Source organism: Vipera berus (genome assembly GCF_964194415.1).
Source record: "Vipera berus genome assembly, chromosome: 15".
Taxonomy (NCBI): Eukaryota; Metazoa; Chordata; class Lepidosauria; order Squamata; family Viperidae; genus Vipera; species Vipera berus.
This window is the reverse complement of record NC_138218.1, coordinates 1,938,108-2,010,196: the sequence shown is the minus strand read 5'-3', so window position 1 is coordinate 2,010,196 and position 72,089 is coordinate 1,938,108.

Below are 72,089 nucleotides of genomic sequence, written 5' to 3'. Positions count from 1 at the left end.
TCAGAAGGTTGCAAAAGGGGATCGTGTGACACACACACACACACACACACCCCGGGATGCTGCAATGGTCACAAATATGAACCAGTTGTAAGCATCTGAATTTCGATTACGGGGCTGCTGCAAATGTGAAAAATGGTCATAAGTCACTATTTTCAATGCCGTTGTAGCTTTGAGCAGTCACTAAACAAACCGTTGTAAACTCAGGATTACCTGTACTCATTTTTTGTTCAGTGAAACCAAATGAAGAAGAGGGGTTTAAAAAGACTTCTTTGCAGATTAATTTTCAAATAGTCTTTGTTCTGCGAAAGAGAAGAAAGCTACTGCAGTGTTGCCCAATTTTGTGATTGTCTGTTTCAGATATAAACCCTTTGGAGTTATATTCCGTTCATTTCCTAAGTCTTATCTAGGACATCGACAGTGCCCTTAAAAATAGCAATCAGCAAGAAAAAGCAGACATAGATTTCGTATCTTCAAAATAGATCTTTTGCCTAAGAACACAGACTCATGTGGAGATGAGGTATTTCTCTATACCAAGAAAGTAATTTTTTATTGGTGTGGTAGGATGCTTTAATTTATTTCTTTATTATTTATATCCCACCTTCCTCCCCGGAGGCTGTGATGAAATTTGCAATTTCTGAAATCTTGTTTTGGTATGAAAGAGGCTTTACTGATGTATATAGAAAGGGCCTTTGGGAATTTATTTGGGATTTCATTTGGAGTGGTTCCTGAATTGTCTTTATGTTCAAAGGGGCATCAATGGTTGTGACATCTTTGCTGTAGAATGAGAAAATCTTTTTTTATATATACAGCACCAGTACAAAGTCCATGAACACCACCCAACGATTTCAAGGAGACTCCTGGTAGATTTCAAAAGCTTTATTTTTGTAATATAAGCATCTGATGCTCGTTCATTTATACGAGTGAAATGAAGCTCTATTGCCTTGTTGTCCTGATGACAAAAAGGTATCCAGAAGTCTCCGGAACACTCTTCAGATAAACTTTGGTGAAATAGAAGATAAGATTTCAAACTTGTACTTTTCTCCAGTTCTCTTTAAACGTAATGCTGGAATATCTTAATTCATCATCATTCTAACAACAGAATCAGTTATCCCGGTTGCATGGATGTTAACTTGGTTAAAATATTTTTTCCTCATGATTATAAGGATTACAAGAATCTTACCAGGGCTATGCTCAAGAATCTTCTGTCCCCTCTCCACCTTGTATTTTGATATAATCTTCCATATGATTTCTATTGCAGCACAACTTCTTAAATATTGGACTGGCCATTGATTGTGCCCTTGGAAGGAATCCTGTGATGACTCCCCTGGATGCTTCCCCAGATGCCTCTCCAGATGTCAGCTTGGAGGAGGTTGAACCCATTCTGGGCATGTCAGGAGGGGAGTTGCTCAATGGCTCCAAGCAGCCATCTATGAGGGATTTGGTTGAAGCACAGCTGCAGCAGGAGAACCCTGAGGCTTCAGGTGGGGAAAGCACACAGCGGCAGCCAGTCAGCAATGAGGAAGAGGAACTGCCTTCTGCACCTGATCCAAGAACACAGGGCAGAGAAAAGGCAGGAGCAGCAAAGGTCAGCCCGATTATTCATGAGGAGGCAGGCTCACCCATCTGTTCTGTTCCAGCCTACAACTGGCCCTGTTTGAATGTCAGGGACAACCCCTTTTTTCTTCTTATAGTCAACAGGCTGGAAAAACCCAACCAAATTTATTTACAAAGAAACCAAAAGTTCAAACAAGAGTTAAACAGGAATAACAGACCAGGACTCTAGCAGAAGATCTTCAAATGGTTGCCTTCAGCAACCAGCACCTCCCACACCTTCCCCTTTTATCAGCAGGCACAGCTTCTCATTGTCTTCTCCTTCTCTCACCGAGTTGCCTCATTGCCTTTCTCTGTTCTGCTCTGCTGGATTGCCTCCTGCTCCTAGCGTCCCTGAATAGATCCAGCTGTGGATCATCTACGTCCAATACCTCGTGCTCACACAGCTGAGTCTGATGAGGAACATGATGGGGGGGGCAGGCTGAGAGTCCTGCAGTGCATCAGAGCCTCCCTCTGACACCAAACCCCTTCTCCTCCTCCTCCTCCTCTTCAGAATCATCAGGCTGACGCTGAATCACAACACCATCATGATGAGCTGCACACAGACAGATGGAGATGATGCTGGGAATGTCTTCATTTCCTTGCTGTGGGCTCTTGCCTTGGACACACGTCTCTTCAGCTGTTGCCTTTGCCTGTGGATTTGCCTTTGTCTTAGCACTTGCCTTTGCATTGGGAATGTGCTTTTGCCTAATGGACTGGACTTGCCTTTACCTCAAGGACTAGTGTTGGTTTCATTTGAGTAGCCTGTGGAACTCATTGTGGTTGAGCTGATGCTGGCATAGGGAATTGCTGGGAAATACCAATTCAAGGTTGAAAATCTTAATAAAGACACCTTACATCCATGTATGTGTGTGTATGAGTGGGACAGCACAAACCGCCTTCCGGAGGCCTTCTTTTGGAGTGAATGGAAGTGTCAGAAAATAAGATTATTCCATGAATAGCCATGCAGCCCCTGATCTCTTCATCACCAAAGAGGACACCATTTAAAGAATCACAGTTAAATGGTTTTCTGCATTTGCAGAAAATAGAAAACAGATTCTCATGCAATATTTTCACACAGTAGTATATTTTCAGTGCAGTAAATAGGAATAATTGAGGAAAAGTTTGAATAGGTTCTTAACCTGACAAGCTAACCTGACTGCATACTAAACTGGATTAGACTTAACCTTGTTTATTTCAATATATCATAGGAATCAAGAAAGTGAGTCAGGAGCCAAAGCTTGTTGTGATTGCAGCCTGAATCCCTCCTGGGCTACTTGGCCACCAAGAAAGCAAGGAAGTTGGGAGATGTTTTTCTCCAGAGCTTTTGACTTGGAACTGTCTCGTAGAGGTTTCTCAATTTTGCTTGGGTTTGGAATGAATCCTTTGAACATCGCTATACAAGATGTGTTATTAAATTATCATTTTCTCAAACTTGGCAGCTTTAGCATGGATGGACTTCTAGAATCCTAGGGGTTGATGTCCAAACAATTTAAAGTTGCCACATTTGAGAAACATTCATCTAAAGGGTATCTAAATTTGTAAACATATTTTGTGCTACTGGTAAATCCCTGGTGAAATAGGAATGTATTTTTTTCCCCTAGAGAATAACAACTTTCCTCCTTTGCTTCTTCCCTGGCTGGGTTAGATCCCCTCGTTAGGTCATTTCCAAAATGATCCCAGATCTTCACCAACTAAATTGCAGCTCAGAGTTGTGGAAAAGTGAACCTGCCTGAGCCCTGTTTATGCCCACTGCCAAGGGCAAGCCTCGCAAAGATTTTGTTGGGTTTGTCTTGCTCTCTCGAGCTGTGCAATTGGCACATGAAGAAAATGTTGTTGATGGATTGCTTCATTCTGAACAGCCGGCATGCCAAGAAAGGACCTCCACAGAAATGGATTGCGGAAAAACAGACATCGGATCAAAATTTTCAGGCTGCTGGCTATTTTAACAGCTTCTTTAGGTAGACACTTGAGGAATAAATTCAGCTCCAAGGGTGTTGCAAAACAAAACAAGTTTTGTTGAAACATTTGCAAAGGCTGGTGGACCTTCTACCTGCAAGTAAAGGGTCACACTTCAATCATTTCAGCATAAACTTTTATATCCTGTCCCATAGAATATACCACACCTTCTTTTCCAGACCCAGTTGATAGGTCCGGTCTGGTCACATGCTTCCCAACCGCCTAGCAGCCAGACCCTCCAATTGTTAGATGAAAAGCCCCTTTTGTGTCTGTCTTATCTCCCCTTCCTTGTCTGTGGCATAATTTGTAACATCCTGCTAACTCAGGGTGTGCCAGTCTACTTAAACTGGATAATTGCAATTACAAAGGATTTATATCTTCCCCTTGTTTATCTATCTGCAAACAACTAGAAGCAAACAAAGTTATAACTAGTAGCCAGCACTGGTTTGTTAAGAACAGATCATGGGGCCTGGAGACTAAAACATCCGAAGAACGGCTGCAAAACATGGGTTTGGCTAGTCTAAAGAGGTTGCCATAAAGAAGAGGGGGGGTCAAACTATTCTCCAAAGCACCAGAGGGCAGGAGAAGAAACAATGGTTGGAAACTGATCAAAGAGAGAAGCAACCTGGAATTAAGGAGAAACTTCCTGACAGTGAGGACAATCAACCGGTGGAAGAGCTTGCCTCCAGAAATCGTGGGCGCTCCATCACTGGAGATTTTTAAGAGACTAGACAGCCACTTGTCTGAGATGGTATAGGTGGAGAAGCATGGGGCTAGACTAGAAGACCTCCAAGGTCCCTTCCAGCTGTATTCTATTCTATAAGAATGCCTGCTTTTCATCTGGAAGCTATTTATGTAACAGAGTTCATGCTTTGATTAAACATGGCTGTTCTTTGGGTAAAGGATTATAGTTTAAAATACTAACTTAGGTAGTTTGAATAAAGAATAAACCTTATAGAATTTGAATAATATATCATTTATAAACTATATGCTATTCTACAATAGTGTGCACTATTGTAAAAGTATGCTCTGAGTCAGTGTATATAGTCCCCCTCTGTTCCTGCAGCTTACTACATCTCCTTTCCTAAAAGTACCTTAGCTAAGTGTCGTTATATGCCTATACAGATGGAAAATTACAACATGTACATTTATTGTGTGTCTCACAGACACATAAGCAGGCATATACATAGAATGAAGGCTATTGCTAAGCACACTTGATTTGTGCTTAGATTGTAAGCCGCCCTGAGTCTTCGGAGAAGGGCAGGATATAAATGGGATTAAAATAAAAAATAAAAATAACATCCGTGTTATCTTAAAGAACTTCCTATAGAATCCTTTGTGCGCAGCTAAGCCTGAAAGTGGGTTTTGCTTCCAGTCAGGCTCACATGGAAAAAGCCTACACTCCCTGTCTTTTTTTCTAACACAATTGTCAAGCAAATGTACCAAAGAAGATTAAATGCATTCAATGGGCCCATATGCAAAATGTTAAACGTAGCAGCAGCAACATTGGTCCATATGCTAATGAAGTGAAATGCTGGATTTCTTTATTCTGGGCATTGCGTATGGTTCCTTCTCTCCCCAAATCCTGCACTATTATGTTATTACCCGATGGGTAATTAAAGAAATCAGTCTGTCAGAAATTAAGTGGCAGGCACAAAAAACATTGCTTTGGATTTTTAAATGATGTGCAATTGGTCAGATGCCCCAGGCTTGGTAGGAGGGTGCCCCAAAGACTGTAAGAGCCAACCCTCGCCTACCAATGCCACACCATCCCATAAACACCACCCTCCACCACCATGTCTCTAACTAAGGGGCAACTAACTTATTAGGCCCGAAAGCCCTAATAAGCAGGCATATACATAGAATGAAGGCTATTGCTAAGCACATTGGTTTGTGCTTAAATTGTAAGGCGCCCTGAGTCTTCGGAGAAGGGCGGGATATAAATGGGATTTTAAAAAAAAAGTAACATGTTCTCCCTCCAGGAAGAAATATACTTCTATAAATCATTTAAAGAAACAGATTCCTCTCCTGGTGGCAATTCACAAGGCTCCACATCGGAGGAACTTAAATAGTATTTTCAGTTTGGACAATCTGGGGTCTGCCAGCTGGATTTGCCATCATACCATGGCAAGAGAACAAATGTTAGCTTCTTTCATCCGTCTGGCTGTTGGACGGAGCCTGGACCAAATGTCCATTCTGGGCTCCACAGTAAATCAGCCTCTCATGCCAAAAAAATCTTTGGATGGACTTTCGTTTGTCAGAACGAGGCATTTTTTTTATTCTTTTACCACAGCAGAGCACCCAATTGTGAACAGCCTCTTGCAAGCAATCCAAAAACCTTGGATCTCACAAATGACCATTTTAACAGCCTCTGGCCCATTGCTTACTCAAAATAAAAAAATAAAAAAATAAAAAGCAGATTATTCAATCAGCTGTGTGTGGCTGCACAGTTAATACACTTTTCCTTTTGGGCTAGAGAGATCTGGCTTTTACTGAGCATAGATGACGGAAATATTTTATCAACCTTAGGGAATTACATGGGGGGCTTCCACGGGCAACTGGCCCAGCTTAAACCCTATTCAGACACACAGTAGCCAATTGGATGGTGAACACTTGAGATTGCTTTTTAAAACAAAACACTCTCAATGTTGCCTCCCTGGTTGGTCCTCATTATTCTGGGGGAGTCAGATGGATCTTTCTGATGGTATGGCAACACTCTTCTGCAGAAAAAACCAATTCTGAGCTTTTCCAAGCCCCCCCCAAAACAAAATAAAAAACCTTGGCCTTTTCGTTACACGCACATGCTGATTATGAACTCACTCCATGGAGTGTATGATGGGGTTTCACACATTTTAAAGGCTTTGTTTTTATCACACACACACACACACAGAGTGTATATGTGTATGTATGCCTACGGTGTTTATTTGGGTATGTGTATCTGCCCAGAATGCTATAAAGGAAGAACAGGAGCTAAATGCTTTAAATGGATAAAACTATGGTTTCTTTTTTTTATTAAAAAGTTTTGCAATACATTTTTAAATACAATAAACTCCCTCCTCCCCCTCCCCTCTCCCCAACCCTCCCCTCCCCTCCCCCCTCCCCGACTTCCCAGAGCTGAATACAGGGTATAGTAATACAAACATAAGCTAAAAAACTATGGTTTCTTAAATAAAGCAAGTAAAAATGCAGAGAAAAAATGAAATAAAAATAAAAAAGGTATATAAAGAAATTACTTCTCACTTCATCAGGGCAAGTGCAATTTCATTAACTTATCACCTTCTCTGATAGTTCAACAACCGATCACTTCTTCCCACCTCTTATCTATAAAGAAATTATATAGCCACAGCATTCAATACTAGTCAGCAAAAGTCCAGAAATATTGCTATTAAAATATTGTAATTTCTGGTAACGGAAAGTTCTGTTACCAGAAATAACAATATTTTGATAGCTATAAAGGTAAAGGTAAAGGTTCCCCCGCACATGCGTGCTAGTCGTTTCCGACTCTAGGGGCCAGTGCTCATCTCCGTTTCAAAGCCGAAGAGCCAGCGCTTGTCCGAGGACGTCTCCGTGGTCAGGTGGCCGGTATGACTAGACGCCAAAGGCGCATGGAACACTGTTACCTTCCCACCGTAGTGGTCCCTATTTTTCTACTTGCATTTTTACGTGCTTTCGAACTGCTAGGTTGGCAGAAGCTGGGACGAGTAACAGGCACTCACTCTGTTATGCGGCACTCGGGATTCGACCCGCCAAACTGCCGACCTTCTGATCGATTGATAGCTATATTTTAACCTTAATCAAAGGAATCAGTTTCATGTTCATTTACTTTTAACACAGTAACTTATCACTTTCCCTAAAAATACAACAAAAATCTCTTCTTTCCATAGATTATCTCTTATCTACAAACAAAGCTTTATAAAGACTTGTCAGTTGGACCTAGAGAAGAAAGAGCATGAACAACAGCACAGATACAGTATTTTAACCTTGCTCAAATAAATCCACTTTGTATTCCTTTTGTTTACTTTTAAGAATCTTGATCTTTAATTCCTTTAATTTCTTTAATTCCTTTAATTCCTTTAATTCCTTTAAATAGTGTCTCACCAGATGAAATCCCTTCAGAAGTTTAAAGCCCCAACTTCAGAGATTTTTGTCAGAGTTTTACAGCTCATCCAGCGCAAAAATAATCCCCCCAAATAAGCACACATTCAAAATGAGCAGGAGACCTAGTTTAGAAAAACTTTACCTATAAAATACATATAAACATGATACATACAGTTTTACTCAGCTCTGGGGGACATCAACAATTCATAACTTGGAGATCAGAAAAAACAATATAGAGAAGACTAAGACACACCCAGACCTAGGCTGGATCACATGCCTCACACAGGCAATACTGTGTCTTAATCAAAAACAGTTCTGGTTCGTTGCTGTGGCTATTCTAGTTCATAAAATTTCTTACACGGTGACACTTTTAGGGTAGGCTTTGGAAAGCTACCCCAGGACCACATGTTTTTCTTCTCTTCTTTAAAACCAGAAAGAAATTGGAAACACAGACTGCCAAATTTCATTGTTTTTCCACATTGGCCCAAACCTGCTTCATGGGCTGTTGGGTGTCCTACAGAGATTCAAGTGGTAAAGTAACCCAATGGTTTCTCCTTTGTCTTACCTGGCTGGGTTCACCTGAGTGAAAGCTTTTGCCAAAAGGTCATCTTAAGCCCCATGGAAGCTCTATCTTGATTCTAGAAGTAGAGTCATTGGAACAGGGTTCAGCATAACATTCTTTATTGATGAAGCACAGACTTGGCAAACAAAGGGGCAACTGCCCCTCTTATATACCTAGCCAGGTATACATGGAACCAATCCCATTGTCCGGATTTCCTGCCAAAGACTGCCCTGCCAATCCTGAGAAGGCACCCTGCCACCTGGTGGTGTCAGTGGCTATCTCTGTGTAACATCCCTTATATACATATATACATAACAGAAAGTGCAAGCTGTCTGTAGATGAGAAGGTAGAAGGTGAAGTATGGCAGCAGTCTACTGCTCTAAAGGGCCATGTATGAGAGAAGCTAGGCCTGGACTCTTGAAACCCAGGGCGAAATGAAGAAAGGCGTTCTGGCTGACTCTTTAGCAAAACTTTCCTGCAGGCAAAACTAGTCAAGCACAGAAGTTTGGTGAAACAGTCAGCCCAGAACAGAGGAGCTGTTGCCTCAAACATTTTCTCTTCTTTTTCTGCATTTGCTTTAATAATTTTTTTAAAAAAAGTTAAGGCTTTAAAAAGATTTGATTCTCTGGTTTCTACATGTTTCCACCCTTTTGTGAATGTTTAAACATTTTTTATTCTTGGCTTTACATTCAAAATCTTCCATCGCCCCCCTCATTTTAATGCCCTCACCAATCACTTTGAAATCATGGCTGCTGCAGGCATAATATTTCTAAATAATTCATGATCAGGGGTTTAATTCTCCTGAGACCCCACCAGCATTAGAAGCAGCTACTAATTCAGACCATGTTCCTTAATTAAAAAAAGGACAGTTTTTGTTCTTGAGAGTGAAGATTTGTTCTCCGAGCTGGTGGGTTGGTGCCAAACATTTCGTTACCAGGCTAAGTAACGTCTTCAGCGGTGTTTAGCGGATGTCACTGGGGGTGTCCTTCTGTTTGTAAGGGCTTCAGGTGTGGGTATGTTGAGTGAGGGTCTTGTGATGGGTCAGGTGTGAGTCATCAGTAAGAGGCTTGTGATGAGGAGGTTACTTCAGGTCAAGGGCATTGGGAGGTGAACTGCTGGTGGGGGGGGGCTTGTGTGGGTGGGGTGAGGGTCGGTGCCGTCTCAGGTTGGCTGTTCCGATTGATTTGGATTCCGAAGGGTTTGTAGGATGGTTGTAGGTCAGTGTGTCTGTTGTTGGAATTGCTTTTGGAGTGCCAGGCTTTGATGAACTCACGAGCGTGGCGGGTGGTAGCGTGGCTGATGATTTTCGTGTCGCTCCAATCAAACTGGTGCAATTTGGTGTGGGTGTGTGTAAGGATTTGGAATCATGGTGTTAATCATGGTAACGAAATGTTTGGAAAGCAACCCACCAGCTCATCCTACACCCGAGCTACAGATATTTGCCACTATTGCACACTTTTCTTGCTTGTGTGAACATTGGTCTGTGGGTGAGGAACTGTTGTGGGTAGACGTCTTTCAACATTTGAATTCTCCCTTCTTGAAATAGTAATTTTGCTTCTCTTCCAACCTGGATCTAACCAAAGTATAATTAATTGCTGTCAACTACCTGCCCCATATTGATACTTTCTGTATGTTAAAATGGGGCAGAATTAAAATGTTCATTATGCATTTCCTTGAGCCCTGTTTATCACCAGCATATTTCCTTTTCCTTCCAATTATTCTGGAGGAACAGCATTGGCATAAACCTCCACCAACAAAAAAATGAACCATTAGATTTTATGTGAAGCTATAAATACACTCATATTTATTTCTGGGCTACACTGTTGCAGTTATATTCCTCTTCTATTGCAAGCGAGCACTTAGTTCAGTTCTCCCCTCTACCCCTTGCTTAAGGTTTGGGGAGCCTCACTTTGCAACCTGTCTCTAACCTGCCCTAATAAGCAGGCATATACATAGAATGAAGGCTACTGCTAAGCTTGTAAGCCGTCCTGAGTCTTCGGAGAAGGGCGGGATATAAATGGAATTAAAATAAAAATAAATAATTTTTCAAATCTCAAGTGGGTTTTTTATTGTTTATGTGGTCCTTTCTCCTTTTCTCCTTTTATTTAGAGCCAAGCTCAGCAAAGCAGCCCTTTAAAGCCTCTTGGAAGGCCCTTGATCTTAAACCCAGAGAACGGCACGTGAAGCAATGTGAACATGATGGCACAGTGGTTAGAATGCAGCATTGCAGGCTAATTCTGCCCACTGCCAGCAGTTCGATTCTGACCGGCTCAAGGTTAACTCAGCCTTCCATCCTTCTGAGGTTGGTAAAATGTGCTTGTGTGGCTAATTCCGGTTATCCTAAAAAAATTGTAAGGTCATTTTCTATCACCTCAGTTCATTTCTTTGTTTCTACACATGTGTACACACTTTAGCAAAACCCCTGTCTGCAGTCCAACATTTTTAATTTCCCAAGAAAATAAACATGGTGCACTCCTGTAAATAGAATAGAACAAAATACTTTATTTGGCCAAGTGTGATTAGACACACAAGGAATTTGTCTCCGGTGCAGAAGCTCTCAGTGTACATGCAAAACAACAGTAATAATCATAATCATAATCATCATAATAACAATAAGAGGGAGTAATAGTGAAGATATAATGGCTACCGTCAGACAACATGATAAATGTTCATGGATATTGTGTGAGAATTAGGTGTTCAGCAGAGTGATGGCACAAAAGAAGAAACTGTCCCATCCTGAGGGGAGGAGTTGAACCAGTTTATGTCCAGGATGTCCGTGATGTCTTGGATCTTCTCAGCCCTCCTTCTGACATACTGTATACAGATCTTCTATGGAAGGCAGTCTGCTTGCAATTGGTTTTTCTGCAGTCCAAACTATGTATTGGACTCTGTACCTGTCCTGTTTCATTTCTGTACTAAACCAGACAATTATAGATGACAAACTCAGTAGTTCTTCTGTAAAAAATATAGGAGTTGTGGCCAGGGGGGCATTTGCCCAGGTTCACCTGGTGCGCCAGTTGTGCTCCTATCTGGACCGAGATGCCCTACATACGGTCACTCACACACTCGTTACCTCCCGTATAGATTACTGCAATGCTCTCTACATGGGGCTGCCCTTGAAGACCACCCGGAGGCTCCAGCTGGTGCAGAATGCGGCTGTGCGGGTAGTGATGGGAGCATCCCGATACTCCCATATTACACCCCTCCTGCGTGAGCTGCATTGGTTACCGGTTGTCCTCCGGGTGAGATTTAAGGTGTTGGTACTTACCTTTAAAGCCCTACATGGTCTAGGCCCGGGATATTTGCAGGACCGTCTTCTGCTGGGAACGACTTCCCATCGCCCAGTGCGCTCACACAGAGAGGTTCTCCTCAGGGTGCCGTCAGCTAGACAATGTCAGCTGGCGACCCCCAGGGGAAGGGCCTTCTCTGTGGGAGCGCCGGCCCTGTGGAACCAACTTCCCCTATGAGCTCCGGATGGCCCTGGATCTCCGGTCTTTCCCCGCGGCCTTAAAACATTTCCATCAGGCTGACCTGGACTGACAGGGATTTTAAAAATGTTTTTAACTTATTATTGGGGCTGCTAGTTTAATTCTTTTTTAAAAACTTTTGTATTATTGTATTTTTATTGTTGTTAGCCGCCCTGAGTCCTTCGGGAGATAGGGCAGCATATAAGTCCCATAAATAAATAAATAAATAAAACTGTATCCTGGGGCAATCTGAATTTCCTGAGCTGACACAGGAAGAAGATTCTTTCTTGTGCTTTTTAAATGATGATTCTAATATTAGGTATCCATTTCAAATCCTGGGAGATTATACAACACCCAAAACCTGAAGGATTCTACTTCTGATACTGTGCTGTCAAATATCATAAGAAGTGGCTTGTTAAATCCACTTTCATTTCTACAGTTTTAAGCATCTTCAGCTACAGATTGTTCTGGCTGCACAACAGAGCTAGTTGTTCAGCCTCCTATCTACAGGATATGCAGACTCATCACCATCTCGAAAGAGACTAATAACTAACGTATCATCTGCAAACTTAGTGGGGATCCCTACAGATGCAGTCACTGGTATAGAAAAAGAAGAGCGATGGAGAGAACACAGTCCTGGTATCTAATGCGATTTTGCCTAGCTTCAGCTGCTGCTTCCTGTCTGTTAGAAAGCTTATGCTCCACTTACAAGTGTGGTCAGGCAGAGATACCTGAATCAGTTTAGAGCGAAGGGTTCCTGGAATGACGGTACCGAATGCCAAGCTGAAGGCCTGTCTCTGGGGATTCAAGATGTTGCAAAATGCAACGAAGTGCCACATTGACAGCATCCTCTGCCGATCTATGCATTCAGCAGGCAAACTGCAAGGAGTCTAACAGCTGATCTGTGATGGTTTTCAGGTTTTCATAACTACAGATGTCAGAGCGGCTGATCTGTAGTTGCTCAGCTCCTTGATAGGAATTTGGATAATAGTAGAGCGTTTGAAATAAGAAGGGACATAACACATCTCCAGTGATATATTAAAGATGTGGGTGAAGATGGGGGGCAGCTGTTTAGCAGAGGCTTTCAAGCAAGAAGGAGATGCTCCATCTGGGCCTGGTGGTTTTCCAGGCTTTTGTCTGTGAAGTAGATCACCAGGGTTGGGAGACCCAGAGGGATGGAGTCAGGTGAAGGAGATTTGGCTGCTGTTGGAGTATCAGATAGGGCAGATAGCGGTAGATAAGTGATCTCCTCTCAAACTTACAGTAGAACACATTTCCAATTGATGATTGTCTTCAGTAAGGGAGGTTGTTGTGTAGAGGGCTCTTTGGCGCAGGAATGAAGACGAGGCAAATGAGTATAGGAAAACTCATGGTTTATTGCTTGCAAGATCTTAACAGAGAATTGGGCTGTAACCAGGCGCAATATATAGTCTAGCCCCTAGGCAGCAGCCAAGAGGTTTGAAGCAACCATTGCTGTCTAGGGACAGCCAATAGCAGCATTAGAGACTTGTAGTCTGGGTTGCTGGAGAGCCGTTACCATTGAGCCCAATACATAACAGAGGTCATACTAGAAGTTGTTCACAGACTCCACGGAAGGAATCCTTCATCCAACTCTTACTAAGGATCACCCCCTCGCCCAACCTCTGTGCTCTGGAATTTGGGGGCTGGTAAGTTGGTTAGTGTGGTTCCATAAATAAGTCAAGATGGGAACCAGGGGTTACTGGATTTTAATTGCAAAACTACAAAGACAGCAAAGAATGAGAGTTTTCAGTATCTTAATGATCATCCAGATGATGGACGCTGATGTTGACTTCAGTTGTTGGTCAGTGGCATTTCTGAGGTACCCTCAGCTCTTTTTCCCTTTCAGCTTTGATCTTACCTGGTGTGAAAGTTCTGACTGACGAACCCAATGAAGTAAGCACAGCTGAGACGATCCAATCTTTAATGCAAAACTTTATTGAGTACATCATTTTGGCGCAGTTGAAAGGAAAACCAGCTCTAGTTAATTGTCGCCTACATCAGTATATTAAAAGCATAGAGTTTCCCTCCCCCTAATCATACAGGTCACATTATCCAATTAAATGTGAGACACTTGTTATGAGAGAATGTCTTTCGTTCTCAGTAAACAACCTTGGTTCACATGGACTGGCAGCTTGATACGTGAAGTCTGCATTCCATTCACCCCTCCCCTGCCCCCCTACCCCCAGTCTGTAGACAAGCTAAGGTGCAGTAATGGATGAAACAGCGTAAGACTTCTTCGAAGCTGGATGCCTGGAAGGAAAGCTGTAATAACATCTGAGATTCTGCAAAGCCAGAAAGTATCAGAAAGTTCAACTGAATCTTTAATGCACCTTGAACTCTCTCCAGAGTGACTTAAAATGACTTGATTTGATGCCTCAAGTTATCTTAGAAGGCTTGATTGGCAGGTGTAATTCAGTCAAATTTCCTTTGAATCACACCCTTTCAAAATTTTATGCAACTCTCTACTTTTCCCATTGTCCTCTGCTTCCTGGAGTTCATCTGGACTGTTCATTCCAAAATGGGATATAGATAATGCTAACTCCATACTCTGAGCTCAGAACATTGAAGCAGCGATGCCCAATGGTTCCAGCGAGTGTGTGAAGAAGAAGAAAAACTTCCATTATGCATCAAATTGTGCCTCTGAGCAACAGCAGGAAGGAATGTTTAATTATCCAGTGGAAGGCTCATTCAATTTGCAAGAGTGCTTTCAGCAGGTTAGTAAGAGCAACGTCCGTCCCTCAGCCTCTTTAGCTGTGCAGGTCACTCTGCAGGAGTCCCCCCCCCCCACATTCCTGGTATGGAGACCAAGAATGTCTTCCAAAGAACTTGCAAACAGGCCTGTGACAACTGTTTAAGAACACACTGTGTTGCCTGAATGCAAGATAGAATCATAGGGCTGGGAGGGACCATGGAGGTCATAAAAAAGTGTTCTTGGATCACAGGTCAGTCTTACCTACTGTAGGAGCCCATAGGAAAGTAGAAGCTGGTGAGACAAAGGATAGTCCCTGTTAAGTCGTGGGCTCTGGCGAGCAGGAATGAAGACACACAGCTGAGTACAGAGGAACACATTCTTTATTCAAGCTGGAACTGTACTGGGGCTTGGGCCGCTCCCAGCCCCAATATATAGCCAAGCCCTATGGTAGCAACCAATAAGATTGAACCTGCGCTTGCCTCCTGACGCTGACCAATTGCAGGCCCGGAGACGGCCTGTACGTGGTGTGGTCCCAAAAGCCCAGGACATAACAGTCCCAGCTTTCTCTAGCGGGAGGGACATCCATGGAGAGGGCAAAAGCCAGCCAGTTTGTTCTAGTGACAGGGCTCAATCAATCAGTCAGAATAGGCCCTTCCGGTGGCGATGCGATGCTGAAGACAGCCGTCTCCGGGCTGTCCGCTCCGCAGCTTTGTTGAATCACTGAAAACAGCGCCGATCAGCTGCTTTGGTGATTCGGAAGCCCCCTCCCCGGGAGAAGAGGAGGGGGTGAGGCCCCAGGTAGGGGTTGAGCTCTCCGGGGCCGCCTGAGCTTTATGTTTGGGCGGCTGAAGGATCGAGCCCCCCCGAAGCCTGGGTTTGCTCTGGGCTGCGCAGCGTCTCTGCTCCGTGATTTTTGGAGCAGAGCCAAGCGTTAGCAACCACCCCTGCCAGAAGGAAAGACTCTTGAGTATGAAGACACAGGCAGAGCGGTACAGGAGGTCAAGGTGAAGTGGACTTTTATCTTTACTCTCTAGCTCAATGGATTTTATGGCTTTAAAGTGAAAGTGCGCAGCGACTTGTTATTTGGCTGGCATGCATATTTGTTGTATGATAAGAAGGTAGATAATGTGTTTAAAGTGCATATTTTAAGACAGGCATTGTTGAGAGTTTGGAAGAAGTATAGACATAAGTTAGACTACAAGATGCCGTTGTGGGCAATCCCGAAACATGCAATAGAAAACATAAATGTTGGCTTCAAACATGATGTGACTACGTATAAGGAGATCTTAAGCTTGGAAAGGAACGTCTGGTGTTTGAAGCCGTACAATCTTTTGCGAGATGAGAAGATTGTTCAAACTTGGTTTCAATATACTCAATTACGTGCCAGGTGGAAAGAAGATCAGAAAATTGGTTTCTCAATGACTGATGAAAATTTGATAAAGCAAATTAGAAACCAGGGTCCAGCACATATCAAACGGATTTATCTTGCATTGATAGATATTGACTCAGAAACAGAACTTGTTAAAGACTGTATGATAAAATGGGCTCAGAATATTCAAGAAGTTATTACAATGGATACTTGGGAAAAGATCTGGGTGAGGAATGTAAAATTTACGCAAGCCCAAAACCTAAGAGAGAACTTTTATAAAATGTTTTATAGATGGCATTTAGATCCTAAAAAGCTTGCAAGTATGTATCTGAATTATCAACCTAAATGTTGGAGGTGTGGTGGCGAAGATGCAACATATTTTCATATATGGTGGACCTGCAAAAAGGTTAAGGCTTTTTGGATAAAAATTTGGTGGAATATGCAGAAGATCCTTAAGCAAAGGATAAAGTTTTGTCCGCAATTGTTTTTGTTGGGCATAATTACAGATGCTACTGTTGTGGACACTAAGTTGATGTTGAACTTAATTACAGCAGCAAGACTTTTAATAGGTCAATATTGGAAGAAGGAGGAACTGCCGACTATAGAAGAATGGACTCTAAAGGTTTCTGACCTGGCGGAAATGGCAAAGATCTCGGCTTACTTGAAAGATCATTCGCAAGAACGTTATATTATGGAGTGGAAAAAGTGGATTGATTATATCCAGAACAAATATGGGACTAAAAAGTTTCACTTAGCATTTGAATAAGTTTTCTTCTCTTTTTCTTCTTTCCTTTTATATGTAATATTAGTATTGCTTGTAGTCATTTCATATGAGCTAGAGGGCGATAGACTTAATAGTTTATTGTTGTTAGCATATGGATGTTTATGATTGTTCTTTGTTTTTATACCTTGTACTTAGCTCTGGGAAGTCGGGGGGGGAGGGGGGAATGGGGGGAGGGATAGGGAGGGTTAGGTAGGGGTGGGGGGAGGGAGGGGGGGACTGTTAAAGATAAAATGTACTGTAAAACTTTTCAATAAAAAAAATCAGTCAGAATAGGGCTGGAAGGGACCTTGGAGGTCTTGTAGTCCAACCCCCTGTTCAAGCAGGAGACCCTATACAATTTGAGACAAGTGGCTCTCCAGTCTTCTTAAAAACCTCCAATGATGAAGCACCCACAACTTCTGAAGGCTTATTTCTCCTCACGGTTAGGAAGTCTGTAGCCCCAGGCTAGAAAGCAGGTGACCCTGAGTTCAAGTTCCACCTCAGCATGGAAGCTAGATGGATGACCCTGGGCCAGTCCTCTCTTTCAGCCCAACCCACCTCACAGGGTTGTGGTTGTGGGGAAAATCGGAGGAGGAAAGTGTGTTGGAAATGTTTGCTAATTTGAATTATTTTTGTAAATTGTAAAGGTGAGGTAAAAATAAATTAATAAATGCCAACAGCCCCAGCTCTGCGACTGTAGCTTGCAGGGAGGAGGGAGAGAAGGTGGCAGACCTTTTGCACAGGTACAGCTGACATCTTCTCTCTCTCTCTCTCTCTCTCACACACACACACACACAACACATGCCCCATCACAGTTATTCTTGAGTGGGCTTGGCCAGTCGGGGAAAGACGTTTGCTCAGAAGACAAGATATTGTCTAGAGAAGCCTATAAAGATTCAGAGGCCAACTTGTAAATGCTGGAGGTGCTTTTTAAATCGAAAGAGCCAAAGTGGGGTGAGGAAGGAGCTGGCCGTTGGCTGCCCCATTGCTGTCCTCGGGATTTTCTCCTTCAAGATATCTACATTACTTCTCCTAGACAGTTTGAGGATTGGTGTATTAGCTCCTCTCTAAAGAAGACTTCGATGCTGCTGACCATATTACCTTGCTGATCGCTTTCGTCCATTTTGCTTTGACCAAAACATAATGTAAACACTTGGTAATAAACACAGTCAAAGCAGAAGAGGAAAAATGACTTCATTGCATTATTTTCTAGTTTATGTTTTCTCTTTAAGCTTATTAATAATATTTAATTGCAGTACCTTTTGGATGCTATGCTGTTATTTGTGGGGGAAAGCTGCAGGGTTTTCTTTCTCAGTAGAGAGTGCTGTGGCCCTGTTTCATAACTCTTCCTGCTGATACAAAAAAGCTGCTTCATTATCATTATTATTTTTGGAACAATCTATTCCAGAAAACCGAGATGGGAAAAATTTTTATTATTAGTAGAAGAAGCTATGAAAAGGGGTTGCGATTCTCTCTACTAATAAGAAAATACTCTGCATTCCTTTCCTCTTTTGGAAAAAGAAATTGCAGACTGAAGTAAGTGAAAAAAAGAGAGGGGCAGGAAAGCAAAGGGTGATGTTTTTTTTTAAAGCCCAGCCTGGGTGAGGAATTGCAGAGTTGCAATCCTGGGTGTTGTGAGAACAACGCTCACTTAAAGAAGAAATCAAAGGGCTGGGCAATAAATGCAAATATTTGAATAAGCAGTCACAAATTATATACTTGTGATCTATAAGGAAAATATTGCAAATAAAAAGTATGAACTTTACAGCTAGGATGTAGAAAGTGAAAAGATCAGGGAGTGATCTTGCTACCGTCCGACCTGGGGCTAAATTCTGCATTCCTACGAAGGCTTCCCTTCTCCTGATACCAACCCCGTTGAGCCTAAATAATTCTTTATGTTGTCCCTTTGCACCAGACCAAAAGCCACCATCGGGACTCTGTTAGCTATTCATTAGATCCAGCCTGCTGGTCTCACAGGCTGTGTGAATGAATGAACGAACCTTTATTGTCAAAGTACAACCATGTATACATTGAGATTGGCTGAGCCGCCCTTCGTGCCCCACCACCACCACAACTCACAGTGACAACAAACCCACCATCTTGTTACACCAAGTGAACTAATTGCACAACACACCGGCCTTGCAAGTCAATTATGCATAAATTTTATAAAAATTATTTCCCGTTCAAGAGCCTAACAGCCCATGGATAAAAGCTGTTTTTCAGCCTGTTGGTGCGGCTGGCTATACTCCTATATCTCCTACCCGATGGTAGGAGAGTAAAGAGGTACCGTCCAGGGTGTGAGTCGCCCCTGAGGATTTTCCTCACTCTTCCAAGGCAGCAGGCCCTGGCGAGGTCATCCAGTGGTGTCAGGGGACAGCCCATGATGTCTTGTGCTGTGCTCACTACCCTCTGTAATACTTTCCTGTCCGCGGCTGTCAGACCAGCATACCAAACCACAATACCATACGAGAGGACGCTCTCTATGGTAGACCGGTAAAAGAGGGTCATTAGCCGTTGTTCTACCCTGTTCTTCCGCAAGACCCTGAGAAAGTGAAGCCTCTGTTGGGCCTTTCTGGCCACCTGGGTTGTATTAAACTTTCCAGGTCAGATCTTCACAGAGGCAGAAGTAGAGGTAGAGGTGGCAGACATGATGTCACCCTTTTCATTACTGAATTAAACCACTACACCTGGAGGTGCTAGGTTGGTATGTGTGGTATTAATATGTTATAGAGTATATATATTAATATATATTCTATATTATGGGGGTTATAACAGCTACCTCTTCAACACGGTGCTTCTGGATGTGCTGAGTTGCAAATTTGATGTTGTCCAGACAGCATAAAGTCTTATTATGTTTGGGGTATTTGTCCTTGTCCTCCCTCCCTCCCTCCCTCTCTCTCTCTCTCTCTCTCTCTCTCTCTCTCTCTCTCCCTCCCCCTCTCCCTCCCTCCCTCTGTTTCTCATTGTTACAGTTAAAGGAGTTGAAAGGTACATCTCGAAAAGATTGCTTGCAACAATTTTAAATTTCTCTTGAAGAATGGTTGTGCAAGAAAAATGTATCCAGGAAAATCAAAATCCTGACACTTACTGAGTGAAATATATTTCAGAATGCTTCAAACGGCTGCTTTAATGATCCGGAGAGACTGAAACAACACAAACCGCTTTATATCTATGGTGTCTATTCCTGATGGAAAGCTTCAGTAACATGTAGCTTTGCAGGGTTCACATTCAGCGTGTTTATATTTCTTTAGAGGAGGAATCAGAGGTTAAGAGAAAGCCAGGATTGGTGTCGGTTCCTGAGAGATCATTTAGTCCAACCTCCTGCTCAATCCAACTAACTATCATCGGTCATCCAATCTCTTTTTAACACTTTTTAACACAATGAAAGAAAGCCACCACTTAACTAAGGGAGTTTCAACAACATTCATAAATTCTTCCTGGTGTGCAACCACAATCTACTTCCTCACAACTTTAAGCCCCTTGTTTCTTATCCCGTCTTGGGGAATAACTCTGAAGTTCTGCCTTCTACACAAAAGTGCTTATGATGATAGCAAGACAACTGTTGTGTCTCCCCAACAGAGACCTAGCTCCTTGTCTTCTACCAATGACTCACATGTCAGGTTTTATGAGGTTGATGCATGTCCCTTTGTTCCCTACTGAGTTGCAAAATATGGCTACTACATTTCCTTCCATTCTTGAGGACCCTGGGAAATTTCATAGAAAACTGGATATTGTTTCCAAAGCATTTTAGTTCACGGGGAGAATCATGTACTATACTGGGTGAGTTTGCCATGACAATAGGAGCTCCAGTGGGGATGGTTAATAGCTTAAGGTAAGATTCACCTGGTCCCTGTGTGCATTCCTTCCTTCCCATCTTGTTAATTTTAAACTAATTTTAGTGTTATTATTTATTATCTTAATGTTTCAAGGTTTTGGCTTGTTTTTATGATTGAAAGCTGGCTGCAGATGGGCGGTGTATAAGTTTCCTAAATCAATAAATAACACAAACAAGTTCCTGTTCCTTGGAAAAAAGCCTCAAATTCTTTTCTGGAAAATAGAAACAACAAAAAGAGAAATGGTCAAGATATAAATGCAACAATACTGAGCTAACAACGTAACCAAATCTGATCTGGTTAAGAATAGTTCTTCCAAAAGATCATTAATTGTTTCTAGAAATATAAAACATCTTTGACTACTTAAGCACAGGAAAATATTCTTTGTACCTTTGGCCTTTCTTGAGATCCCTTGTGGCTTAATTTCAGATTTATGTTGTTCTCTTTTAATAATCAATAGCAATTACGCTATCATTTATAACTAATAAAGGGTACAGCAGGGGGCTGCGTGAATGCCCATGAATAAATTTCCATTGCAAAATGGATTAATAAAGCATTATGATTAGCTATTTTCTTATTTGCGGGAGAATGAGTCTAAGGTGCTAATTGAAACAATCCAGCAAAATGTCAATGACTTTTTTTTAAAGGCTATGAAATATTCATTGAGATCAGGAAGTTGCATGGGCAACAAACTGTATCTTTTATCTTTTTTATCTTTTATTTTATCTTTTATCATTGGGCTTTGATCCGAGAGTGCTTCTGCCATTGTAGGAAATGCACCATCAGTCTCAGGGAGGATTTGCCTATGGCAGAACTTGGTTGTAGCCTTCAAACTTAGGCATATACATAGAATGAAGGCTATTGCTAAGCACATTTGATTTGTGCTTAGATTGTAAGCCACCCTGAGTCTTCGGAGAAGGGCGGGATATAAATGGGATTAAAATAAAAAATAAAAAAATAAAAAAATAAACTCAACTCTCTTTTCCTCTGGTCTTTCATGAAGCACTGGTTTTTGTGCAGTTCACGCAACCCATTGTTCAAATCCAACCGGTTATTATTATTATTATTATTATTATTATTATTATTATTATTATTATTATTATTATTATTATTATTATTATTTTAAAAAGGAATATAGTATCACACCAGCTGGGGAATTGGGGTAGCAACATATCACAGGGGATGCTAAGCTGAAGGAATTTGATCTGGACACAACAATTCATAACAAAGTGAAAATTAATGTGGTGATCTGGGTGAAAACTGCTGCAGAGATGACAAATGTATTGCATCTGATATAAGAACTGTCTGCAAGTCACTTGGCTTTGCCTTCCTTGCTGTTTTCAGCAGTGAGGGACGCATGGTATGGATTTTGTAATGTTGTTAATTAACATAGTTACTTGGTATTTTAAAATGGTGATAAGGGCGTTTCAAACCATTACAGAGAGAAATGTAGGAAAACCCTTTGCTGTATGGATCGACTGAGAGCTTCTAACATTTCTAAACTGTAAAGAGAAGCTACAGGAGGGAAAATCTGGGGAATGTTTCCTGATAAGAGAAAGCTTGTTAGCGCTAATTGGCATCTGGTTAATCTCCTAAACTCTAAAGAACCCTTTTCCTTATTAACATCCTAACATTTACGCCCTTTCTGTCGTCATACTTCATTTTAATGAACATGTGTGGTATTATGGGATGCAAATATGCAATGGGGAAGTTATTTTTGCCCTGTCCAATCATCTTTTTTCTTGCATTTTCTTTGACATCTTAGCTGCAAAATGGAATGTAAGCTAAGGATCTAGGTTCCCTCTTTGAATGAGAGGAATCCCTTTTATTTGTTGTTGTTGTTAGCTGCGAAGTTGTGTCCGACCCATCGCGATCCCATAGACAACGTTCCTCCAGGCCTTCCTGTCCTCTACCATCTTCTGGAGTTCATTTAAGCTCACACCTCCTGATTCAGTGACTCCATCCAGCTACCTCATTCTCCATCGTCCCCTTCTTCTCTTGCCCTCAACCTTTCCCAGCATGAGGCTCTTCTCCAGTGAGTCCTTCCTTCTCATTAGATGGCCAAAGGATTTGAGTTTCCACTTCAGGATCTGGCCTTCTAAAGAGCAGTCAGGGTTGATCTCCTCTAAGACTGACCGGTTTGATCGCCTTGCAGTCCAAGGGACTCGCAGGAGTCTTCTCCAGCACCAGAGTTCAAAGGCCTCCATTCTTTGGTACTCAGCCTTTCTTATGGTCCAACTTTCACTGCCATACATTGCAACTGGGAAGACCATAGCCTTGACTATACGCAGTTTTGTTGGCAGGGTGATGTCTCTGCTTTTTAGTGTGCTGTCTAGATTTGCCATGGCTTTCCTCCCCAGGAGCAAGCATCTTTTAATTTCTTGGCTACAGTCCCCATCTACAGTGATCTTGGAGCCCAGGAAAATAAAATCTGTCACTACCTCCATTTCTCCCCCATCTATTTGCCAGGAATTGAGAGGGCTGGATGTCATGATCTTGGTTTTCTTAATGTTAAGTTTCAAGCCAACTTTTGCACTCTCCTTCTTTACCCGCAGCAAGAGGCTCTTGTAGTTCTTCTTCACTTTCTGCCATTAGAGTGGTATCATCTGCATATCTTAGGTTGTTGATATTTCTTCCGGCAATCTTAATTCCAACTTTTGATTCCTCTAACCCTGCCTTTCTCATGATGTGCTCTGCATATAAGTTAAATAGGCAGGGTGACAGTATACAGCCTTGCTGGACTCCTTTCCCAATTTTGAACCAATCAGTGGTTCCGTGTCCAGTTCTCACTGTTGCTTCTTGGCCCACATATAGGTTTCTCAAAAGACAAAAAAGATGGTCTGGTACGCCCATCTCTTTAAGAAATTGCAACAGTTTGTTATGATCCACACAATCAAAGGCTTTAGCATAGTCAATGAAGAAGAAGTAGATGTTTTTCTGGAACTCCCTAGCTTTCTCCATGATCCAGCGTATGTTGGCAATTTGATCTCTAGTTCCTCTGCCTCTTCAAAATCCTGCCTGTACTTCTGGTAGTTCTCGATCCACATACTGCTGGAGTCTAGCTTGTAGGATTTTAAGTATAACTTTACTAGCATGAGAAATGAGTGCAATGGAATAGACATCACCACCAGATGGATTTGTAGCTGGCTAACAAACCATACTCAGCAAGTAGTCCTCAATGGCACTACATTGACATGGAGAGAAGTAAGCAGTAGGGTACCACAAGGCTCCGTCCTAGGCCCAGTACTCTTCAATATCTTCATCAGTGACTTAGATGAGGGAATAGAAGGGGATCTCATCAAATTTCTCTAGACTGGCTATACCCAGTCTAGAGAAAAGAAGAACTATGGGTGACATGATAGCAGTCTTTCAGTATTTGAGGGACTGCCACAAGGAGGAGGGGGACAACTTATTCTCCAAAGCACCAGAAGGCAAGAGAAGAAACAATGGATGGAAACTGACTAAGGAGAGAAGCAACCTGGAATTAAGGAGAAACTTCCTGAGAGGGAGGACAATTAACCAGTGGAACAGCTTTTCTTCAGACACTGTGTAGGTGTTTCATCACTGGAGGTTTTGAAGAAAAGACTGGACAATCAACTATCTGAAATGGTATAGGGTCTCCTGCTTGAGCAGGGAGTTGGACTAGAAGACCTTGAAGGTCCCTTCCAGCTCTATTCTGATTGGTTGATCTTCCAGTCTCGGTCTGTCTTATTGGAAAATATGCCTGCCAAGGCACAAGCCTAACAAGCCATATTTGGCCTTCAGCAGGAGGTTCTTCTCCAAGCCATCTGCGGAGACTGGAAATATGATCTTTAAGATAGAGACACAAGCTCACTGAATGATCTGCTCTGTACATCCCTTACCTAATTGAAAATCTTGGACACTCAACATGCTGAGCCCTGTTATTTCCGAGACAGCTGTTGGCAGAAATTTTGCTGCCATTGATAAATGCCTCCAATGCTTTGAGCTAGTGGGGATGGATGTGCTTGCACAGATCCCGTCTTTTGGGTGGCAACAGCATGATTAATCTGGTAGCTCTTTCTCCCAGGATCCCATGGGAGAATCAGCCCAGCCTGTATTGAGTTTCCGCTGTGGAATCCAATCTATTGTTTCACCAGGTGCCAGAAATAGCTTGGCCCAGTTCCCAACAGAGCACGGACCGGGAATTGGGAGCTCCTGGACTAGAGACTTCCAAGGTCCTTTTCAGTCCTATTCTCTCTTTTTCTATGAAATATCAGAAAAAGCTGTGAGAATGAGGTCAGGAAGACAAAGGCTCAGGATGAGGCTTGCAATAACCCCCCCTAAATAACAAAAAATGGCTTCTTTGGATATGTGCAGAAGAAAAGAAAAACTTTAATGGGCAAACTCTAAGAAACATCATTAAGCAGTAGATTTGAAAGAATTAAAAAAGGAACGCAGTGATTACTAGAAGCCTGCAAGGGCTTGTTAAAATGTGCTAGACAAATGAGATGTATTTGAATAGTAGTAGCTTGGGATGGTAGTTGGGCTGTTGGTTTGACCTCTGAGCTTGGCGGTTTGGCTGCAAATGTTTCGTCTCCATTCGGGGGGGGGGGAGAGATCTTCAGTGTGCTAAGCACTGAAGATGTCCCCCCCCGAATGGAGACGAAACATTTGCAGCCAAACCGCCAAGCTTGGAGGTCAAAGCAACAGCAACATTTGCAGCCAAACCGCCAAGTTCGGAGGTCAAAGCAACAGTGCATGTGCTAGACAAATATTTTAAGGGTTGTGCATTTAGAGGGGAAAAACAATCAAATATACAAGTGCAAGACCAGTGGTACCTGGCTCACTGGTAATACTTGTGAGAAGATCATGAGATCATAAAAGAGGGTTATTTATTCTGTGAGATAAAACAAGAGGGATACGAGAAAGCCTACTTATTATTCCCAAGGTTAGCATGGGTCTCTGTGTGGTTGGTTACTCCCCAAATTACCAGTGTGTTGACTTGGGAATTCTAGAAGCTGAAGTCCATGCAAAGGTGCCAAGTCTGAAAACACTGAGTTGGATTCTTCTATATTTTCTCCTGTCAGTTGGGCTCCTAGGAGTTAACAATGATTTGTGACTGCTTCCATCATTCCTACGACAGACCAAACGAGTGGCCTCCACAGAAGTTGGATTCTCTGAGGATTTTCGTGACTAACACTGGCACAGCAGTGGCAGCTGCACACCTACTGTGAATTTGCTTGAGGGCATCTGTGTATTGCCAGACATGACATCCCATCCCTAAGCCCTTCAAGAAAATTCTCTTGAACAACTAAGCGACTAATATGGAGACGAAAACATATGAAGAATGGCTGCAGGACTTGGGTTTGGCTAGTCTAAAGAAAATAAGGACAAGGTGTGACATGATAGCAGTGTTCCAATATTTGAGGGGCTGCCAGAAGGAAGGGGAGGGTCACGTTGTTCACCAGAGCACCAGAGGGAAGGACGAGAAACTATGGTTGCAAACTGACCAAGGAGAGAAGCAACACGGAGTTAAGGAGAAACCTCCTAACAGTGAGGATAATTAACCAGTGGAAGAGACATTGCGGGTGCTCCATCACTGGAGATTTTTAAGAAGAGGCTAGACAATCACCTGTCTGCAATGGTATAGGTTCTCCTGCTTGAGCAGGGGGCTGACTAGAAGACCTCCAAGGTCCCTTCCAGATTCTATTCTATTCTATTCTATTCTATTCTATTCTATTCTATTCTATTCTATTCTATTCTATTCTATTCTATTCTATTCTATTCTATTCTATTCTATTTATTCTATTCTATTCTATTCTATTCTATTCTATTCTATTCTATTCTATTCTATTCTATTCTATTCTATTCTATTCTATTCTAATTCCGTTCTATTCTATTCTTCATTCCTCTATTCTATTCTATTTCTATTCTATTCTATTCTATTCTATTCTATTCTATTCTATTCTATTCTATTCTATCTATTCTATTCTATTCTATTCTATTCTATTCTATTCTTCTATTCCCTTTTGTTTGGAAGAAATGATGAATGTAAATTCTCTTTCATGGAACTGAGGGCGTGGCTGAGGGAAAAACACATTTTTCTCAAATGGCATTCTTTTTCTGCGTCATTTAGGAGAGCATTCGTTTTGGCCTGTTTCCAGACTGGGAGGGTGTCATAGGTCCAGACTGATTAATCTTTGGTCGACTTGGTCATATAGGAATGTGAATTTTAAAATATACTGAGAATTCTAAGCTAACCAGGGATGTCTTATCCTCCTGACTGCACAGTTATGATTTAGTATGATTTCAGTTTTGGATTAAATGGTCCCCATAGATTCTCTTTCCTCATGGAGGAAACAGATGGATTAATAAAAGAGTAAATGCACAGCTAGAGATTTCTTCAGCCTTGCTTGGACTTCCTCTCTCGTTCATTTTTCCTTCAGATGATAATCTACCAATCAACACAAACTGCCTAATTTTGGCAGGTTATGCTTTTTGCTCCTTCTGTCTGATTCACCAAATGAAGCCGTACAACTGGGAAATTTACCTGCTTAAAGAAAATTTGTTTGACAGATAGAAAAGAGAACCAGAATTTCTTTTCCAATTGAGACACATAGAGGTAGTCCTCGGCTTACAACTGTTCATTTGGTGACTGTTTGAAGTTGTAATAGCACATAAAAAAGTGACATGTCCTTTTTCACATTAATCACCATTAATTGTATCAAAATTCAATTGCTTGCCAAGTTTTTGACACCTTGCTAGGCAACTGGTGGTACTCGGATGTTGCCATATCCTAAAAGTGGTACAATGGGTGAAAAGGTTGAAAAGCCCTGGTGTAGAATGTATGGCATTTCAAAGCCTTGATTTTGAGTTCGCTAGTCAGATGGCTGACACCCACTTTGCATATTGAGGTCTGACAACTGGGCATCTTAATACACAATAGAATGACAGAGTTGGACGGGGCCTTGGAGGTCTGCTAGTCCAGCCCCCTGCTCAAGCAGGAGATATACAGTTCCAGAGAAATGGCTGTCCAGTTTCTTCCTAAAAGCCTCCAGTGTGGGAGCACCCACATCTTCTGAAGTAAAGTTGTTTCCCTGGTTAATTGTTCTCACTCTTAGGAAGTTTCTCCTTAGTTCTAATATTCTCTCCCTCTTCTTGTCCTTCTTCACTGCTCTGAATATAAAAATTCCATATTGACTATTTCTTAAAAATAGTTGCAACATATAATAAGAAGTGATTCAGAGTGAATTTCAAATGCTGCATTGGTTGCACTGCAATCCCATTTTAATCACAAACGATTTGCAATCTCATTCAGAGTAGCAGTGAAAGCAGATGAAACAAGGAAAGTGCAACTCAGAGAGTCAGGATTCTTTTAATTGATGGGATTCTCCCAGATCCCACAGTAATCATTTAGGACTGCTAAATGGCTCTGGCACCGGTCGAGGGGACAGAACAGAGGCCAAATTAGCGAGCTGAAGCTGCCAATTGACACATCTTGGCTCCAAGAATTGAGACTGATATTCTCAGTGTCTGAAAAGAAATCTCTTTGCTGGAGTTAGGAGGGCAGAGGACAGAAAACTGTGGCTTCTGGATCATAAACAAAAGTCTTTTGCTTGAACAGGGGGCTGGACTAGAAGACCTCCAAGGTCCCTTCCAGCTCTATTCTGATTCTGAGGGTTTCTGTGAGATTTGATATGCTGCTTCCTTGAATTGAATTGTTTAATAGAACTCTTTCCTTATTAGAAATTTAAAGTTCCTGTCGTGTTTTTTTTTTATAAAATTCTGCTTGGGAGGAACAAGGATAATCTAGCTGAAACCGCTGCAAAGTGTCAGAAAATCAATTAAACCATTGTGAGAAATAGCTAGTCAGCCTCCTCTTCAAAGCCACCAGAGATGGGTTCCAGTCTGGTGAACAGCAAAATATTAAATATGTAATAAAATATTAAAGGGATGTACCCCAAAGCCTCAGCAGCAATCTGGGAAGGTAGAGGAAGTTTTCCTACTGAGATCAAAAATTACCCTCCTTCATTTAGGCTTTTCGTATCCAAAGGAATGAAGAAAACTAGATTCCTTTCAGCATTATGTCTTCTTTTGCACAAATTTCTGATTGATATTCCAATGACAATTTCATTCCTGTCTCAGAACAAAGAAACAAATTATGGGACATCAAAATGTAAAAAGTATCTTTTGATTTTTCTCAGGCCTTACATTGGACTGTATTTAGCAGATGACAACAGGAGCCTTAAAACATCCACATACCCCAGCAGAGTTGCAGAAGCCGAACAAAATCACTAGGCTGGTAGTTTAAAAACTCAAAGAGGCTTCATCAGTGGCTGTGCCCTGATGAACTTTTTAATGTATAAAGTATATATGTCATAGGTAAAGGTAAAGGTTCCCCCGCACATGCGTGCTAGTCGTTTCCGACTCTAGGGGCCGGTGCTCATCTCCCTTTCAAAGCCGAAGAGCCGGCGCTTGTCCGAGGACGTCTCCGTGGTCATGTGGCCGGCATGACTAGACGCCAAAGGCGCACAGAACGCTGTTACCTTCCCACCGTAGTGGTCTCTATTTTTCTACTTGCATTTTTACGTGCTTTCGAACTGCTAGGTTGGCAGAAGCTGGGACGAGTAACAGGCGCTCACTCTGTTACGCGGCACTCGGGATTCGACCCACCAAACTGCTGATCTTCTGATCGACAAGCTCAGCGTCCTAACCCACTGAGCCACCACGTCCCTATATATGTCATAATGGGAGTTAAATTTTCCAAAATTCAAAGTTTCATTATGATATGATATGATGTGATGTGATGTGATATGATGTAATGTAATACAATACAATACAATACAATACAATACAATACAATACAATACAATACAATACAATACAATACAATACAATACAATACAATACAATACAATATATTTGATTGTATGGAATATTATAATATAAAGTAAAGGTAAAGGTTCCCCCGCACATGCGTGCTAGTTGTTTCCGACTCTAGGGGCCGGTGCTCATCTCCGTTTCAAAGCCGAAGAGCCAGCGCTTGTCTGAGGACATCTCCGTGGTCATGTGGCCGGCATGACTAGACGCCAAAGGCGCACGGAACGCTGTTACCTTCCCACCGGAGTGGTCCCTATTTTTCTACTTGCATTTTTACGTGCTTTCGAACTGCTAGGTTGGCAGAAGCTGGGACGAGTAACAGGCGCTCACTCTGTTATGCGGCACTCGGGATTCGACCCGCCAAACTGCTGACCTTCCGATCGACAAGCTCAGCGTCCTAACCCACTGAGCCACCGCGTCCCTATTATAATATAAACTAGTGTTATAAACGTATTATAATATTAGTTTATATTATCATATTCCATACAATCAAAATACAAAGTAAATAGTGGAAAAGGTGGGGAAGGGAAAAGGGAGTATAGACGTGAGGTAAGGGAGAAAAAACGGGGGGGGGAGGCACTGATTTTCAACTTCCTTTGGTGCAATAGAGGATCAACTTCAAACCTCAGCTTTTCACTTTTACAAAATAATACAAACTAGCCATTTCAATAACATCAACTCTGTCTAACTGGTAAAGCCCAAAATCAAAGTTTCATTTTTCCCCCCACCTCAAGCACAAAATCTAGAAGCGGTTTCCACGTGGCAGTAAAAGTCTCCGTATTCTTTTCTTTAATCAGTACAGGCAGTTTCTCCACCTCTGGCAGCTCCATCAGATTTTGCAGCCATTCCTCCGTTATGGGAATCGACGTGGTCTTCCATTTCTGAGCGAAGAGTAATCTTGCTGCTGTCGACATATATAACCTCAAAGTTCCGTATTTGTTTTCCAGGTCTCTTCCCATTATCCCCAAGAGAAAAATCTCTGGTTTTCTTTTTATATTTAGTTTAAGAATTTTCTGTATTAACATATGAAACCTACTACAATATTTTCTTGCTTTATCACACGTCCACCATAAATGGTAAAACTGCCTTTACGTTTCCAGCGTTCATTTGAAATACCTTTATACATTTTTGATAACTTGTCCGGGGTTTACCAACAGTACATCATCTTGTAAAAGTTCTTTTAGATGATAATTTAATGTAAATTTTAATCCTTTATTCCCCATATTTTCCCGTTGTTCAAGCATTATATTATACCCAAAATTCCTTGCCCACTAAATCATACTGTGTTTACTTGTTCATTTTACAGATTTAATTTCTAAAATATTTTGTAAACTTTAGCAATAATAGGTTCATCACTACCGCACAGTAGGCTTTCCAATTCATTTTTAACAAAATTAAACCCATGATTCTTTTTATCTAACTTGAATCTTTCTTTCAGTTGCATACATGTAAACCAATGGCAGACATGACCTTCTGATTCTAGCTCCTCCTTTGATTTGAAGGTAGACTTACCCAGGTTGAAAGATTATTTTACCATAAGTCCACCAATTTTACCTCATCACTGTCTCTTTTCTAAAAGTTAATTTTTCCAATGATATTTGTAATGTAGTGGGTCCGACGCAAGGAAGAGACGCCAGCCGGAGTACGTGTTCAGCTCTTTATTGTGGGGGGTGCATACTGGAGAACAAGGGCTACCTGGGCTCCTTATATACCTGGCCAGGTAGGCGGCTAGCCAATGGGGTTGGCCCTAGGTTTCCCACCGAAACTGGGTTTCCCGCCAAAACCGTCCAGGCCAACGCCCCCTAGTGGCCGCTGCTATGCAGATGCCTGCACCTGGATACATAACAATATTGGAAACACTACTGGAATGTGCACTCAGCTTGGTTTATTCAGCAGCAGAGTACCATGCCCCAATATGGCTTAAGAGCCCATAAACCAATAGGATGTTGAGATGTTGAAAAAAGTACAGAGAAGAGCAACTAGGATGATTAAAAGCCTGAAGACTAAAACATATGAAGAACGGTTGCAGGAAATGGGAACGGCCAGTCTAAAGAAAAGAAGAAATAGGGGTGACATGATAGCAGTCTCCAGTATTTGAGGGGCTGCCACAAAGAAGAGGGGGTCACATTATTCACCAAAGCACCGGAGGGACAACGGTTGGAAGAGACAACGGTTGGAAACTAATCAAGGAGAGAAGCAACCTGGAATTAAGGAGAAACTTCCTGACAGTGAAGACAATTAACCAGTGGAACTCCTTGCCTTCAGAAGTTATGGGTGCTCCATCACTGAGATTTCAGATTTATTAAATTTATATGCTGCCCTTCTCCCCAAGGACTCAGGACAGCTCACAACAATAAAAATTAAAAAAACATAAAGTACAAAATTTAAAAAAGAATTAAACAATGACTATAATAAATAAATGACAATTTAACCCAATAAAAGCCAAATTTAAAACCATAGTCAATCCAGGCCCGCTTGTTGGAACATCCATGTCTTCAGGTCACGGTGGAAGGATCGAAGGTCAGGGGCAATCCGCAGCTCCAGAGGCAGTTCATTCCAGAGGGTCGGTGCGCCCACAGAGAAGGCTCTCCCCCTGGGGATCTCCAGCCGGCATTGCCTAGCCGACGGAACCCTGAGGAGGCCGACTCTGTGGGAGCGAACTGGGCGATGGGAGGTTGACATTGGCAGCAGGTGGTCTTGCAAGTACCCTGGGCCTAAGCCATGTAGGGCTTTAAAGGTAATTACCAGCACCTTGAATCACACCTGGAGGGCAACTGGAAGCCAATGCAGCTCGCGCAGGAGTGGTGTAACATGGGAGTATCGAGATCCTCCCATAAGCACCCACGTGGCCGCATTTTGCACCAGCTGAAGCCTCTGGGTGCACTTCAAGGGCAGCCCCATGTAGAGAGCATTACAGTAATCCAGGTGAGAAGTGACAAGGGTGTGGGTGGGGCATAGGGCATGCATAGGGCATCTCGGTCCAAAAAGGGGCGCAACTGGCACACCAGGTGAACCTGTGCATAGGCCCCCCTGGTCACAGCAGTTAGATGATCTTCCAAGTTAAGCCGTGAATCCAGGAGGACACCCAAGTTGTGGGCCCTTTCTGAGGGGGGCAGTACTGGAGGTTTTTAAGAAGAGACTGGACAGCCACTTGTCTGAAATGATATAGGGTCTCCTCCTTGAGCAGGGGGGCTGGACTAAAAGACCTCCAAGGTCCCTTCCAGCTCTATTCTGATTGATTGATTTTTTTTAAGGATTGATGCACAATTGCACAAGTCAATGCCCTTTGTTAGTGGGATGCGTTCTGTCCCAGCTTACATGACTACTTGCTCAACTGCTTTACTCACAAGGAAAAACCCTTCTTCATAGAACCAGGCAGGACCCACAAAAACAACAACAACCCTTTTTATTTTTACATACCTGACTTAATTGTCCAAGACTTTGGAGGCAAGCAACACAATCAACAAAAGCACAAAGCCACCTCCCACACCTCCCCCCTTTATAGTTCAGCCAGGGCTTGGCTTCTTAGTAAGTTTTCCTTTGCCTCTGGAGCTGTCCCACTGCCTTCCTCGCCTCTCCTCTCTGCGCATCCGTGCATCCAGGATTGGCCCCAGCTGTTATTCCTTGTTGCCCAATTCAGGCTCCCAGTACAGCTGTGTCTCAGCCTGAGCGCGAGTAGAGGGGCCAGGCTCCTCGTCCGAATGTGAGTCTTGGTGCTCCTCAGAGCCTCCCTCTAACTCCAATGTCATTCCAGGCTCCTCCTCCTCATCTGAGTTGTCAGACTCGGCGGCTGGATCCACTGGCTGACGAGGAATCACAACAGGATGAAACGAACTATTCCCACATATTGGCTGCCTGCTTTGAGCCACATACCACCCCCAAAAGTAAGATGAAGAAATGCATTCCTCCAGGAATACCTGAAGTCTATTAATAACTGCCAGGCAGCCTTGTTGTTGTTGTTAACTGCGAAGTCGTGTCCGACCCATCGCGACCCTATGGACAACATTCCTCCAGGCCTTCCTGTCCTCTACCATCCTCTGGAGTCCATTTAAGCTCACGCCTACTGCTTCAGTGACTCCATCCAGCCACCTCATTCTCTGTCGTCCCCTTCTTCTATTGCCCTCGATATTTCCCAGCATGAGGCTCTTCTCCAGTGAGTCCTTCCTTCTCCTTAGGTGGCCAGAGTATTTGAGTTTCCACTTCAGGATCTGGCCTTCTAAAGAGCAGTCAGGGTTGATCTCCTCTAGGACTGACCGGTTAGATCGCCTTGCAGTCCAAGGGACTCGCAGGAGTCTTCTCCAGCACCATAGTTCAAAGGCCTCAATTCTTTGGTACTCAGCCTTTCTTATGGTCCACTGCCATACATTGCAACTGGGAAGACCATAGCCTTGACTATACGCACTTTTGTTGACAGGGTGATGTCTCTGCTTTGCCAGGTAGCCTGCCTGGGGTGAAAGAGGTTGAGATCCAGACCATCAGCTATCTCTATATGATTTTGACATACACAATATATGGAAACAGCACTGGATAGAAAATTAAACCCCCCCATGTCAAAGTTTGCCTTACATCTTGAAAGAAACAGCTGGATTTGGCCAGCCCTACACAATATGGATAGAATAGAATAGAATAACAGAGTTGGAAGGGACCTTGTAGGTCATCTAGTCCAATCCTTTGCCCTACACTACATCTGACAGATGGCAGTCCAGTGGACAACACTAAGCTGAATTCCCACAGGCCCCGGTAGATGTGCAGATGCCCTTTATAAGTGGGGCAAACTACCATCACTGAATTGTAACTCTGGGGCTGAAAAGTGAACTGTCCAACATATAGCGACAGTATGCCAAAGTAAGAGCTTATCATGGAGACTTTGCTGATTTCCTGGCTGTGACATGTGAAGCAAAAACTATTTCTGTAAATTAGATATATGTTTATAATGTTTTAATTTTATATTTTATCTCTGGTGTTTTTTAATTGAAAGGTGATATGAGTGTGCCGTATGATAAGTAAATAATAAGAATCTGTGGCCCATGAACAGCATTTTTCTGCCTCCCGGTGAGGCTCTTAGATTTTCTCCTGGTTTTAAAAGAGCCTTGAAAAGTCAGGTCAATTTATACAAAGGCTGGTTTTCAGATCTCCGTCTTAACGAAATGGGTGCCAAATGAGCAGGCAAATTCAGCTTGGCTGCTCTTAGAACCATTTGCTCTCCAGAAACCAATAAGGAAAGTGGTTTTTCACATAAGAGTAAACATCACATAATTCATATGTGAGATTAGAAAAAAAACAGCTCTCTTTTGGAAGGCCTCATAGCCATCCCTGCTCCACGAGTGGCATGCTATTAAATATAGAAGTAAAACAAAAGAATACAACAAACTAATAAACCTTAAATCAACAAGGGGACGTTGCATGCATAGCACTAAGGCTGCAAATCTCCAAGTAGTGAGAATTTCTACCTTAACACTAGATTATTTCATTCTGGAAGGAATCCCCTGGAGCTTTATTGTAAATCTATAATTTCATCTGAAAAGATGCTTCTGTTCACTCCATATCTTTGTGTGTGCGTGTGTGTGTGTGTGTGTGTGTGTGTGTGCACTTATTCAAGAATAGAGGCAGGTTATGTGGGAAGGATTCTGGTTTAGAACCAAGTAAGAAATTGTGCAGATGTTTCTGTGTTGGTCTCAAATCCACGTGGGGGCTCCTCTCTCTGCACAAGTTGGCCTCAGTCGCTCTACCTTTGGTCATGCAACGTGGGGCAAAGAGATCAAGGATCTCCCTTGATCACAATGGGTCACTGAAGAAGGAAGAAGCCAGCGCTGCCCATGGGGGGTCATGGCAGCACACAAAAAAGTCTGCTTGGCCAGTCATGGGATCTGGGCCTGGGCTGCTCAGGCAGGAAACCCTATACCTCCGCATGCGGCTCTTTCAGCCGTCTCTTGCGGCTCCCAGTCCTCTGCCATGTGCAGTTCAAAAAAAAAAAAAAGTGGGACTAAAAAGGTTCAACCAATCAATTCAAATATGCAGGGTAAGTGCATATCTTGCCTTGGCTCCACTCTTCAGACAAACCCTGTTCTGCGAATGCGCGCATGTACGGGCATGTGCACACATTTTTTGCAGCTCCCAGTTTTTCCTTTTGCGAGGGAACCGGTTCCGAGTGGCTCTTTCACTGTTTCAGGTTGCTGACCCCTGCCCTATACCATTTCAGACAAGTGGTTGGCCAGTCTCTTCTTAAAAACTTCCAGTGTTGGAGCATTCACCACCTCTGGAGGCAGGTTGTTCCACTGGTTAATTGTTCTAACTGTCGGGAAGTTTATCCTCAGTTCTAGGTTGCTTCTCTCCTTGACTAGTTTCCATCCATTGCTTCTTGTCCTGCCTTCAGGTGCTTTGGAGAATAACTTGACTCCCTCTTCTTTGGGGCAGCCCCTGAGATATTGGAACACTGCTATCATGTCACCCCTCACCCTTCTCTTCATTAAACTACACATACCCAATTCCAGCAACCGTTCCCTGTATGTTTTAGCCTCCAGTCCCCCAATCACCTTTGTTGCTCTTCTCTGTACCCTTTCTAGAGTCTCAACATCTTTTTTACATCGTGGTGACCAAAACTGGATGCAGTATTCCAGGTGTGGCCTTACCAAGGCATTGTAAAGTGGTATTAGTACTTCACGCAATCTTGATTCTATCCCTCTGTTAATGCAGCCTAGCACTGTGTTGGCTTTTTTGGCAGCTGCAGCATACTGCTGGCTCATATTTAAGTGATTGTCCACTAGGACTCCGAGATCCCTCTCACAGTTACTACTATCGAGCAAGGTACCACCTATGCTATACCTGTGCACTTGATTTTTCCTGCCTAAATGTAGAAGCTTACTTTTTTCACCATTGAATTTCATTTTGTTAGATAGTGCCCAGTGTTCGAGTCTGTCCAGATCCTCCTGTATCTTAAGCCTATCTTCTGGAGTATTGGCTATTCCTGCCAGCTTGGTGTCATCTGCAAATTTGATGAGTTCCCCATCTATCCCCTCATCCAAATCGTGGATGAAGATGTTGAAGAGCACTGGGCCCGGAATTGGATTCTCTTTCTTTAACAGCAGAACAAATGCTGCTTTTGTCTCCTCTGTCTCCTCTTTTGTGGGATCATTTCCAAAGAGGACCTTAGACATTTTTTAAATAGAGGAGCTTCAGGAATATCCCTTGCAGGATGAAAACTAATCGAAGAGGGATCCAAGCTAAAGTAAGGAAAAATTTCCTAACAGTGAGGACAATTGCTAAGCACACTGATTTGTGCTTAAATTGTAAGCCGCCCTGAGTCTTCGGAGAAGGGCGGGATATAAATGGGATTAAAAATAAATAAATAAATAAATCAACCAGTGGAACAGCTTTTGCCTCCAGAGGTTGTGGCTGCTCCATCACTGGAGGCTTTCAAGAAGAGACAGGACGGCCACCTGTCTGAAACGGCATGGGGTCTCCCGCTCAAGTAAGGGGTTAGACTAGAACACCTCTAAGGTCCTTTGCAAGTCTGAATTTTTTGCGCCCTAATTCCAGCCTGATTTGAAGGGAGCCTTTGCAGTGCTGCTTTTTACATGAAGATGAAGAAGAAAAAGGGAAGAGCCATCTCACGTTCTCTCCCAGGACCAACAGCATTCCGCTGTTAGGAGACTATGAATATATTCGGAGGATGACGTCAGCAGAACACAACTGGGAAAGACAAGCAGAAGGAGGAACGTGCAATCTAAAATTATAATAGGGCTAATTCTAGCAATTGTTCAAAACTGCCCACTAGATATAAACTTTTTTATTTTATTTTTAATTCCATTTATATCCCGCCCTTCTCCAAAGACTCAGGGCGGCTTACAAGCTTAGCAGTAGCCTTCATTCTATGTCTATGCCTGCTTATTAGGGCTTTCACACACACCCCAAGCGGCATTATTACAAAGTCAGCTTAATTGCCCCCAACAATCTGGGTCCTCATTTTACCTACCTCGGAAGGATGGAAGGCTGAGTCAACCTTGAGCCTGGTGGGACGCGAACCTGCACTAATTGCAGGCAGCTGGTGTTACTTAAGGAGGCATTAGCCCACTGCACCACCAAGGCTCTTGAACTGAGTCATGGGGAGAAAGGATGGGCAAGGAAGAAAATGCGGCATTTATTCCAGCAACCTTCACTGGGTGGTCTCTAAATGTGTTATGCCAGACAAATAGTTATCTAATCTTTTCCTCAAAACCTCCAGCAATGAAGTACCCACAACTCTGGGAGACAAACGGTTCCATGGATTAACTGTTGTCACTGTAAGGAAATTTCTCCTTAGTTCCAGGCTAGATCTCTCTTTGATAAGCTTCCATGTGTTACTTCTTGTCTTGCCCTCAGATGCTTTGGAGAATAGGTTGACCCCTGCCCCCGCTCTTCTTTACGACAGCCCCTCAAATATTGGAAGACTGCTATCCTGTCACCCCTAATCCTTCTCTTTGTTGGACTAGACCAGGTGTCGGCAACCTTAAACACTCAAACAGCCTGCTAGCCTGGAAACTCTCTGTATTAACCAGTATGGGAAATGTGTACATTGCATGCTACTGTTGTACCTCTGTAACTTGTATTGCTGTAATCATTATCCTTTTTGTTATTATAATATATGTACATTCTAGGGGGGAGGGGTGTAATGTATTGGGTTTTGTCTTGCTAAAGGAATATCAGGGCTGTTTCCTGAGGAGGCAGAGGAGGAGAGGACCTGGAGCTTATGGAGCGAAGGAACTGGATGAGGCTGTCGGCAGGCCCAGAGGAAGAGAGAGAGGCTTTTGGAGGAGTTGGTGGCGGTGGCAGCGTGCTCCAGGGGCGAAAAGAAGCAAGGCCTCTTTAAGGAAAGGGTGGAAGAGTCGGGATCAGAAAAAGGAAAGAAGGCGAGGTTGTCAGAATACAAGCTAACTTGAGGGCTAATCCACATGGAGCCCCATTTCCATCTGTCCTGTGTGCCATCGTTCACTCCCTAGAGACTAAAATGGACAATGTGAAATTTGAGCGGGCCCCGAACAAGGAGTATATATCGGAGGTGGTGACCCTTTGAGAGCTGTATGCAACGAAATTTCATTTTGATGTATGCCGATTGGTGTACATTCAAAGTTACAATAAAGTTATCATCATCATCACCTGGGTTAATAGCTGGAAGGTTGCTCAAAGCAGGGAAGCTGGCTAACGGCTCCCAACTCCTCAGACAACCCGTCTCCAGCGCTGCCATTGGCTGCCTCTAGGGCAGCAATAGGTTGCTTTAAACCTATTGGCTGTTGCCTAGAGGCCAGGGTATAAATTGCTGCATTTGCAGCCCTGTTTCTCAGTTCAGTTCAGTTCCTGCAAGCAAATAAACAGTGATCTTTGCTGAACTCACTCGCCTCGTCTCGTCATTGAAGCAACGACCCCAGTATCTAACAGTATAGGTTCTCCTGCTTGAGCGGGGGAGCAGGGGGCTGGACTAGAAGACCTCCAAGGTCCCTTCCAGCTCTATTCTTTTCTAATTTAATCCTCAAATAGCTGAAGGGCTGCCACTCTAAAGAGGGTTCAGAATGATTGTGACTTGCTCCAGAGGATAAGTTTACAACTCGTGATGAAACTTCAAGGATATAGATAAAGATGAGCTGTCAATCAGTGGAACAGATTGCCTGTTCTTCCCCTTCATGCAGTTTTTCAAACTGAGGCTGCAGAATCATCTATCATTTAAAATGAAAGAAAAGCTGATTTTTTAAAAACATGATCTACTGACAAACGAGGCAATCTTGCTAGTCAACCTGTCAAGTGTGTGTGTGTGTGTGTGTGTGTGTGTGTGTGTGTGTAGGGGACAGTGAAATATGATGGGAAAACTTTGAGAGAAATGCTGAAGGGGGGGGGACTCAACATTGGAATTCAAGGCTGCTACAGGCCTGCATTTCCCCCTCCCCTTTAGATACTGACCAAGCTTGGGCTTTTTTTAAATTGGGGAAGTGTCATAATGTTCCTTATTTAGTTAAAATATTTTCCTTGATAGAGGTTTGGGCAGCTTACAAGTTTTTTAGTTTTTTTTTAGAAACTTGATCCTGAAACAAAGAATTCTAAAGTACAACTGGATGACCCTCAACACCAGAGCAGCAATTTAAAAGACATAAAATTAGGCAAGCAACTGATACTCCGCAAGCCCCTTGCCTTGTACGTGGGAATGCTTTCTTCAGATGCTTCAGGAGAAACTTTCTTAGGAAAGGGTCCCTGGACTCCAGGGTGGCTGCCAAAAGGCCCAGCTTCCCCCAGTCCCAAGCAGCAGCATCCATGAGGGGGCAGGAAGTTAAAAAAAAGATGGTGAGGCTACTTCTTTTTTTGGTCACAATGATATAAAAAGGGTTTGAGAAAGTGCAGAGAAGAGCAACAAAGATGATTAGAGGCTAAAACATACTATTATTATTATTAATTATTAATTTTATTTATATACCGCCCTTCTCCCGAAGGACTCAGGGCGGTGAACAGGGCAAATAATACAATGAATAGTTGTATGGACTGGGAACATCTAGTTTAACAAAAAAATAGGATCCCCTTTACTGTCTCTCATTGCCCACCCTGGTGTAACCTATCACGTTCATGCAAGATGTTTTCAAGCAGAAGTTGGTATGCAGCTCCTTCCTTCTTCTAGCTGGGTGACCTTGAGGCAGCATCTGAAGAAATTACAGCTTCTAGTTTCTATTTCCCAAGCATTTCCCCCCCCTTCTTCCCCCTCCCCACAGTTCATGGCACCACACAGTAGCAAAACACAGCAAGCATAAGGTGGTAGATGACAGGTTGCCTCCAACCCGCCTGAGTTTCTGGAAGAGCTTAAAGAACTGGCTCTGCCAGTTGGCTGGGGGCTCCAACAGATGGGTTTCACATTGGGTGCGGTTGATAAATTAACAACAGATCCCACCCCCTCCTCTTCTCATCATATTGCCTCTACCCATCTTTTTAGCTAGGCTGATTTCACAGCATTGTATTGTTGAAAGAAAAATCTTCATCAGGATCCAGTCCAAGCTGGGAATAAACAAAATGGAGACTGCTTTAGAAGGAAGGTTGTAGTTTATTGAAGAGCAAAACCAGACCGAAGCATGGCTCTGAGAAAGCTGACCACATGTTGCGAGTGGTGGGTTTTTATACTTTCTTGGGCTTTTGGGGTGGTTTCCTGTTCCTGTCTGAGGCTTTGTATTTCCTGTGTCATGTACTTTGACCTAGGTCTGAGTGTGCCCTTTTGGTATTCTGATGGTGGTGGGTTAATCCTATTATATCCCAAAGGTCATACGCTGCTTCCCTGTGGCTGTGGCTGATGACTGTTGGATTTTTGTGTGTGAGGGATTGTTGATGCTAGGGATCTTTGTCTTTCTAATCTAAGCTTCCTAGCTTCAATCTTTCTAAGAGTATCACATCTGCATTTAGAATAGAATAGAGCTGGAAGGGACCTTGGAGGTCTTCTAGTCCAGCCCCCTGCTCAAGCAGGAGAACCTATACCATCTCAGACAGGTGAATGTCCAGTCTCTTCTTGAAAATCTCCAGTGATGGAGCGCCCACGATTTCTGGGGGTAAGCTGTTCCACTGGTTAATTGTCCTCACTGTCAGGAAGTTTCTCCTTAATTCCATGTTGCTTATCTCCTTGATCAGTTTCCAACCATTGTTTCCCGTCCTTCCCTCTGGTGCTCTGGTGAACAACCTGACTTCCTTGTGGCAGCCCCTCAAATACTGGAACACTGCTATCATGTCTCCCATATTTCTTCTTTTCTTTAGACTAGCCAAACCCACGTCCCATAGCCATTCTTCGTGTGTTTTAGTCCCCAGGCATTTGATCATCTTAGCTGCTCTTCTTTGAATATTTTCCAGACTCTCAACATCTTTTTTCTGATATGGTGACCAAAATTGGCTGCAGTATTCCAGGTGTGGTTTTATAAAGCGGTACTAATACTTTGTGTGAACTTGATTCTATGCCTCTGTTTATACAACCCAGGATTGTATTAGCTTTTTTGGCTGCTGCTGCACACGGCTGGCTCATGGTCAAGTGATCGTCCACTAGGACTCCAAGGTCCCTGGCTGTTTTTGAGCCAGGTCTCACCTAATCTGTACTTGTACCTTTGATTTTTCCTCCCTAAATGAAACTCATTTTGTTGGATACAGTAGGGCCCATTGTTCAAGTCTGTCAAGATCTTTTTGGATCCTGAGCTTGTCTTCTGGGGTGTTGGCTATTCCTGCCAGTTTAGTGTCATCTTCAAATTTGATGAGTTCCCCTTCATTCCCTCATCTAAGTCATTGATGAAGATATTGAAGAATACTGGCCCTAAGACGGAGCCTTGTGGTACCCCACTGCTTACTTCCCTCCATGTTTGGAGCAGAGAGACTTGAGGGGGGGATTTCTGCCTTTAAGATCCTTTGGGGAAATATATTCTGCCTTTTTATATTTCCCAAAATATTTCTTTCTCTGGATTCTTCCCACAATATTTATGTTATAAATTATACAATTGTAGCTGTTAGTATTGTAAGCTGCCCAGAGTTACCATGTGGCAATGTGGGTGACTAATAAATTTAACAAACAAACAAATGCATAAATCACTGCAATTTGGTGACAACCTTTGGAGGATATGGAGAGGCAGAAAGTGTGACTTGTCGCTCCTCTTTGGACCTCTTGCCTGGACAGTCCCTATGTGCTGCAAGGGACAGAAGCCGTGCAGAGATTCTTCAAGTTACATTACCCTGTGCAACTCCAATACTGCTGATTTTGCTTCACACCTACACAAACATGAAAGGCCCCATGGCAATAACTGTAAATTAATGGCCTTATTTTGGGAATGCTCCTTGGCTCACTGGGCTGGCTGAAGAAACTAGCTGTAAACAAAGCAAGATAAGTGCTCCTCTCCTGCAGGAGTTGGAAGCCAGCAGCTCATTAGCAAAAAGTTCATGGAGGTAATTTGTTAATCTCCCCTCCTATCATTCCAAGGGAATTACTTAGGATATCCGTTACAGTAAAGGCGGGGTGGGGGGAGAGAGAGGAGGATAATTAAAATGCTTAACTGTGGAAAGACAAATGCAACAGGGTGTGTTGCTGGGTGAATTTTCTTCCCTCACTTGTTTTTCCTAAGCAGTACACAGGGACACAGCGGCTGCCACCCTCAACAAACATAACAGCAGGGGAAGAATTTGTTTCTCATTGGCTAAAACCACTCAGGCCCCTGACTTTAGGAAATCAGGCAGAATTTCCCAGAGCTGGCAAGGTCTGCCATGCCAGGCAGTGACAATAAGCTTGCAAATATTGGAGAGGAGGCAGAGTCAAGAGAGGAACTAGTCTGGAGTCCTTATGTGGCCACAAGCGATCCAGATCCTGCCACACACACCCTTGAATTCCATTGACTTTTATCTAGCACCAATTTACTGCTGACCATTACTTGACTAGATTCTTGTGCATAGCAGCAATAAATCAGCTCGACTGGAACTTTATGCCTAGTCCCCGATTCTTTGCGCCTGACAGTAAGGGAGTTATCGCTATCGGATTATATAAACGTTGCCTTCTTTTCCTGCTTGGAGAGAGAAAAGAGGGCCAGAGAAAGGTGGACGTTGCCAAGTGGCAAGAAAATAGGAAAGGAGCAACTGAGGTTTACATTACTTTACAACTTCTGCTTGTGTTTGACAAGCTACTCTCTTGGTTTCATTTCTCAGAGCTGAGTTAGATGTTCTGCAATCAGCACAGGCAACCATCTGACTATCATAGGCTGGGCCAAAAAGGGGAGCAGAAAGAACAACAACCAAATTATGCGGGAAACTGCATTCGATGGTTAACTAGCAGTTGATCAGTGAAGATGGAGGAAGTAATCAGAAGGAGAGCAGCTGTGCAACTCAGCAGGAGGCCTTATGGAGACTGCTCTTGTCCCCCACCTACCCCCAGATTTGTAAAGCAATTGATAAATGGGCTGTGGTGAGCTGTGGGCTGTTCTGAAAAAAAAATGCGTAACTATAGTGACATGCTTTTTTTCTTCTTCTCCTGGTTGAGCAGGAGGGGGCTAATCAGCTGTCTGTGGGATTAATTTGCTCCCCAAAAAAGTGCAGTTCTCAGCCCCTTAGCACCCCAAAGCCAAGGTCAACACAGGGGTGAGAAGGACCAGCGAGCCATTTGAGATAGAGGAAATGGGACACAGCAAATTGGTCAGCCTAACCCCAGATTCCAGATGGCTACGAAAGGCACCTGACACGATCTCAAGGCTGATCATTCTTCGATAAAGACCTTCTGCAGGATGGGGTACATTACTCCAATGGTCCTCAACCTTTTTGGCTCTGCAGTGGCGGCAGCAGGTATTATTATTATTATTATTAATTTTATTTGTATACCGCCCTTCTCCCAAAGGACTCAGGGCGGTGAACAGGGCAATACATATTAAAAAACAAGATACAAAAATTAAAAACGATTAAACAAAATGCCCATGAATAAATTAAAACACATTAAAAGTAGGTTAAAACAGATTAATAAAACCCAAGCCCATCCCATCAGGCCAGGCCAGCTTGTTCGAAAAGGTAGGTTTTGAGATCGCGCCGGAAGGAGCAGAGGTCAGGCGCCATCCGGAGCTCGACCGGAAGATGGTTCCATAAATCCGGCGCGCCCACAGAGAACGCCCTCCCCCTGGGGGCCACCAGTTGACATTCTTAGCAGCTGTGGTGGGGGAGGGGATGGTTTCGTGTGTACAACCTAATCCCGCGTATGCACAAATAGAATACAATAGGGTTGGAAGGGACCTTGGAGGTCTTCTAGTCCAGCTCCCTACTTGAGCAGGAGAACCTATATCATCTCAGACAAGTGACTGTCTAGTCTCTTCTTAAAAACCTCCAGGGATGGAGTGCCCACGATTTCTGAAGGCAACTTCTGTTCCACTGGTTAATTGTCCTCACTGTTGGGAAGATTCTCCTTAATTCCAGGTTGCTTCTCTCCTTGATTAGTTTCCAACCATTGTTTCTTGTCCTTCCCTCTGGTGCTTTGGAGAATAGTTTGATGGAGCTTCATGCCCTCATACTCCACTTATGCAGCCCTCTTCCCAACGGGCTGCAGACCAGTAGGAGGCTGTGGACCAGGGGTTGAGGGACCCCTGTTTACTCAAGAGAAAAAAATAATAAGCAGGAGACTGTCCTGTTGAGAAATCAAGCACCAGGTTTTAGGAAAGACACCTAAAATCTACATACCCCCACCCAAACTCCAAGGACAGGAGACATAATAGGATCAACCCACCAATACCAAAAGGACACACTCAGACTCAGGTCAAAGTGACACAGGAAATACAAAGCCTCAAACAGGAAGAACTCCAGACAAAAGCTCAAGAAGGTATAAAACCCACCACTCACTACTACATGTAGCGTTTTTCCAGAGCCTCCTTTCTGTCTGGCTCTCCTCTTCAATAAATTACAACCTTCTTTCTAAAGCAGTCTCCATTTTGATTGTTCCCAGCCTGGACTGGACCCTGATGAAGACTTTTCTTTTGACAATTGAAGCTCCCTTTGATCTACTCTTTGGCATTTGACCAACTTGTGACCCTCAACTTTTCTGCCTTCTCTCCTATTGCTGTTGCTCATCCATAGGAGGTGCTATTAGGATCCCAGAATCTACTCTGGCTGAGAAGAAAGGATCTTACAGTAACATTCAAAGTGCCTGTTGCGTAGTGAGTTCTTCGGAGGCAGTAAGTGAGACGAGAGGTTGCAAACAGGAACATTGCTTTATTGAGGCAAACAGGAACAGAACTAAAACAGAAGCTTCTGTGCATCTATTTATACGGTTGGACACTAGGCGGTGGCCAATAGGTTTAAAGGAACCCATCCCCGCCCCAAATCCTCCAATGATCTTCTTGGAGACAGCTTATCTGGCAAGTCAGTGACCGTTACACAGACACACCAATTGAGCAACCTTAAGCATTCAAAAGACACGTGAAAGCAGTTCAAGTAAATCCCAATACATTACAGTGCCCCAAATGAACCTCTTCTAAGAGCTCTGATACTCACTCTACTTCAGCACCTGCCAAAGTGACTAGCAAGAACTCAAGGCATCTGGCTATGCTTTATATCACATTGCAAGGGGAATGGCAGATACAAGATGACCACTAAGGACCTCTGTCTGGAAACAGTCTGCAGTTTTCTTGGTTCCTGGGGGGGGGGAAAGAGAGAGAGAGAGAGAGAGAGAGAGAGAGAGAGAGAGAGAGAGAGAGAGAGAGAGAGAGAGAGAGAGAGTAATTGGCTTTGCGCTTAAGGCAGAACTACAACTTAAACTCTCTGCCAGCTCTGCCATCTTCGCTATGCATAGCTAAGCTTGCTGGCATTCTGCCATAAACAGAGGGAGGTACACAGAGGAAGTTAGGGAAGTTGTGCAGATGGAGAGAAAAAGGGTGTAAGTCGGGGGAAGGAGGACATTGACAGGAACCAGAGGTGCTAAGTGGCCAGATTCCACCGCCTCAAGGACATCTGGCCTGGGAAACAATGCAAAACCCCTTTGAGACGCACCTACAATCAAAGCGTTTCCCAAAACATCAAACTGAGATGCCATTGGACACTGACGGTACCATTGGAGGGAGGGTCACAAACGAGGGGGAAAGCTTTCTATCTTTGCATGGAAATATTCAGACCTAGCCTTGCTTTCACTGCAACCACTAACCCTTAGTAAAAGAACCAATCACTTCAACCAGATGAAGTCTAGAGTCCTTCTTTCCTAGGGACTTAGCTGGGGCAGGTCTGACACTCTCTCAGTTCCAGCCTGGTGCTTTTAACTATCACACCCAATTGCACTTTAAACAAAGGAATAGAATCACACCCTATCAGTTCTAGAAGGCATTCAAATTATCAGGAATTGTGGGGAGCCTGGGACCCCAGTTTAGACGGTCAGAAACTTGTGCAGAAATTTCGAAACATTCTCAGCACCTTCACTTCAATCAAATTCCTAATGAAGGACAGCAGGAAATTTACCTTGCAGTTTTCATGCGCCTGTATTGATCCCAATATTATAGAATAGAATAGAATAGAATAGAATAGAATAGAATAGAATAGAATAGAATAGAATAGAATAGAATAGAATAGAATAGAATAGAATAGAATAGAACAGAATAGTTAAAAGGGACCTTGTAGGTCATCTAGTCCAACGTCCCCCCTCCCTGCCCAAGCAGGAGACTCTACACCTTAATTAATTAAGCTTAATGAAAGTGTCATAAAATGACTTCAGAAAGACAAGTTTTATAAGGGGCAGATGCCTGGCTTGGAAGGTGTACCACCTGTTCCTGGATTTTGGCTTATGGCTGAAATAATGGAATAATGGTTATAAGATGGCCAGTTGCTGGGTGGGTCATCACATAACCAACCTGATTTTACAATTTTTGTGGCAATTGTTAAGTCAATCATCCTGGTCGTTAAGTGAACTCACGGTTTGCCATGGGTGGTTTTTTGCCAAAAGTTGGAAACAGACACCACTTTCTGGCAAAACAAAATGTCATAAATTTTGATCATGTGATTGTGTGACCCTGCCAGTGGCCATAAGTGCGGGCCATTGGTCATATGTCCAAAATGCAATCATGTGATCATGGGAAAGGGTGGCTCAGCCATCAGAACTGTGAATCTGAGTCATAAGTATCTTTTCGAGGGGGGAGGCATTGTAACTTTGAATCGTTGCTAATCAACATGTAATCTTTGTGCAGTTTGCTTCCAGCCCCTGTAGGTTTGGGGCTAAAGCTGTTCCCAGGTCAAGACTCTGATCCATTCTTATGTACAGGTAGGTTGTGTTGTGTACTGGGTTCTTTGCAGCAAGCAGGAGAGGAGGTGAGAGAGTTCAGGCAGGAACATGCTTTATTGAATGCAGGAACTGAATTGTTAACCAAGGCTTCTATGCAGCTATTTATACTGCTGGCCACTAGGCGGCAGACAATAGGTTTGAAGGAGCCTATTGCCACCTTAGAGCCAACCAATGGTGGTCCTGGAGACTGCTTGTCTGAGGAGCCAGCGACTGTTACCCAACTCCCTGATTAAGCAATCTCAAACAGCAATCAAGACACGTGGTACAGTTCAAGTAAAACAGGCCCAATACATTACAGGTTGTAGTATGTTGTGAGCATTCATCAGGATCTCTTTGGCACGTGGGCCCAGAAGAGCAGCTTATTGTGAAGCAGCCTTGCTTCTCAGACTCTTTATCTTCCTTTGATTGACTCTATTCGAATCTCATTGACTGGGGCTAATTCCTACTGAGCTTGGAGAGCCCTGGGATTCTTTGAACAAAGCTTACTGACCAGACTGCTGGATAATTGAATGGCTTGTCATCGAGTCAGCTCACTTCTTTTTTTCCCACAGGCTGAGTAAACTAGCCAAATTTAATGAAGCTCAAAGGAGCGGATTGCTTCCAATGGTTTTTTAATTGGAAATCACCCTGCTTAACAGCACAATGCAGCTGTGAATGAGGGATAAAAAAAATCCTGAGCAATAACCAAGACGTCGGAGGGCACCCTGCCAGTGGAAATCCTTGGTGAGATGCAGCCTGGAAGACCTGCAGGAAGGCCGTCCGGCAGATGTTTGATTGCCACTCCCATAATTCCTGAGCAGTAACTGTGAGGTGCATCAGAGGCCACTCTTTGCCTACGCTTCCTTTCCCATCATTCCAGGATCATTAATTGTTGAATGTTTCCCTCATTGGTCAGTTGCCTTGATTAATGTGCTGGATGGAGAAGTGAGGATTAATTAAAGGCAAAAAGTGCCACTTGATAAGGAATCACGGTCAAGAGAGGTGGGAAAGGTGGCCAGCTCAGGTCCTGGTGATCCGACCCAGAACAGGGGTAACTGAAAGCCAGGAATGTGGGGGAAGGACACTGATTGCTGCTTCTACTGCTGCTTCTACTGCTTCCCCCCCACACACAATACAACACACACACACACACACACACACACACATCACAGGTGTTAGGAGTCTTTATTAAGGCTTCGAAGCCTGAATTAGTATTCTCCAACAATTCCCTGTGGAAGCACCAGATCACCCCTAATGAGTTCAACAGGCTACTCAAAAGAAGCCAGCACTAGTCCACAAGGCAAAGGTAAGTCCATGGGTGAAGAGACACAATCCAAAGTTCAAGGCAAGAACACACAGCAAGGACAGGGACACGTTGTTCCCAGCATCGTTTCACATGTCCACCCTAGATGAGTTCAAATCACCAGGACCAGATGGATCACACCCCAAGGTTCTGAAGGAACTGGCAGATGTGATCTCAGAACCTCTGAACTATGTCTTTCAAAGATCCTGGAGCACTGGGGAAGTACCAGAGGACTGGAAAAGAGCTGATGTAGTTCCCATCTTCAAAAAAAGAAAAAAATGGATCCGGGAAACTACAGACCTATTAGCCTGACCTCAATACCTAGGTGTAAGGTCCTGCCTCAGCTAGTACTCCCAAGAAAGCAGAACTCTTGAAACAGGTATTGTTTCAAACAGGAACTTTTATTGAGAGTCAGTGAAAGCAGAAAGGCAAAGCAAGATCTGAGTAATTCCCGTGTAAGCCGTTACATTAAAGATTCCCTTCACAACTCTCTCCCCAGTGTCCAACTGTCCAGTGCACCTCCAGCCAATCCACAGGTGTGATGGGAATGGGAATGATAAGGGACAGCTCCCAGGTGGTATGTCTTCTTTTTACAAGGCTCGGAGATAAGGCAGAAGGCTCCTGGCACATTCCTCCCCTTTTCACACTCAAAGCAATACATCAAAGGCAGAGAGAACAAAATAAAGGAAATACATCCCTGAGCCCCCCCCCAAAAGAATGAAACCTCCCCCTCCCATCAGAATGGCAGAGCCCTGAAAAAATGATTTTGAAAGGGTCCTGACACTGGGAAGATTCTGGAAAAGATAATCAAGCAATGAATCAGCTAGCACCTAGAGGCAAACAAAGTCATTACTAAAAGTCAACAAGGGTCATGCCAGACAAATCTTATTGCATTCTTTGACCAGGTGACAAAATTAGTGGACCAGAGGAATGCTGCAGATATAATTTAATTGGACTTCAGTAAGGCATTTGATAAAGTAGACCACAACCTACTACTTGATAAGATAGAAAAATGTGGGTTAGACAGCATCACCACCAGATGGATTCGTAGCTGGCTGACAGGCCGTACTCAGTGTGTGGTCCTCAATGTAACTGCATCTACATGGAAGGAAGTGTGTAGTGGGGTGCCCCAGGGCTCCGTTCTGGGCCCAGTGCTCTTCAACATCTTCATCAATGATTTGGATGAGGGGATAGATGGAGAACTCATCAAATTAGAGCAAGGCTGTCACCCCTGAAGGCTAAGCGGGGGGGAGGGGGCGGGGAGGAATATTCCACAAGATGGGGATAACAGCTGAGAAGGCTCTCTTCCTGGACCTCCTTAACAACCCTGCCTGACTGCGTGGAATGGGCCGATGTAACAGGAGGAAGCTGGTTCCATAGGTAGCCTGGCCCCATGCCATATAGGGATTTATAGGTCATAACCAGCATCTGGAATTGCACCCATAAACACACCAGCACCCAGTGCAGCTCATGCAGCAGAGTGCCATTCTTTAGATGCTAAAAATTGCTGGTGATATTTTTTTACCATCGGAAGCTCCTGGCTACTTTTCAAGGGTAGCCCCATAGAGAGCATGTTGCATAAGTAAAAAGATAGGTCTGTTGGGATTCAGCGTCAGCCTGTGGTATCAGTAGCTGAGTCTGATGATTTTGAAGAGGAGGAGGAGGAGGGGTTTGGAGAGCCTTTGGTGTCAGAGGGAGGCTGTGATGCACTGCAGAACTCTCAGCCAGGCCCCTCCCATCTTGTTCCTCCTCAGACTCAGCTGTGTGAGCATGATGGATTGGAAGAAGACGATCCACAGCTGGCTCTGTTCAGGGATGCTAGGAGCAGGAGGCAATCCAGCAGAGCAGAACAGAGGAAGGCAATGAGGCAACTCAGGAGAAGGCAATGAGAAGCCACGCTTTAGGACTGCTGATAAAAAGGGAAGGTGTGGGAGGTGCTGGTTACTGAAGGCAACCATTTGAAGATCTTCTGCTAGAATTCTGGTCTGTTATTCCTGTTTAACTCTTGTTTGAACTTTTCATTTAACTCGTTTGAACTCTTTGTAAATAAATTTGGTTGGGTTTCTTCCAGCCTGTTGACTATAAAAAGGGGTTGTCCCTGACATTCAAACAGGGCTGGTCGTAGGCTGGAACAGAGCAAGGTCTTCCACAGGTACAAGGTGAGAAGTCCCTTAAAAAGGGGGAGGACTCACCTTATCTACAATTGAAACATATTAGGTCTGGCATGTCTTCTCTCATTGACTAGCATAATGTGACTCATTCTTGCTTCCTTACTTCAAACAAACTAGAAGCATGAATCAAAGGTGCTCCTTGTTGCTGAAAACAGTTATTCAAAGATCCCCCCTCCTTTGCTCTCATCAGATAACAGCAATTTCCTTCAGCCTTTTTTAGTACTGTTTTGCTGAACAAGATTGGGAAATGTGTAAAAAATTGGTTCAGAAATGTGAATTTAGGCAAGTTTGCATTTAACTGCAAAGTAAAGCATTTCTCTCCCATCTACTATACTCTTGAAATCCGAACTAATCCTAGTTCACCTTGACACACACTTTTGTTTTGTGGAGATATGAACACCTCTGCAAAAAAAGTTGTTTATATCTGCTTTAAACACTGCTTTTATGAGTTTTTATTGTTTTTGTCATTTTATTGTGAACTGCCCAGAGTTGTGCCATATGGGTGGTACAATCAAATCCTTTGGATGACTGACTGACTGTCTGCTCCACCCAGTCATGCTGAATTGCACAGCCTTACCAATTTAATACATTAAATAAAAATTAAAATAAGCAAGAAAATGGTAAGAGAACACCTGTCTGATCTTGATGACTATAAATCACCGGGACCTGATGGATTACATCCCAGAGTTCTGAAGGAGCTGGCAGATGTTGGAACCATTGTACCATATCTTTAAAAAATCCTGGAGCATGGGGAACTACCAGAGGATTGCAAAAGAACTGATGTGGTTCCCATCTTTTAAAAAAAAGGGTGGGGGTGGAGGTGGGGAAACAGAACCAGGAAACTACAGACCAGGAAACTGGGAAGATACTGGAAAAATAATTTAAAAAAAAACAGATCTGTGAACATCTAGAAACAAAGAAAGTTATAACTAGTAGCCAGCACAGGTTTGTTAAAAACATATCATGCCAAACCAATCTTATTTCATTCTTTGAGAAAGTGACTAAATTAGTAGACCAGCAAAATGCTGTGGTCATAGTATACTTAGATTTCAGTAAGGCATTTGATAAAGTAGATCACAACCTACTTCTTGGTGAGCTAAAAAAAATGTGAGATAGACAACATCTGGCTAACAACTGGCTAACAAACCATTCTCAATGAGTCATCCTTAATGGTACTACACCTAAAGGTAAAGGTTCCCCCGCACATGCGTGCTAGTCGTTTCCAACTCTAGGGGCTGGTGCTCATCTCCGTTTCAAAGCCGAAGAGCCAGCGCTTGTCCGAGGACGTCTCCATGGTCATGTGGCCGGCATGACTAGACGCCAAAGGCGCACGGAACGCTGTTACCTTCCCACCCCGTAGTGGTCCCTATTTTTCTACTTGCATTTTTACATGCTTTCGAACTGCTAGGTTGGCAGAAGCTGGGACGAGTAACAGGCGCTCACTCTGTTACGCAGCACTCGGGATTTGACCTGCCAAACTGCAGATCTTCTGATCAACAAGCTCAGTGTCCTAACCCACTGAGCCACCACATCCCTTTCATACTACACCTACATGGAAGGAAATAAGCAGTGGGGTACCACAAGGCTCTGTCTCAGGCCCAGTACTCTTCAATATCTTCATAAATAACTTAGATGAGGGAATAGAAAGGGAACTCATCAAATTTTCAGATGACACTAAGCTGGCAGGAATAGCCAACATCCCAGAAGACAAGTTCAGAATACAAAAAGATGTGAACAGAATTAAACAATGGGCCCTACCCAACAACATAATATTTAAAGTGGAGAAAAGCAAGGTTTTGCACCTAAACAGGAAAAACCAAAATTACATGTACAGATTAGGTAAAACCTGTCTCAAAAAGAGTAACTGTGAGAGGTATCTTGGAGTCCTAGTAGACAATCACTTAAACATGAGCCAGCAGTGTGCAGCAGCAGCCAAAAAAACTAATACAATCCTTGGTTGTATAAACAGAGGCATAGAATCTCCAAAACACTAGAAGGTAGGACAAGAAAAAATGGATGGAAAGAAACCAAGGAGAGAAGCAAACTGGAATTAAGGAGAAACTTCCTAACAGTTAAGACAATTAACCAGTGGAACAGCTTGCCACCAGAAGTCGTGGGCGCTCCATCACTGGAGGTTTTTAAGAAGAGGCTAAACAATCACTTGTCTGAAATGGTATAGGGTTTCCTGCTTGAGCAGCACATTGGACTAGAAGATCTCCATCCAGCTCTGTTCTGATTGATTGAAATTAATTACTTGTTATTTCTTTGGGCTATTCCTTGCAGCTATCCACTAGTCTGTGAATTGGCACAGATTGTGCTGCTGCCTTGGGGGGAAAAGTGGACTAGAAGACCTTCAGGGTTCCTTAAAGCCCCATGATTGCTTACTGTTTGCTGCTCTGCCACAAGAATGAGGAGGGGGGGACTGTTTTTATTTATTGCAGGCCAAAGTAAGGAGAACAATTGGTTCAGTGTCCCCTCACCAAACAAGGGTTCTGTAATGTATTGGGCCTTTTACTTGAACTGTTTTCACCTGTCTTTGAATGCTGCTTGAGATTGCCTAATTAGGGCGTCTGTGCCCAGACATGCAGTCTCCAGGACGATCATTGGTTGGCTCTGGGGCGGGAATAGGTTCCTTCAAACCTATTGGCCACCGCCTAGTGGCCAACCATATAAGTAGCTGCATAGAAGCCTCTGTTCTCAGTTCTGTTCCTGTTTCTACAATAAAGCAATGTTCCTGTTTGAACCCTCTCGTCTTGCCTCCTGCTTCCCAAGAATCCACTACACAACAGGTTCCTTGCAGGAAAGCAGCCCCTTACTCACTGGTCAGTGAAGCCTGCCCCAGCAGGACAAAGGGGAAAGCAACTTGAATAGCTGAAGGTGACTTGAAGCAGCTTCCTGTGTAGGACCATCACGAAGATGTGGCAGGCTGTTCCTCCAATGTTGGAGGGAAGAGAGGAAGAGCATGGCTCCAAATCCTGCCTTCCCCTGGGCACCCCAACTAGGAAGGAGACATGGGAAGGGGACTCCTGCAGGGATGGAGGAAGGCTACATTTTACCCTTTTGTTTATACTGTATGTGGTTCTCGATCCTGCTTTTCCACTCACAGACGGAAGGTGGCAGGATGGCTGGTGCAAGCTTCCCATTTCATCCTGAGAACAGAATGCTGCGTGTTCCATCTGTTGTCGAGCTTGTGAAGTGGGTATAACAGAACAACAGAATAACAGACTTGGAAGGGACCTTGGAGGTCATCTAGTCCAACCCCTTGCTCAGGCAGGAAACCCTATACCATTTCAGACAAATGGCTGTCCAGTCTCTTCTTAAAAACCTCCAGAATTGGAACACCCAAAACTTCTGGAGGGAAGTTGTTCCGCTGATTAATTGTTCTCACTATCAGGAAGTTTCTCCTTAATTCCAGGTTGCTTCTCTCCTTGATTAGTTTCCATCCGTTGCTTCTTGTCTTGCCCTCAGGTGCTTTGGAGAAGAGGTTGACTCCGTCTTTGTGGCAGCCCCTGAGATATTAGAACACTGCTAATATGTCCCCCCTGGTCCTTCTTTTCATTAAACCAGAACCTTCTGGATAGATGAAGAGGAACTGGCTTCCTTCATAAATTAAGCAAATGAAGGCTTTAAGGTGGCGGGGTGGTGGTGGCGAGGAGCCAACAGCCTGACCAAGCTGAGAAAAGTTCTCATTAGGCTGTGAGCTCTGATCGCCTCCAATTGGCACCTGCAGCCAAAGTGATTTTTACACTTTGATACATGCAAACTCTGTGTCAGGAGGGAACAGAGGTAAGCAGCAGAGATGCCCCACCCTTGGGCCATCCAGGGCTTGCGATTTCCTTTAGCTCCCCACATAGGCATGGCCAGTGACCTGCCAGGCTAGACTCTGGCAGGGCCGCAAGGGAGGTCTCTGCCCACCCAGAGGAGAAACAGAGACCGGGGACCCCAGGTGGCAGGAGCGCAAGGGCAAAGGCTGCAGAAAGGGCAGATTGCTGGGAAGACAAGGAACTGCTGCTTCTTAATGCAAAGTGATGATATAGACAGGGCTGTCCAGGATTATGCAAAATGGAGGCTGTAATGTATTGGGCCCAGTTTAACTTGAGTTGTACCATGTGGGTTTGGTTGTGTGAGATTGCTTAAGCAGGGAGCTGGGTAACGGTTGCCAGCTCCTCGGACAGTCAGTCTCCAGGACCACCATTGGTTGGCTCTAGGGCAGCAATTGAGGCCTTTGAACTATTGTGCTGGAGAAGACTCCTGCGAGTCCCTTGGACTGCAAGGCGATCAAACCGGTCAGTCCTAGAGGAGATCAACCCTGACTGCTCTTTAGAAGGCCAGATCCTGAAGTGGAAACTCAAATCCTTTGGCCACCTAAGGAGAAGGAAGGACTCACTGGAGAAGATCCTAATGCTGGGAAAGGTTGAGGGCAAGAGAAGAAGGGGACAACAGAGAATGAGGTGGCTGGATGGAGTCACTGAAGCAGTAGGCGTGAGCCTAAATGGACTCCAGAAGATGGTAGAGGACAGGAAGGCCTGGAGGAACGTTGTCCATGGGATCGCGATGGGTCAGACATGACTTTGCAACTAACAACAACAACAGTAGGGTGGCAATAGGTTGCTTTAAACCTGTTGGCCACCACCTAGTGGCCAGAGTTTAAATAGCTGCGTTGCAGGCCTGGTTCTCAGTTCAGTTCCTGCATTTCAATAAAGCATGTTCCTGCCTGAACTCTCTCGACTCGTCTCTTGCTTCAAGAAAAGAACCCAGTACACAACAGAAGCTACCACCACATCAGGAGGTGCCCTCTTGGGGAAGGCAAGGCAAAATCTTGTTGGCTGATCAAATCATTCTTAGTGAAGCAGGCAACTTCTCTCCCTTCAGATGCTCACCAAATAGAATAGAATAGAGCTGGAAGGGACCATGGAGGTCTTCTAGTCCAACCCCCCACTCAAGCAGGAGAACCTATACCATCTTAGACAGGTGAAGGTCTAGCGTCTTTTTAAAAACCTCCAGGGATGGAGCACCCAAGGTTTCTGGAGGCAAGCTGTTCCACTGGTTAATTGTCCTCCTTGTCAGGAAGTCTAATTAGACAACTTAAAACAGATTACAAGAGGTTCCCCTCTATTGCAATATATCTAACCAGCCTTCCTTGATGTTCCCACTTCTAATCCTGCCATTGGGACTGGGGAGATTTTCTGACACTCAGACTGTACCTTGACTAAAGTTCGTCCTTGACTTACCACCACAATTGAGTCCAAAATTTCTGTTTGCTAAGCGAGACCTTTGTTAAGTGTGTTTTGCCCCATTTTAGACCTTTCTTGTCACAATTACTGCAGTTGTTAAATTAGTAACACAATTGTTAAGTGAATCTGGCTCCTTCCCCATTGACTTTGCTTGTCAGAAGGTCGGAAATGGTAATCACATGATCCTGGGACCCTGTAATCTGAATGATGATCACATGACCACGGGGATGCTGCAATGGTTGTGTGAAAAACAATCATAAGTCACTTTTTTCAGTGCCGTTGTAACTTCAAACAGTCACTAAATGAAAGTCGAGGATTACCTGCTCTGACTTCTACAGAAAGATTACACAATCCATTAGCTGTAGTCCAGTGCCAATCTTAAGATAGGCTTAAGATACAGAGGGATCTTGGCAGACTTGAACATTGGGCGCTATCTTACAAAATGAAATCCAGTGGTGAAAAAAGTAAGGTTCTACATTTAGGCAAGGAAAACCAAATGTACATGTATAGTATAGGTGGTACCTTGCTCAGTAGTAGTAACTGTGAGAGGGATCTTGGATTCCTGGTGGACAATCACTTAAATATGAGCCAGCCGTGTGCTGAAGCTGCCAAAAAAGCCAACACAGTGCTAGGCTGCATTAACAGAGGGATAGAATCAAGATCACATGAACCAGGCTCAAGGTTGACTCAGCCTTCCATCCTTCCGAGGTAGGTAAAATGAGGACCCAGATTGTTGGGGGCAATTAAGCTGACTTTGTAATAATGCCGCTTGGGGTGTGTGTGAAAGCCCTAATAAGCAGGCATATACATAGAATGAAGGCTACTGCTAAGCTTGTAAGCCGCCCTGAGTCTTCGGAGAAGGGCGGGATATAAATGGAATTAAAATAAATAAAAAAATGAAGTGTTAATGCCACTTTACAATGCCTTGGTAAGACCACACTTGGAATACTGCATCCAGTTTTGGTCACCATGATGTAAAAAAGTTGTCGAGACTCTAGAAAGGGTACAGAGAAGAGCAACAAAGATGATTGGGGAACTGGAATTAGGTATGTCTAGTTTAATGAAAAGAAGGACTAGGAGTGACATGATAAGCAGTGTTCCAATATCTCAGGGCCTGTCCCAAAGAAGAGGGAGTCAAGCTATTCTCCAAAGCACCTGAAGGCAGAACAAGAAGCAACGGATGGAAATTAGTCAAGGAGAGAAGCAACCTAGAACTAAGGAGACATTTTCTAACAGAACAATTAATCAGTGGAACAACCTGCCTCCAGAAGCTGTGAATACTCCAACAGTGGAAGTTTTTAAGAGAGATTGGACAGCCATTTGTCTGAAATGGTAGGGTTTCCTGTCTGAGCGGGGGGGGGGGGAGGGGTGTTTGACTAGATGACCTCCAAGGTCTCTTCCAACTTTATTATCATCATTACCATTATCATTATCATTATTATTGTTGTTGTTGTTGTTATCATTATCTTTTATTCATTAAACATGAACCTCAGTCAACTGAACATTCAAATTGACTGGTGCTGATGGTTGACATGGGTTGCTGCCAGCATCCTAGGTATCAATCAGGTACCTCCTTAAAATGTAAGATGTTCCGAGTAGTGCAGTTTTTTGCAGCATTGCTGGAGTTATTGCAGGAAGCTGCACAGTTTCTTGATGTATTTTACAAAGTTTTTGGACATAGTTCCCAGTGCCCCGATGACAATGGGTATCCCTGTTACGCGTTTCATCCATAATCGCGCAGTTTCGATGGCCAGGCGGTGGTATTTTGTAATTTTTTCCAGTTCTTTTTCTTCGACTCTGGCATCTCCTGGTACAGCAATATCAATCAGCTGTACGCTTCGGTTCTCTACGGCTGCGATATCTGGCGTGTTGTGTTCCAAATGGCGATCTGTCTGTATTCGGAAGTCCCACAAGATCTTCACCGTCTCATTCACCACAACCTTTTCCACCCTATGTTGTTGTTGTTGTTGTTATGTCTGTACTGTACAAATTGTCCAACTACTGAAGAGAACGGTTCACTTCTCCGTCATGATGGCATCTTGGAATCCCGCTTCCTTCCCACGCCTTCTACCCCCCCCCGTCTCTATGGCAAGTTGAGTAGCGATAGAAGTTAGCAGGCAGCTTAGCTATTCAACCTTGACACAAATGCATTTTCAGAAGTTTGCATAATACATGAAATTTCAAATAAACTCACTAGGCTGGGTTCAAACAACATGCAAAGTTACATGAACACGAACCGAGATTCATTAACCCTATCCAAGATGAGCATATTGGGTAAATGTGATTCCTAAGATTATAAGTGAGATGGATAAACTACTCTTTTTCCCCAGGATGTGACTCCATCCCCCGTGCTGTGGAGGAAGGCTGCCAACCTCTCTTGGAGGCCTGGGGCTGCGGTCCCAAGAGCGGGGACAGGATTGGCTTGGTGCTTGGTTTTAAAGCAGTCAACCCCTCCCCTTCAAAAACCCTCCATCATTGCCATATCGACAAATCGATTGGGGAAAAGAAATCTTGAGAACTGAGAACAGAAACTCCTTCCTTGGAACAAGGAAACAGGGAAGTGGCAAGGCATATTTTGGCCCTGCTGAATTCTCCGTTTTTTGTTTTCTCTTTTGCTCCCACCTCCTGTAGATATATATATCATACAGGAGAAAAAAACGTAATAATAAAATAGCAATTCTGAATTTGTACTGTTCAAATCAGTGCTCAAAATACGGCAAGTGAGGAGTGTCACAGATGCAATTTAAACCTACCAATTAGTGACGGGGGTCTTCGTTTTTTTAGTGTCAGCATTGCTGTTCTGGCTCTGCTGAAAGGAAAGTCCCTGGCCTCCTTTTCTCAGCCCCGCCTTTCACGGCAACCTTGGCTTCGCTTTGGTCTCTATTTGTGGGTTGGGGGGGCGTTTAGCAGAGCTCTGATGTGGTTGGCATAGCAACAGCCTCACTTCCTGAAGTAGATGTTTGGGAAGGATTTGATTTCCAGCATAAGCCACTCGGACTCTTTTCCACGGGGCACAACAAGCATGGCTGAGATGCCCCATCCATAGCTGGAGGCTCATTTTCTCATCAGCAGATTCACCTTCTGTCCCAACAGCCACAGTGGTGGCCCACGGTCCTGTGGATGCTCCATCACTGGAGGTTTTCAAGAAGAGGCAGAAGAGCCATTTGTCCGAAACGGTACAGGGTTTACTGCTGGAACAGGAAGGTAGTGTTGTGATTCAGGGTCAGCCTGTGGGTTCGGCAGTTGGGTCGGATGACTCAGAGGAGGAGGAGGGTTGCTGAGGTGGTTGAAGATCTTGCTGATGAGAGCCCTCAGCCAGGCCCCTCCCACTTGGTCACCACGGAGACCCAGCTGTATGAGCCTGACAGCGTGGATGAAGATGACCCACAGCTGGCCCTGTTCAAGGATGCCCGACGCAGGAGGCAGTCAATTAGGAGTAAAGAGAGGAAGGCAATGGGGCTCCTCGGAAGGAGGCAGAGAGAAGCCACGCCCTGAACTCTATATAAGGGGAATGTGTGGGAGGGCTGGTTTGCTGAAGGCAACCGCTTGGATAGTTCCTGTTTCTTAAAGCTCCTGTTTCTTGGTTTGTCTTGTTCCGTTTGTTTTTGTTGCAATAAATTTGGCAGGCGTAATTCCAGCCTCTTGCCTTCTTGTAAAAGGGGTTGTCCCTGCCTTTTCTGCAGGGCCGGTAGCAGGCTGGTACAGAACAGTTAGACTAGAAGACCTCCAAGGTCCCTTCCAACTATATGCTATGTTACTAGCCTTCCTGGAGTTAATCATCCAGGCAGATGGGCTATGAGTTCCTAGGGGTCTCCCTTGGTTCAGCCCAAAATAATTTCAACATGCAAAAAAATAATATTTTGTTCCCCCCCCAACGTAACTGCTATTTAGCTAGACCTAAAGTTTTGCATAAACTGACAACTTCTTCCTTTAGTGAGATGGAATCTGAAATGGATATTTTCCCAGGACAGAAGAATAGGGAAAATTTCTTTTCACGAGTTCTCTGCCACTTGTGACTGACAGAGTGGCCATTTAAAGCAAAAGGAACCAAAGACAAATCCGTGTTTGGTGGCATAGCTGCTATTTTGCCAGGCTGCTGGTGAACATGGGCCTAGTGAGACATCCTGTCAGAAGCCACGCCAACCCACATCTTAAGAAAGAAAGACTCTTGGAGACAAGGTTATCCAAGCAGGAACTTTTACTAAGACATAGATAATAGAGGGTATAATACAGGGCTTTTCAACCTTTTCACCCATTGTACCACTTTTAGGATATGGCAACATCCGAGTACCACCAGTCGCCTGGCAAGGAGTCAAAAACGTGATGACCAAAAAAAAAAAAAGGAACAGTTGTACCCATACCACTGGTTGAAAAGCCCTGGCATAATAGATAGGATCTGAAGAATCCCCTCACAGATCGATATTTTTGAAGTGTCCCTGAGCAAACTCCACCCCTCAGTTCATTCGGTCAGTTCCGGATCAGCTGAGTTCCAGGTGTCAAGCCCCTCGTGGGAAAAGGAGAAACATCAGTCCATTCGTAGCAGAATCAATCCCTCCCCTTCACATTCCATCCGGAGAAACAAAGCAGATTCCCCCACCCCCTTTCTTAGTTGCTTGTAAGATCAGAGAGAGAGAATGCCTCTCATCGATCTTATTGTGATGGGTAACAGGCAGGCTAGATAAACAAGCTCTCGGGCCCAGGCTGAGGAGAAAATTATTTTAATTGGGGGTTTTAATAGTACAGGGTTGATTTAATATTTTTTAACTTGGTTTTTAACTTTTGTATGTTTGATTTTTAATTCCCTGTAAACCGCCCTGAGTCCTCAGGGAAAGGGCGGTACATAAATGCAATAAAATAAAATAAATAAAATAAAAAAGTTACATCTAAGGAAAGGAAGTGGAAGAAATAAACCCCCATGTTTATTCCTCCTTGGGAATGGCAGAATTCCAAAGTGGGGTGGGGTGAGATTTGGGTTTGCGCAGAAAAGAGTGTTATAAATGAAATATAAATGGATTCTGACACATCCCCTATAATCCAGTTGTTTTCAAGCTCCCTTTCTCAGCTTTTGGGCATTGCCCAGACCGAGCCTCTGAACTGCAGAAGAGAGGCAGATTAAGGGATGTAGTCATAGCTGGCACAAAGCTGCAGCAGATGTGCGCCCAAAAGGAAGACTTATTGGAAGAACGACAGCAGATTGGAGCTGCTGCTACTGCTGCTACACTTTTGTGGCAACTGGCAATGGAGTGGTTTTTAAGAGGGCTTGGCAGCAACTTCATAATAGCAAGATTTAGAAGCCTTTATCTATGAAATAATAATGACTTGGTGCAGAATGCTCGAAGTATGTTGACTCTTCTGTAACAGCTGGAACTGCATGGAGAATCAGAAGCAAATTACTTGACTTTTGAGGCATTTTCACAGCTCTCCTATACAATACTCCTTTTTTGGTTGCTTGTTTGGATGGTCTGTAATTAGTCAGTCAGAAAGGAGTGTTTCTTTGCTTTTATTCACCCATGGATTTTGCTGATCAGTACAAGTAAAAAGGAGTCTATTTTACCCATATCATCTCAGTTAATTCTCTTCTGCAATTCTGATGTTAAATATTTCCCTTAATTTTAGAATAATTGACTTCCAGGTGGAGAAATGGCAGACTAACATAGAACATAGAATCATAGGCTGGAAGAGTCTGTGGAGGGGTCTTCTGGTCCAGGGCTTTTCAGCCAGTGGTGTGGGCACCACCTGTGGTACATTGGCACCTGGCAGGTGGTACACGACCATCCTAGAAAAGTGGTAGCGGGGGAGGGGAATGAGCTGAACTGGCGGTAGCATCGCACAAGCCTGAGCGAGAGACGGCTGGAGCTGCAGGGCTGTCGGGGCTCAGCGGAAGCGCCAGGATCAGTGCCAGGATCCAGCTGGAGCTCCGCACTGATCCTGGCGCTTCCACTGAGCCCAGGAGAAGCGCCGATCAGCTGGAATGTTGCAGCATCTCCAGGGCCTTGTGATTTACATTCAGATGCTTGGCAACTGATTCATATTTATGATGGTCACAGTGTCCCAGAGTCATGTGAAGTGACCAAAACCTGCTGCAACCACCCAGCAGATGCAGGGGGAAATAAAAACCAAACACACACACACACACACACACACACCGCTGCCAATCCTCAACAGAAATGCTCACAACAATGAAAACCTCAGACAGGAGGAAGAGCGCTGCTTGGCGGGCAGGCAGGTGTCTTGCTCAGCTGTGGCTTGGGGGGCACTTTCTTCAGTGCCATTGTAACTTGAACAGTCACTAAGCGAATTGTTGTAGTTGAGGACTACCTGTACTTCATTACTTTTTTCCTTTTTTTTGGTCATCAAGTTTTTGACCCCTTGCTAGGCGACTGGTGGTACTCGGATGTTGCCATATCCTAAAAATGGTACAATGGGTGAAAAGGTTGAAAAGCCCTGTTCTAGTCCAACCTCCCGCCCATGGGAGGACACTTTATACCATCCGGGTCAAAGGGTTGTCCAGTCTATTCTTGAAAATCTCCAGTGATGGAGCACCCACAACTGCAGGAGGCAAGCTGTTCCATTTCTTTGGGGAATAAGTCAATCCCCTGATCTTTGGCTCAGCCCCTCAAGTACTGGAAGACACCTATCATGCCCCCCCCAATCTTTTTCTTTGACAGACCTGGTTCCCTCAACCGTTCATCATAGAACCCTTTATCACCTTTATTGCTCTTCTTTGTGCACTTTCTAGGGTCTTGACATCTTTTCTGTATCATCGTGACCAGAACTGGGCAAAGTATTTCAAGCATGCCCTTACTAGTGTGGTATAAAGTGGTATTATTATTTCTTGTTGTCTTGATGTTATCCTTCTGTTGATGCAACCTAAGAACTCCATTGGCTTTTTTCGCAATTGCAGCACACTGCTGGCTCATACTTAAGTGAGGTCTAGTAGGACACCGAGGGACGCGGTGGCTCAGTGGGTTAGGACGCTGAGCTTGTCGATCAGGTGGTTGGCAGTTTGGCGGGTCAAATCCCGAGTGCCGCATAACAGAGTGAGCACCTGTTACTCGTCCAAGCTTCTGCCAACCTAGCAGTTCGAAAGCATGTAAAAATGCAAGTAGAAAAATAGGGACCACTACGGTGGAAAGGTAACAGCGTTCCGTGCACCTTTGGCATCTAGTCATGCCGGCCACATGACCACAGAGACGTCCTCGGACAAGCGCTGGCTCTTCAGCTTTGAAACAGAGATGAGCACCGGCCCCTAGAGTCGGAAACGACTAGCACACATGTGCGGGGGAACCTTTACCTTTTTTTAGTAGGACACCTAGATCTGTCTCACACAGTTTTTACTTTTGAGCCAGATACTCCCTATTCTATATCTATGCATTTGCTCAAGTCCTGAAACTTTTATTTTATTTTATTCTGTCTGAAACCTGGCTGAACAGTTGGAGTCCTAATGGAGAATCACTTAAATATAAGCCAGCTGTGTGCTGCAGCTGCCAAAAAAGCCAACACAATCGGAGGCTGCATTAACAGAGGGATAGAATCAAGATCACAAGAAATGATTGTGGGAAGTCTGCCCCCCCACCCCCGAGAAAGAAATATTAAAAGGGCAAAATATTATATTTCCTCAAAGGATCTTAAGGAGGCAGAAAACCATGCCCAGTTTTTTTCTTAATAGCCCCAAGTCTCCCTCCCCCAAGCAGAAACCAGCTCTGTAGAAATGAAGATGTAAATAATCCATTCAGGAAGGTTGGAGGCCTCCAGCTAGAAGCTTAGGAAGACAAAGATACCTAAAATCTACATACCCCACCCAAACTCTAGGACAGGACATAATACGATTAACCCACAGATGCCAAAGGAGCACAGTCAGACTCAGGTCAAAGTACATGACACAGGAAATACAAAGCCTCAAACAGGAACAGGAAACAACCTCAAGAGCCCCAGAAGGTATAAAAACCCACTCTCTACATGTGCTCTCTCTCTTTTCTTCCAGAGCCATCTTTCTGTCTGGCTCTCCTCTTCAATAAACTGCAACCTTCTTTCTAAAACAGTCACCATGTTGTTTGTTCCCGGCTTGGACTGAACCATGATGAATACTTTTCCTTCAACATGATACTACCACTTTATAATGCCTTGGTAAGGCCACACTTGGAATACTGCATCCAATTTTATAATTCTGAGAATCCTCTGGGCCAAAGCAGCTGCCCGACCATGGCAGTTTCCAATTTCTTTTACTCTAATCATTTCTAGGAGGAAAGGAAAAATCCTAGGGACAATTAAGTGAAAAAAATTACTTAAGAGCATCTGCCTGACTGGGTGTAATTCTAACATGATGACATGAGCTGGTACTTTGGGGATAATGAAATAAAAGAACAAAGAAGGAAGCAAGAAACAAGAAACAAGGGGGAAAAATAATTGAAAGTGGTAATTCAGTTTAGAAGAATTAGTTTCCTAATGATATCAATTGAACAAAAGTGCCTTCGGACTCCCCTTTCTGTTTACGGAGCTCTTTGGGTGTTGGCAGGAAGAACCAAATGCACAGGTGGAGAACAGGCAGCACCTGGCTCTAAGTAGCGCATAGGAGAGGGATCTGGGACTCTTTTTTTGGAGGGTGGTCAGCAGCCCCCAAAGGTGGAGGAAGCCCCCAAATAACAGAGCAGAGGAGGCACTGGGGGGCGGCTCCTTGGGCTCCACTACTGGCAGAAGCTGCAATTCCTCATGTCCTTTATCACACACAGCGGCTGGTTCACACAGACCAAGCCATTGTTTATGTAATCATGGAATATTGCATAAATCACAAATGGTCGAGATAGCCTAGCCTAGCCACAAACTGAGAGTTATGGAGCACCATGGCTGGGTTCAGACAACTTGCAACTACAAGCCAATAAACCACATAGTGATTTACCAGGATGAGTGTCCTTTTTTCCTTGCCTCTTGACTGGACTGTTTATCAGGTCACCTGAGATTCCTTACTTAGGTTAGACTTGTGTGGAGGTGTAGCTGTGTAGGCAAGGCCAACAAATAGACAGTAGACATGTTCTCAGGGAGGAATTTATCCAGGGAGGCATATTGTGTTGCTGAATAGGGCAGTGAGGGCAAATGCCATTAAAGGAAAGAGAATAAATAGCCATTCACAAAACAGTGATTGAAAAGTGACACACACATCCTTGGCTTGATTAATTATTTAAACTAATACAATAATTTTAAAAAATTAAACATTAATTAATTGGTTGGTTGATTGATTATTGATTGATATGCAAGAAAAACCAAATGCATACATATAGAATAGGTTGTACTTGGCTCAACAGCAGAAACCGTGAGAGGGATTTAGAAGTTATACTAAACAATCATTTAAATATAAGCCAGCCGTGTGATGCAGCCACCAAAAAGCCAATAGCAATAGCAATAGCACTTAAGCTTATATACCGCTTCACCCGGTGCTTTACAGCCCTCTCTAAGCAGTTTACAGAGTCAGCCTGTAGGCCCCAACAATCCAGCTCCTCATTTTACCAACCTTGGAAGGATGGAAGGCTGAGTCAACCTTGAACAGTCAGAATTGAACTGCTGAACTGCTGGCAGCTGGCAATCAGCAGATGTAGCCTGCAGTATTGCACTCTAACACTGCACCACCAGTCCTAGGTTGCATCAACAGAGGAATAGTATCAAGATCCCGTGAAATGTTAATACCGCTTTATGCTGCTCTTATGAGGCCACGCTTGGAATTGTTGTTGTTAGTTGCGAAGTTGTTTCCGACCCATCCCATAGACAACATTCCTCCAGGCCTTCCTGTCCTCTACCATCTTCTGGAGTCCATTTAAGCTCACGCCTCCTGCTTCAGTGACTCCATCCAGCTGCCTCATTCTCCTTCATCCCCTTCTTCTCTTGCCCTCAACCTTTCCCAGCATTAGGCTCTTCTCCAGTGAGTCCTTCCTTCTCCTTAGGTGGCCAAAGGATTTGAGTTTCAGCTTCAGGATCTGGCCTTCTAAAGAGCAGTCAGGGTTGATCTCCTCTAGGACTGACCGATTTGATCGCCTTGCGACCCAAGGGACTCGCAGGAGTCTTCTCCAGCACAATAGTTCAAAGGCCTCAATTCTTTGGTGCTCAGCCTTTCTTATGGTCCAACTTTCACAGCCATACATTGCAACTGGGAAGACCATAGACTTGACTATACGCACTTTTGTTGGCAGGGTGATGTCTCTGCTTTTTAGTATGCTGTCTAGATTTGCCATAGCTTTCCTCCCCAGGAGCAAGCGTCTTTTAATTTCTTGGCTGCAGTATCCATCTGTGGTGATCTTGGAGCCCAGGAAAATATAAATCTGTCACTACCTCCATTTCTTCCCCATCTATTTGCCAGGAATTGAGAGGACCGGATGCCATGATCTTGGTTTTCTTAATGTTGAGTTTCAAGCCCACTTTTGCACTCTCCTTCTTCACCCACATCAAGAGGCTCTTTAGTTCCTCTGCCATTAGATCTGCATATCTTAGGTTGTTGATATTTCTTCCATCAATCTTAATTCCAACTTTTGATTCATCTAGCCCTGCCTTTCTCATGATGTGCTCTGCATATAAGTTAAATTTATTTATTTATTTATTTTATTGCATTTATATACCGCCCTTTCCCTGAGGACTCAGGGCGGTTTACAGGGAGTTAAAAATCAACCGTACAAAAGTTAAAAACCAATTTAAAATATTAAATCAATCCTGTACTATTAAAAACCCCAATTAAAATGAATTTCTCCTCAGCCTGGGCCCGAGAGCTCAAAGAGCCAGGTCTTCAGGCCCCGGCGGAATGATCGGAGGCAGGGCGACAGGGCGACAGTATACAGCCTTATGCTTGGAATACTGTGTCTAATTCTAGTCACCAGGATTCAAAAAAGATGTTGGGACCGTAGAAAAAGTGCAGAGTAGAGCAACAAAGATGATTAGGAGCCTGGAGACTAAACATGCCATGAATGGTTAAGGGAATTAGGTATATCTAGTGGTCTAACAAATGACATGATAGCAATATTCCAACATTTGAAGGGCTGCCACAAAGAAGAGGGAGTCAACCTATTCTCCAAAGCACCAGTAACATGCCTTCAGGGACGCCATGGTAAAGGAATATACAGCGGCACCTGAGGCACCAAGTTCCCAGAGCCCGACTGGGGGGCTCTCACTGGGGGGAGGCTTTTGGACATTGGGGATTACTTTAAATATATGCTTTTTGCACTGTTTTCCTTCAAAAACTTGCCTGGCTCACTCTGCACTCACCATCTCTAGTAAAAGTACCTTTTTCTCTAGCACCTATGGAGTCAAGGGTTGTTCTTTCCTAGGGAGTAAATTGGGGCCAGTCTGACACACTAGCTGTGCGCTGCCCAGCACAAGTATTAAAATGCAAACAAAAAACAAACCAACCGATGCAAAAGAAAAGCAGTAAAGCATGCCATGCAGTGTAGCAGAAATAAGCATGCTGAACTTCCCCTAAAGGAGGTCCATTCTTCTAGGTCAGTGGTCTGCCTCCTTGACAACTTTAAGGCTTGTGGACTTCAGCTCCCACTACCTATGCTGACTGAGGAATTCTGGGAGCTGAAGTCCACAAGCTATGCTGACTGAGGAATTCTGGGAGCTGAAGTCCACAAGCTATGCTGACTGAGGAATTCTGGGAGCTGAAGTCCACTACCTATGCTGACTGAGGAATTCTGGGAGCTGAAGTCCACAAGCCTTAAAGTTGTCAAGGTGGCAGACCCATGTTCTAGGGCTTTGTGGTCCATCTGCTCTGTCTTTTGGGTCCCTGATGGCAAACAGAAGGTAAATTCTTTTGTTTCTTTTTCCTATATACCTGAATATTTTTTATTGTTGTCTTATATTACATTATGTCACTTTCTTATACTACTTTATAATAAAGACTTAAGTCCTCATGTTGATGTGATCATTGCTTCCAAATAATAAAAAAAACCCTGTGACCAGCCCTTCTGGGCTGGAGGTGTTAGCACATCTGCTTAACTTTTTGAGATCAGCCACAGGTCATTCATATACTGCCATGATATAACATGACACCATTTCTTACATGGGTTGGGTTTACAAAAGTATCTAAGTTAGTTAATGACTAAGTTAGTGACTGAGCAGCTGCAACATTGTTTGCTTTTTCTTTTTGTACTTTTCATTAGTTTAAAATCCATTGAACCACATAAACCAAGGATATGAATTATTAATTTAGCAAGGAGATGAAAGAAATCCATTTAAGCATTCTGGAGTCAGTGGGCTGTGGCTCTGGAAAGAGGCCCTTGACTTCATATGCTGATCAGCCGGTGCAGTCTTGTGATCGTGCTCACATGATGCCGACTGCATGATTTTCCACGAAAGTAATCAACAAAAGTAAAGACACATAAATCAAGCTGCTCTCCGGAGAGCCAAAGAGAAGCTGGAAGATCCATCAACGAGTTCAAAACTGCAAATATTACTATTCATGAAAAGTAGAAAGCCGTCTTCACTGACTCTTAATATGCTCCTTTGTAAATTGCTTTGAGATTTATGGCTGAGGAGGTATAAAGGCTAGGAGCTGCTATTACCCCTGGGTAAGATATAATTCAACACCGGCAGAACTGGCAGATGTAAGCACAGAGAAACTAAAATTAGTGGAGAATAAACAATGGCTTGCTTTAAATATGTGCCAATTAATATGCAAACTTTAAGCAGTGAGGTTTCAAGCAGCCTGAAGAGCTTTCATACAAAGACACTGTAATGTATTGGGCCAGGTTTTACTTGAACTGTACCACGTGGGTTTTGAAGGCTGTTGAGATTGCTTAAGCAGGGAGTTGGGTAACGGTTGCTGGCTCTTCAGACAAGCAGTCTCCAGGACCACCATTGGTTGGCTCTAGGGTGGCAACAGGTTCCTTTAAACCTATTGGCCCCCGCCTAGTGGTCAGAGTATAAATAGCTGCGTAGAAGCCTTGGTTAACAGTTCAGTTCCTGCATTCAATAAAGTATGTTCCTGCCTGAACTCTCTTGCCTCATCTCCTGCTTGCTGCAAAGAACCCAGTACACAACAGACACCACTAGGAAGCAACCTCCAACACAGCCTGAATCCTCCAGCCCAACCTCCGTGAGGTGCAGGAAAACCATCTGAGAATCTGCCACCTTTGTAGGAGATTGTTCCATAGTTCTACAAATGTTAGCATAAAAGTTTTCCCCAATATTTAAACTAAATCTAGATATGTATCTTTTCTAGTCCTATTTTCTGTAGTCATGGAAAAGAGTTCTTTCCTATAGCTTATGTCTTATGAGACAAAAAACAATGGATGGAAACTGAACAAGGAAAGAAGCAACCTAGAACTAAGGAGAAATTTCCTGACAGTGAGAACAATTAACCAGTGGAACAACCTGCCTCCAGAAGCGGTGAATGCTCCAACACTGGACGTTTTTAAAAAGAGACTGAGTAGCCATTTGTCTGAAATGGTATAGGCAGTGCTTTTTTTTTAAAAAAAAAAAAAAAGGTACCCGAACTCTCATCTTGGCAGGCGCAGGAGGCGGGGGTGGGGTGGGGTGGCGCTGCTGTGGTCACGGGTGCGAGGGGTTTTGGTGGCAGGCTGCCCCCTGGGGCTGGAGCCAGTGTGGCTGGTGCTGTGGGAGCAGCAGGGCCTGCTCTATGTGGCGGGGCTGTGCGGGGTGGGCAGCGGAGGCGGGGCGGGCCAGGCGATGCAGGGCGGCCACTTATGCACGCAGGGCGAGGCAACACTGGCGCAGGTCCAGCACCAGGTAGGCCACCAGCCTGGCTGACACGGGTGAGCACAAGGAAGGAGTGCACATGGACTCCGCAGAACCCACCTCCCACTCCTTGTTCTCTCTTACTTACCTAGTTGAGATGGTGTAGTTGGGCAGCAGGGAGGGTTGCAAAGTTCCTGCCAACTCACTGCAGACAACATGGCTGTGCAACGTTTGCCGGCCGGGTCTTTTGGCACGTTCAGCAGCAATTCGTATTGGCTTTCGAAAGCCAATAGAGGGAGTAGCATAGCTTGTGCAAAAGCTTTTTGTGTGTGTGCAAAAAAAGGTGCCGGAACGCCATTCTGAGAAAAAAAGCCCTGCTTTTATGTTTTAATCTTATGATTTTTAAAATATATTTTTTTCTATTGTAAATTGCCCCAAACCTCACCATGTGGATTGCATACAAATATTATATAATTGGTAAATAAAGGTAAAACATATGTTAAATATACATCAAATGATAATATGCTTCCCTACAAAGTCAGTTCTTGCTCAATGACAGACCAAGGAGTTAACTCGGAAAGGCAAGAGGAAAATCTAGAAGAGATCTGTGCAACTTGTCGAAGGGAAAGGCCCACACTGATAAATTAAAAATCTTTGTGGTCTGCTGGTGGGCTAATCAATGATTTGGTGACTAGAGGAGCATCTACAGTGTTAGGGTTCCCTGCCTGAGCAGGGGTCTGGACGGGATCACTAAAAGATCTCCAAGGTCCCTTTCAACTCTTATTCTGTATAGATAAACTTTGCACCTAGCACAGAAAAGTCTGATTTAAAAGGAAGCGGTTGGAAACAGAAATAGCGGGAACTGTGGTGACCCCACACAACACACAACTCAAGTGCTTTGCACTGGAGAAAACAACAGAGACACCTTCTTTTCAAAGCTGTAACTGATTGTATTTATTTTTAACTGTGTATTCTGGGACACTGAGCAGATGGATGAAGTAATAACATTAATTTGTCATTAAAATAACAAGTAAACAAGAAAGACATGAAATATCAAAGCCACGTGTGAACTTGTCAAAGCACTGAGAAAATGAACTTCTGAAGAAATTTTGGACTCATCACTGCAGGAGATCATTCTTTGTATCTGCTGCAAATGGAACAGACGCACCAGCGGCGGCAGCAGCCGCTACATCCTGACAGGCGCCAAGAGATTCCGGCAGCCCCACGGGACACCACTTAGATGCCAAAGGGTGTAAACATGGCCATCCAAAAGCTGGAAGAGAGGCAACCAGACAAAAGTAGAGGACAAAGTCCTCTATAAAAGAAATATGGACACAGCATATATGTGATACAACAGCTGAGCCACGTAAGGAAAAGTAGTCACTCTTTCTTTCCTGCAAAATAGGCATCTCCGTTTTTACCTTAAACATTTATGCTTAAACATTAAACATTTCTTTTCTACTTTTCTTGTTGGTATTGTTGAGCGACCTTTATTGTTGGAGGTGGCAAAGTGGTGTCTACTGGTGTGTTTTCTGTTGCACGCACTCCTTTTGTTCTGAAAATTCCCTGGTCCTTCCACTTTCTAGTGGGATGCAAATATCACCCATGAAAATTTCACCAAAATTATTTTAAGCTTGGAAAGAAATGTCAGCAGCAAAATATTTTCCTGCTAATTAGAGAAACAGGCAAAAAACACCATTCTTTTTTCACATGATTTATTGGCAGTGTCTTATGACTCATATATTACAACTCAGATATGTGGGGTGTATATGCTGAGCGGTGGCTCAGTGGGTTAGGACGCTGAGCTTGTCAACCAGAAGGTTGGCAGTTTGGTGGGTCGAATCCCGAGTGCTGCATAACAGAGTGAGCGCCTGTTACTCGTCCCAGGTTCTGCCAACCTAGCAGTTCAAAAGCATGTAAAAATGCAAGTAGAAAAATAGGGACCACTACGGTGGGAAGGTAACAGCGTTCCGTGCGCCTTTGGTGTCTATTCATGCTGGCCACATGACCATGGAGACGTTCTTGGACAAGCACTGGCTCTTCGGCTTTGAAACGGAGATGAGCACCGGCCCCTAGATTCGGAAACGAGTAGCATGCATGTGCGGGGGAACCTTTACCTTTACCTTATATGCTACTCAGAGTCAAGTAGATTTGGATAATTATCCTAATCAAATGAATTTAATTTCAGGTATATAGTTGCATGAATGCAAAAACATCAGTCTCAGTCTGAATCAGTAGATTCCAGCACATCCGTTGTCTCTAGAGAAGGGTCCCCAACCTGTGGGCCACGGCCACTAGTGGGCCATGAGGGGTTTGCAACTGGGCTGCAGAAACAGCTACTGAGCACTTGTGTGTGCGTATTGTCATTTGCACAAGCAGCGGGTGAGCACATGCTCATGCAGTCCATTTATGTGAGCCATAGGTGTGCATGCATGCAGGTCATGCAAATGGAACTGCATGTGCGCACTTGCCAGGCAGTCGTGTGAAACCATCCTTTCCCTCCCCCACTGGTCCATGAAGCCCAAAACATTGGGGAACTCTGCTCTAGCGGTTCCCCCCATTGAACTGCAGTGTTCTCCAACCATCCTTGACTTGCCTGAAAACTGTTTCAACAACCACCTTTTCTGCCTTCACTGCTAATGTGTTTCTTCAGTCCCTGGCATTGCTCCAAGGTAAAGGATAACTACAGCAGGGAATGCTTGTATTGTGGTTGTTGAGTGAATTGGTCACATGGGTACCTGTGATCATTCCCCCAAAATATAAGGACCTACCCCAGCT